The sequence below is a fragment of the Neolamprologus multifasciatus genome, chromosome 7 (genome assembly GCF_963576455.1).
Source record: "Neolamprologus multifasciatus chromosome 7, fNeoMul1.2, whole genome shotgun sequence".
Lineage (NCBI taxonomy): Eukaryota > Metazoa > Chordata > Actinopteri > Cichliformes > Cichlidae > Neolamprologus > Neolamprologus multifasciatus.
This window is the reverse complement of record NC_140445.1, coordinates 35393614-35457025: the sequence shown is the minus strand read 5'-3', so window position 1 is coordinate 35457025 and position 63412 is coordinate 35393614. Positions and strand designations below refer to the sequence as shown.

Below are 63412 nucleotides of genomic sequence, written 5' to 3'. Positions count from 1 at the left end.
GTAAATACTCCTTAAAAACTCTGTGTGGGAGTTACCATGCAATGAGTGATTTGCATGTTGCAGTTTTTTTTCTGAAGAAAGGACCAGAAGGGGAGACAGATTTAAGACAAACGTAGGTGTATGTGCAAACATGTGGCAGGTATGCGGAGAGGTGGGCGGTGTGTGGAGACAGTGCAGGTGGGAGGAAGGATGTGTACAGAAACTGTTTTTCATTGTTTAACAAATGATGGGAACACAGCTATTCTACAGACTGTCTTCTTTTGTTTTGTCTGCAGGAGGATATGAAACATTTATTTGTATTGCTTTGTACTAAGTTTTATTCATGTTTGGAGATTCTCAACCTCAAAATTCTGTAAATAACCATTCAAAATGTCAACAGTGCTTTCAGTACTGTACAGTAGTGAAGAAGCGCACTCTTTACAGCAAACAATGTACTCACATCTTAGAATCTAGAAGCATCTACATAGAGGGCATAGAAGTTAGTCACAGCATGGCCGATTATTATATGTTAACATAAATTCACTTTTCCCTGTCATCCAAAGTTACAGGATACAGGGTGTGTACAGTACAGGGTGTTTTTGTTTTGTCTTTCAATCATTTAGCCAGCTAATCTTTATATTTAACTGATCTAGTTAGCTCACTGCTAGTATGGCTCAGCCTCATAACCTCTCTTTTTCATGAAATCCCATTAAAGTATGTTCCTTGTACAAGTGTATACAAGTTTACCAGTGTCTCTCAGTATGCAAGGACCTATACAGTTGTGGTCAAAAGTTTTCATCTGGTCACCATGGGCATGAATTGAGTGTCAGTCAGAATTTATTTCAGATTTTTTTCTTATCCACACAGAGTAAAACGTATACATACTGTATCTGGAAAAAAAAAAAAAATAAAAAATATATATATATGTTGCGTTAATGCCTTAGTGCCGTGCAGCCCCACGCATGGAGCGATCCACACTCAGTAACGGAGATTTGCTGCGTTAATGCGGTTACGGCGTTAATGTCATTTAATGAGATTAACGCTGACGACATATATATATATATATATATATATATATAGAGAGAGAGAGAGAGAGAGAGAGAGAGAGAGAGAGAGAGAGAGAGAGAGAGAGAGAGAGAGAGAGATATATATATATAGAGAGAGAGAGATATAGATATATAGAGAGAGAGATATAGAGAGAGAGATAGATATTATTTATTTAAATCTTTTAGTAAGTGATGCTGAACTTTCTATATGTCTTTAAACTTGATAAGGCCAAGGCTTATTTTCTTCTATCTCATAAGTGACCATGGTGGACTACAACTGGTAGTTTCCCTTTGCCAGTATAAATGAGATTTGTTTGACAGCATTCACTGGGATGACCAGTATTTACAGCAGGGGTGTCAAACTCAATTGCACAGGGGGCCAAAACTCAAGGCACACTTTAGGTCACGGGCCAAACAAGATAAACATTTATTGAACACACTAAAACAATGTTTTTAAACATAAATATGAATAAAAACAAACAGGAATATTATTCCAGATTAAATAAACTTAAAAAAATAAACTTTAACTTTAAATATTTTGCTCTTCATAAAAATATATCTTGTCAAAATTATGTAAGTTAGAAATATGAACATGCTGCCAAAAACCTCAGAAAAAATAAATGAAAGCATACACAAGGTTGGAGCCGCATGTAGACGGAGCTGAGCATTGCTTCAGGAATGGAACTGATAAACTCTTCGGGCCATTCAGTGTCGTACTTTGCCCTGAGTGCATCATTACACTGCAGCTCCATCTGAATCTGCACAGGTGCAGTTCAGCAAAGTGCGCTGACTTGGTTCAACATTACTTGGCAACAGGGAAAGTGAAGCAGGTTGCACTGGTGCATTTGTGACAGCTTCACTTGAAATGCCTTCACCACATCATACATACCATGTCCATGAACTGACAGATTTCCTTGATGAGCTCAAGAACTCTATTGAGAACTTTTCCCCAACTCAGCCAACGGACCTCTGTATGATGAGGAATGTCAGCAAACTCTGAATCTATTTCCCACATAAAAGACTGAAATTGACAGTGATTTAAACTTTTCGCTCAGATAAAATTCATGGTCTGTGTTACAGTGATCATTACATACTCCATTTTTAGGACTTTACCACACCGCCTTTCCTGGTGTATGATGCAGTGATATGCTGTTAACTCACCGGTACAGTTCTCCTCCTGCATCTTTACTTGCATCCTGCTGACTAGTCCGCTTTTTTCACTGCACAACACTGGCACTCCATCTGTTGTAAGTCCAACAAGTTTGTCCCAGGGCAGTTTCACGTCGGTGACACTTTGACATACGTTTTAAAAAATGTCTTTTCCTGTCGTTGTCCCGTGCATCGATTTAATGTTCAGTATTTCCACTTCACGGATGAAGATGGCCAGCTGTGCAATGTCCACAGCATGAGAGTGTGCAATAAAGTTTTTGCTTCTTTCACACAACTGTGTTCTTAGATCAGTGGCCATCTCACAAACCCGATCAGCAATCGTATTTCTCCTCAGGCTCACATTTGCCAAAATCTGCGTTTTGTCTGGGCACAAGACGTCGCACAGCTTCATCATGCAGCTCTTCAGAGTGGTACCGGGATGATTTGGCTCCTCTGCTACAATAAAACTTGCTTTCACAACAGCTTCACTTTGTGATTTTTTTGCTCTGGTGAAAAACTTCTGTTTAAATGTCAGATTCTTCTTTAGCTCTTCTACTTTCTGTAGTTTCTGCTCTGCATTTAGTTTTTTCAGCTTATCCTGACGCTTTGTCTCGTAGTGCCGTCTTAAATTAAATTCCTTAATTACAGCCACATTAGCTCCACTAATAAGACACACGGGTTTACCAGCATTGTCTGTAAACATGTATTCAGTCATCCACTGGCGCTGAAAGGCTCTGCTTTCAGAATCAACTTTTCTCTCCACCATTGTGAGCAGCTAGCTTGGCAATAACAGAAGTTTGACTTGATTGACTCGGGAATGTTCCCAGTTAGCCTAGCGTTCAGCAAGGAGGCTGCAGCGCTGCATTATGGGATCTGTAGTTTGTATATTATTATCGCCTCATATCGCTGGGCCATGCATAACAATAATAATACATCTATATAAAATGATCTCAGGGTCGGATATAAATGTACGCCGAGCCGGATGTGGCCCGCGGTCACAGGTAGCCCCAGACTTCTGTCGGGTAGCCCCAGTAAACTGGACTACCCGACAGAAGGACCCGCTTCACTTTTTCGGTAAGTTAAACGTGTTTGTAAGCTAATCCGTAACTACCGTCCTTAGCTAGCTCCTGAGACCTAGCTAGCTAAAATGAGCACTCGGCTGTCAGGGTTCGTTTAGCTAATCTGTGCAGGTGAATGAATTTACTAAAGAAATCAAGAGAAACGTCCCGGGCTGCTCAGTCACTAATTACTGTTACTGTACTTTTATTACAAGTATTATACTGTAAAAGCAACAGGCTGCACCCTGCTTCAGCTCCTGTGCAGAGCTGAATATTAAATATGTGCAAACAACAGCATGTTTTCAGTCTCTTGCCACATCTGTAAAGACGGTAACATTTTTTTTAAAATGCTTGTACTTCAATAACTCCTCATTAATCAGGAACTATGGATTAGTGTACTGTAATACTGAAAAAAATGTAAGAGAAGAACTTCAGATCCTGAGTGTGTGAGGACAGAAGAATCAGCTTTATTTCAATATTGAGGGATAAAATTTATATCTGAGTTTGATGGTTCTGTTGTCTTTGTGATTACAGGAGCTGCCCTCAGATTCAGACCTCAGCCCCATTGAGTGACAGCAGATAGATCATCCAACATGTTCATGTGTTAACTGTAAAATGAACTGATGAAACCAGTACAAAGGTTAAAGTACCACACGTGCTGTAGTGAAAGCTGCAGCTGTTTTATTGATAAAGTTAAAGACAAAAACAAAAGGATTAATCACTCATGTAACTGTGTCACTATATATCAGCATTAACAGGACCTCAGTTTGGTGTTTCACAAAGCTGCTGATCTCACGGTGTGTTCACACCGAACGCGATGGACGCGAATAGAGCGTCAGGTTTACATGTAAAGTCAATGGAAAAGCGCGATGACGCGCGATTGCGGGTCCCGCGAAAATTCGGAAGCAGATTTGCGTCGCGAAAACGCCAAAACTCGTGAAACGCGCGTCAGTGTAGCGCGTCTGGCGCGTTTGACTCGCGAATAAAACCACGCGCGTGAGTTTTTGTGTTGCATTTTGTGCATACGCGCGTTTCGCGTCTACCGCTTGAGTTGGAAAAATCTGAACTCCAGCGTCAAATCGCGCCGCGACAACCAATCAGGGGCCTGGTGACGTGGCTCTGACCTAGGTCAAAGGGGCAGATCCAGCCAAAGCCCTTCATTCTTCATTCAGTATGGAGGAAAAGCTAATCAGTGCCGTGGCTAATCACCCGGAGCTGTACGATGCTAGCTACTACTTTTACCGAGACAGGAATAAAAAGGACCTAGCTTGGAGACACATAAGTGAGGAGATCGGGCAACCTGGTAAGTTCATTCCTTCTTTTTAATTTTCAGACTGACCCGATGAACCCGCGCAAAAGCTAGCAAGCCCGCCTACTGTCCCGCTATTTTCCCACTGATGTACAAATACCTTTCCGCTAACAAGATAATGCGTTTATTCAGAGGACATCTGCAGGAGAAAGTGGAAGAGCCTCAGGGACACTTATAATAAGGAGAAGAAGACAGAGAAGGAGAAGAGGAGTGGGTCTGCAGCAGGATCGGGGAGAAGATGGAAGTTCTTCGCGGTCATGGGGTTTCTGGACCCCTTCCTCACCCCGCGGGAGACAAGCGGCAATATGGTGCGGACCGTGGAGAACTTCTCCCCCGAGGACCAGGGACAGCCCGAAGAGGCAGCAGGGGAGTGTCAGTCAGAAGGTATGTTTACATTGAGTTAATGTAGGCAGTTAATTTATGCGTGTTGTCATACAGGAACATATTTTGTTTATTAATAAACAGTATACAGTAGTCCCGCTGTTCATCCGTCACTGCCTCGCCTTTTCGCTGATTTTTTTTATTGCACCGTACAGCTTTCAACTATGCGCATTGCATTCTGCAGCCCAAATGACAAATCTCCTCCGTGTCGTGTCTCCTGCGCTTGCCAAACTTATCATGTTTGGTTTTGATAACCATCACGTCCAATAGAAAAAAACAGCACAAAAACACTCATAACTATGACCCTCATTCGGAAATAGACACCTGCACCGGGAGCAAAAAAGGCGCACAAAAGTGGCGCCGCAGACGGAGAAAAAGCGCAGCATAATACTTTTACGTTTTAAAATCGACAAAGGTTTGCACTTTGAGAATCAACTTGTGAGAACTGTGACTACTGTTCATGTGCTGCAATAAATGAGAGACCACTGTATATAATAATAAGTATATAAGTATATAATAATATAATATTCTCTATGACTATTGTCTTCAACCTGTTAACATCTAATATTGTCTTGATAGAGTCAAGTAATCATGCAGCAGAGTCCTCAGCTGTCTCTTCTCCTGGCTCTCCAGTCCCTGGTCCCTCAGCTCCTGCTGCTGCACCCACAGGTATGAACATCAAGCACTGACAGCTTTTTACTTGCTTGAATTCCCTTGTGATCACCTTTACTAAATATCTACAACCAATCAGTTTATATCCTGTTTTTTTTTTTTCAATTTTGAAAATGAAAATCTAGTAGCAGCCTTCTCATTACTTTGTGTTGTTTTGTGCTGTGTTTTACAGGCCCACAGAGGAGGACAGCTCGAAGGCGGGCGAGGGACGGGTCCCAGGACGGTCCATCGGCGGTGGAGCTGGCCATCCTGGAGTCCCTAAAGAGGCCACGCCCGTCTCCAACTGAACATTTCCTCCTCGGCCTTGTTCCTGCTCTGGAGAGCATGCCGCCTCAGACACGAGAATTCGTGAAATTTCAAATTTATAAATTAGCTTTTGAAAACAGCACAGCTGTGTTAAATTTGGAAACATTGGACCCTAATGATCAGTAGTTTTCTGATGAGGCAGCAGCTCTCCAGGGCAGAAACAACGTTCTTATTTTTCTCCTCCTTCTCCCTGAGGCTCTTCCACTCCAAGCTGGGTCCTTTTTATTCCTGTCTCTCTGTAAATAGTTACATTTCATATATTTATGATAAATGTTTTTGTTAATGAATTTATATTTTTTCAAATAAACATTTATAATGACAAAATGTCTCTGTTCTACTACACAGCAAATATTGGCACCCGACTTGACACAAGTAGAATTTATTTCATATTATACTAATGACAAAACATACTAATACAGTGGGATGCAAAGGTTTGGGCAACATTGTGAAAAGTAATTATTTTCTTGTACAAATCACTGGTTGTCACAATAAAAATAGTCAGTTAAATATATCATATAGGAGACACACACAGTGATATTTGAGAAGTGAAATGCAGTTTACAGAAAGTGTGCAATAAGTGTTTAAATCAAGCAGGTGCATAAATTGGCGACACAAAAAAAGAGAAATGAAATAAATATTTAGTGTATATGAATGTGTGTGTCTCCTATATGATATATTTAACTGACATTTTTCATTGTAACAGTGATTCATACAGGAAAATAATGACTATTAATAAGGTTGCCCAAACTTTTGCACCACACTGTATATAGGAACATAGTGAAGACAAGTTACTTAAGAGAGTAAAAAGAGGTTAGTTTATTTTGGAGTAGAGCTCCATTTATTAAGAAAAAATTAAAAGGACAGGAACACTCTTTAGAGGTTTGTGGGTGGCTCTTAAAAGAGCCGTTGTGGGGAAGTCACTCGGACTTCAAACAGGCTACTCCTTTGGTTGCCAAGACACAGCTCCCTCCGCTGAGAAGTGAGCCATGAATTTCTCCCTCACCAGGACAGCCTCTCTGGAGGAGTTGTTTGCTGGCAAGGAACCTGGACAAAATTGTTTAAAATGAGTATTATGTGTACTGCAGTTACAAAATACATTATTGAAATTCCAAAATTACAAATTGCAAAACATAAATCTTACATAAAACCTTTTGTAATTATAAGGATAATTACATGATATATATTAGATATAATCTAAAACAGTCTGCGGGGATTATATACAAATATTCAACTATCCCAGAATTAAACCAGGTCTAAATAAAAAGGAGTGAGTATCACTACAAAGGTTAACTCAGTGGTCCTAATGCTACAGTTTGATATCAGAAAATAATGACTATTAATAAGGTTGCCCAAACTTTTGCACCACACTGTATATAGGAACATAGTGAAGACAAGTTACTTAAGAGAGTAAAAAGAGGTTAGTTTATTTTGGAGTAGAGCTCCATTTATTAAGAAAAAATTAAAAGGACAGGAACACTCTTTAGAGGTTTGTGGGTGGCTCTTAAAAGAGCCGTTGTGGGGAAGTCACTCGGACTTCAAACAGGCTACTCCTTTGGTTGCCAAGACACAGCTCCCTCCGCCGAGAAGTGAGCCATGAATTTCTCCCTCACCAGGACAGCCTCTCTGGAGGAGTTGTTTGCTGCCATACGACCCAGGCCTTGCAACGGCTCCACCACAGCAGGTGCCACACCCCTCACAGCAGGTGCCCCTCTCTCGTCCACACAGCGCAGAAAATTGTGGAGAACACACGTCGCCTTCACACACTTCTCCGCAATTTCAGGACGGAGCTCCATGGAGCGCCGATACAACCTCCACTGTGAGGAGAGGATACCGAAGGCACCCTCCACTATCATCCTGGCCCTGGAAAGGCGATAGTTAAAGATCCTCTTCTCTAAAGGGAGGAGGCGTCCAGGGAAAGGCCTCATGAGCTCACGCCGCAGCGGGAACGCTTCATCAGCCACAAAGACATGGGGCTGGGCTCCACGGTGTTCTCCACCGGGTAGAGGCTGGTCAGGAGGCAGATGGAGAGTCCCAGCCCGAAGAGCCTGACCAAAGGTGGAGTTGGCCAGAATACCACCATCGCTGGTCCTCCCGTACCCCCCAACATCAATGACGCGGAAGCGATGCTCTGCATCCACAACCGCAAGGAGAACAATGGAAAAAGTTCCCTTGTAGTTGTGGAACATGGATCCTGAGTTGGGGGGTGCCTTCGTCTGGACGTGCTTCCCATCCAGAGCTCCACAGCAGAGAGGGAAGTTCCAGCGTTCCTGGAATCCCTCTGCGATGGACCGCCAGTCTTCAGTTGAAGGCACAGCCATGAAATCGTCCACTAGACAGTCCCAGATGGCCGTCGCTACCTGGGGGATGATCTGGCTCACAGTGGACACACCAACTCGAAAACTGAACGCAATGGTCCTGAAGGAGTCCCCGGTGGCAAGGAACCTGGACAAAATTGTTTAAAATGAGTATTATGTGTACTGCAGTTACAAAATACATTATTGAAATTACAAAATTACAAATTGCAAAACATAAATCTTACATAAAACATTTTGTAATTATAAGAATAATTACATGATATATATTAGATATAATCTAAAACAGTCTGCGGTGATTATATACAAATATTCAACTATCCCAGAATTAAACCAGGTCTAAATAAAAAGGAGTGAGTATCACTACAAAGGTTAACTCAGTGGTCCTAATGCTACAGTTTGATATCAGCAAACACCGAGCGCATACATTGATATGACACCACAGCCATGCTATCATTGCAAACACTGATAACAGCATAAATCGAATTAAATCGGGACTTGATGAGACCTTCTGAGTATCACTAGAAATATTATAAACAGTCGTCTCCGTACCACAGTTTGCTTTCAGTAAAAACCGAGCATTCACTGTTAGCATAGCACATCCACGTTAGCAGTGTATAAATGGATAGTTTAGCATATATTAGCACAGGTATCAATAAAGGACTACCGTATTAAATACTTTTACTAACCTCAGGCAGATGGACAGGCGCTCTGCAGGTGGGATTGAGCGCCTGTAGTTGGTGTCTAGGCGGGCGATTCTGGGACCGACCCGGGAAAGCAGGTCCTCAAACTGGCCGAGTGAAAGACGGTGATATCGCTGAAATCGGCCGTCATCCAGGCGCAGCTCCTGGAGCAAATGGTGAAACTCACCAAACTGCTCACGCCTCTGGAGGACCTGATGGACCCAGGTACGGCGAGGGCGTCTTTTACGCCGCTGCTCTGCTCTCCACAGTACATAGAGAAGGGAGACTCTCTCTTCAAGCGCTAACTCGACAGCTGCCATCTTGCAAAGATACCGGTCTGGCACAACTTCCTCCCACATCCCTCCCACATTTCCGGTTCACGCGCGTCAAAATATGATATTTTGAAGCGCGATGGATTTTTCTTGGACACGCGTTGAGGCGCGAATGTGCACGCGTCAAATTAGGGGCGTTTGGGGCGTTTTTGTTCGCGTCCATCGCGTTCGGTGTGAACACACCGTCAGACCTGCACAGCTTCCGTTTTAAACACTTGATGTACTCAGCTGCACGAAGAGCATATGAGATTTTCTCTAACACAATTAAATAAAACCTGATGAAGGTCAAAGGTCGTCACTTGTATGTTGAACTACAAACTTCTCATCTGGAATTCATTCACAGTTTTTTGCAGATAGTGTGTTATTTACCATTAAGTGATTCAGAGTTATTCATACCAGAGTAACCAGAGAGGATAATATATTTTTAAATATATAACTTTCTACAGGACTGAATATCATATCTTTAAGTAAAAGTCCAGAGCCTCTGGTGAGTATCAGAGTATTTCTAACATTACACAAACCAAAGGTCTCATCACAGTGTTGATGAAATGCTGGGTTTATCCATCTCCTGGGGCGGGCCTATGGAGGAGTGCTGAAGATTTCCCTGTGAGGGAGCTGCTGGTGAAGATCATGAGTCCTGCTTGATCAATGCGATGAGCTTCAGTCTTCCTGGTGATTCTTAAATGAAGCCTCTCTCAGTGGGTCAACAGAACTTATGGCACAGGACAGCTGTGATGAAAGAAAGGGAAGAAGTTTCTCCAAACCTCTGGACCCAGGAAACCCAGCTTGGTCCTGATGGTCTCCCTCACTAGTTTCTCTCCAGGGTGAATGTAGATGTTGATATAATATGGAGTCTATTATTAAATGAAAAGAACAAATTAGACTACACTACTGAAACGTTCTGCTGATGTTTTTAAAGTCTCCATGTTACCAGGCTGTAGAGGGCTCTGAAGATTTAAACAGTTTTAGATCCATTACACTCACAGTCTTATGTTAAAATCTCAAAGGACAGCATTATATTTTTGATATTAACTCTGGGCCTCTGTAGAGTGTGCAGCTGATCTCATTGCTGTCTAAAAATGGATAAAAAAAACCCATAAGAGTTGAAGACTATTAGAGTAGCAGGTGTGTAGCATCGCTAACTAGCTAGCAACAAGCCTCCAACACAGTGCGTATGCTAGCGGCTAATCTAACTAACGAATTAACAACAGAGTGATTTTAGCACTATAAGATGATAAGCTGTGTGTCTTTTTCTATAATAGTGACATGGTTGTATTTACCTTAATTAAACGAGTCGTCAGTGCGGTAAACCAGCAAAAAAACTCGAGCAGCCGGGCTACGTAAAAAGTGTAGGGCGGCGTGTTTGCGGTCACGTCCAGCGGGTGTGTGGGCGGGAGCCAGTGTTGCCAACTCCTCAGTAAGGAAAATCGCTATTGGTTGTCCTAAAAGTCGCTAGAAGTCGCTAAATGACGTCATCACCTAATTTGCATAATTGGTCATGCTAATGTAATTGTAACCTACGCTGCTGGAGAGAGAAATAACATCATGGACGAGACATAAAGTGAGCAAAAAACATCCTAAATGCATTTAGAATTTATTTAGAACTACAAATTAAATTTCTTTTAGCAATTATTGTTTTTTGTAATGTCACAATTCCAACCCTGCTCCTTTACCCGGGCTTGGACCGGCAAAAGTGACCCGAAATAGGCACTCTGGTGGAGTTACTTTGTGTGTGTGTGTTTATAAGTAGTTTTAAACCTGATCCACAAAACAGCATAAGAGTAAAAGAAGAACTGACTGCGTTACAGCACCCGCTGCTTGTTGAGAGTAAAAGCGATATGCGCTTTCACGTCTTTTTTTTAGCGACTTTTCTTGGGAAAAAAGTCGCTAGGGGGTCTGAAAACTCGCTAAATATAGCGACAAAGTCGCTAAGTTGGCAACACTGGCGGGAGCGTTACACAGTCGCTCCACCTCAAGTCACTACTGCGCAGACCCTGGCTCCAAATTTGCAAGATGGCAGCCTCCACAAGCGGGGTATTTTGGCTTCATTTTTACACAATGGTAGGAGGCGGGGTCGCGTCGTCCATGTTTTCTACAGTCAATGGTTGAAACTTGGACACAGTTGGGTGTTCCAACAGGATAATGATCCAAACACACATCAAAACTGGTTTTGGGTAAAACAGGCTTTTCCAATCCCCCCACCTGAATCCTATTAAACATTTCTGGACTATGCTTAAAAACAATGCCCATGGCAGGAAACTATTTACAAACTTCACCAATTCTGCCCAGAGGAACGGTCAAATGTCTACCCAGAATTATTTATAGAAGCTTGTTGATGACTACCAAAAGTGCTTGGTCGAGATACAACTTGCACGTACATTTAACCAAATATTAGTGGCGGTGTATGCATCTATTTAAAAGTGTTGGTATACTTTTTACCGTGCATGGTTTAAAGAAAATCCGAAATAAATACAAACTAGAAAAATAACAATTCAAAGAAACTATTGAAACCCTAATTTCATGCCATTATTGAAGTGTGCACATTTGTTGTTGCACTAAAAGTGAAAATTAGTTAAAATTAGTGAAAGTCAAAGGAGCTTGCAAAGAAAAGCGTCTGGACTTCTTTAAGTTACTTGAAGATGTTTCACCTCTCATCCGAGAAGCTTCTTCAGTTCTAAGGTCAAATGGTGGAGAGTCCCAGATATAAACCTAGTGGAAGTGTCCCCCCACAGAGGGACAAAAGGACCCCCTGATGATCCTCTAATCGCCTGAGCCAAGGTGTGGAACTGGGTGTGGGTCCCTATCAGCCAGAGTTTCGGGTGAGTTCATTGTGAAACCTGGCCCCACCTTATCATGCGGATTCCTGAGGTCAGATGGCCCAGGATGTGAGTGGGCGTTAAGGCATCTGGGAAGGGATCTCAAAACTGGATTATAGATGGCAGAGAGTTGGTGTCGTAAACCACCGCCTCTGTTCAAAGATGGTCGCTCACAGTGGACATAGATGGCTTCTTTCACTCCTCTTTCAAACCATCTGTCCTCTCTGTCCAAAATGTGAACATTGGCATCCTTGAAAGAGTGTCCTTTATCCTTAAGATGCAGATGGACAGCTCAGTCTTGTCCTGTGGAGGTGGCTCTTCTGTGTTGTGCCATGCGCTTGTGAAGTGGCTGTTTGGTCTCTCCAATGTAGAGGTCTGGGCATTCCTCGCTGCACTGTACAGCATACACCACATTGTTAAGTCTGTGTTTTGGCGTTTTGTCTTTCGGGTGACCCAGTTTTTGTCTGAGCGTGTTGCTGGGTCTGAAATGCACCGGGATGTCATGCTTGGAGAAAACCCTCCTGAGTTTTTCTGATACACCGGCTACATAGGGGATGACAATGTTGTTGCGGTCGTCCTTCTTATCCTCCCTCGCTGGTGTCTGATCTTCTTTTCTGTGCCTCTTTGCTGACTTTAAAAACGCCCATTTAGGATAGCCGCACGTTTTGAGTGCTTCCTTTACATGTGTGTGTTCCTTCTTTTTCCCTTCAGGCTTAGAGGGAACATGCTCTGCCCGGTGGTGTAGGGTCCTAATTACTCCAAGTTTGTGTTCCAGAGGGTGATGGGAGTCAAACAGGAGGTACTGGTCCGTGTGTGTGGGCTTCCGGTAAACTTCGATGTTGAGGTTTCCATTCTCTTCAATGTGCACAGCGCAGTCCAGAAAAGGCAAACAGTCGTCCTTTGTGTCTTCCCTGGTGAACTTGATGTTTTTATCCACAGCGTTGATGTGCGCAGTGAAGGATTCCACTTCTTGTGTCTTGATTTTGACCCAGGTGTCGGCTACATATCTGTACCAGTGGCTGGGTACTCTTCCTTTGAAAGAGCCAAGAGCCTTCCTTTCCACTTCCTCCATGTAAAGGTTGGCTACAATAGGTGACACGGGGGAGCCCATGGCACAGCCATGTTTTTGTCTGTAATAGCCTTCGTTGTATTTGAAATATGTAGTGGTGAGGCAGAGGTCTAACAGTGCAAATCTGATCGGGTGTGAAGTTGGTCCTGTCCTCCAAGGAGCTGTCTTCTTGTAGTCGTTTTCTGACAGTCTCCACTGCCTCCGTGGTGGGTATGCAAGTGAAGAGAGAGACTACATCAAAGGACACCATGGTTTCATCTGGATCCAGGGTAAGTTTCTGGACCTTGTCAGTGAAGTCGGTGGAGTTCTTGATGTGGTGTGGGGTGTTCCCCACGAGAGGAGCAAGGATGGTAGCAAGGTGTTTTGCAATGTTATAAGTGGCTGAGTTTATGCTACTGACTATGGGTCTGAGTGGGACAGCTTCCTTGTGGATTTTAGGAAGTCCGTAAATGCAGGGTATGGCATCCCCTGGGTCAGGGGTCTGCAACCTTTTACACCCAAGAGCCACTTGGACCCGGTTTCCACGCAAAAGAAAACACTGGGAGCCGCAAATACTTTTTGAAATCTAAAATGAAGATAACACTGTATATATTGTTTTGGGTTTTTTTTACCTTTATGCTTTGTGTGAACAACTAAAGTAAGTAAGTAAAGTTTATTTATTAATCGCTTTTCACAGACAGGCAGTCACAAAGCGCTGTACACAAATATTAAAATAAACAATACAATCAATAGACATTATACACAATGTAAAAGATCAAATGTAAATAATGTAAAGAATATAAAATACATAGATCAACAAAAGGCTTGTTTGAACAGGAAAGTTTTTAACTGCTTTTTAAACGAATCCACAGAGCAACTATGTTGCTTATGAAATCCATGAAGTGCTACAGAAAAAATTACATTTTATTTATGTAATTAACACATTTTGAACTCGATAAATGCACGGCGTTTCGGCGGGTATACCGGCTTCCGCGAGTGTGACGCTTATTTTGAGCGATGAAAAAATAATAAGATATAATTTTATTTTTATATTTCTTCCAATTTAGAACTACAAGTTAAAAAAAGAACTAAACACAAATAAAATACCCTTCAGCTAAATACTTCTAATTTATTTTCCCAAACCACCCGGAGCCGCAGTATAAGGACAAAAGAGCCGCATGCAGGTTGCCGACCCCTGTCCTGGGTAAAGGCGGTGATAAGTAAGGCGGTCAATGATTTTGTCCTTTTCCAAGTCTTGAAGGCAAGCTATAACTTTCTTTTTGTAGCTGCTTGTGGGGTCTCGCTTTAAGGCTTTGTAGGTATTGTTGTCACTGAGGAGAGTAGTGATCTTTGTATGGTAATCTGTAGTGTTTAGGACCATGGTGCATCTTCCCTTATCAGCCGGTAAAACAGTGATGTTGTGGTCTTTGCTCAGGGAAGCGACGGCCTTCTTTTCCTGTATTGTGAGGTTGGACGGAGGGACTTTGGCACTGGAGAGGGTGGCTGAGACTTTCATCCTGATTTGCTCTGCTTCTGTCTGTGATAATTTATTCATCCGTATGGCAGATTCTGTGGCTGTGATGAGGTCCACTATGGGCAACTGTTGTGGAGAAATGGAAAAATTGAGTCCTTTGGCTAATACTCTCTTTTCAGGTTCAGTGAGATTCCTGTCTGAAAAGTTCTTAACCCATTTCTCCTGACTGTCTTCAGGTGTGTTTTCTTCTCTGGGTTGTGTAGGTTCAGAATGAGGTTAGGGTTGGGGGGGGGGGGGGGGGGGGGGGGGTGTTAGGTTGAGGATTAGGGGTTAGGATTTGTGAAAGAGAACACAGTGAGGGAGTTAGGGTTTGTGAAATAGAGGGTTAGGGTAGGGTTAGGGGTTAGGATTTGTGAAAGGGGTTACGATTTGTGAAAGAGGGTTAGGGGGTTAGGGTTAGAATTTGGGTTAGGGTTAGTGGTTAGGGTTACTTGAGTAGACTTGATTCTATAGAAAGCACAAAATCCCCTTTTAACTGAAAGGATATAGGGTTAGGGTACCTAACCCCCTAACCCTAACATATTGGGCCAGCCTGAGGAAGGCGAAACTACGCCGAAACGTCGCGAAGGCCCAATAAAGTGCACAAAACCCAAGATATGGGTAATTTTTGGAACCAGGGCAGGGACACCAAAACCCAGCCCCATCGATGGCCCGTGCACGCCAGGCTACAAGCTTGCTGGTGGCCTGTTCCTTACTCACACCTAACCCCCCTAACCCTCTTTCACAAATCCTAACCCTAACCTCTAAACCCTAACCCTCTATTTCACAAACCCTAACCCTTATCCTTTCACTTAAAAGGTGATTTTGTGCTCTCTATAGAATCAAGTCTACTCAAGTAACCCTAACCACTAACCCTAATTCTAACCCCCTAACCCTCTTTCACAAATTGTAACCCCTTCCACAAATCCTAACCCCTAACCCTAACCCATTCACTGTGTTCTCTTTCACAAATCCTAACCCCTAATCCTCAACCTAACCCCCCCTAACCCTAACCTCATTCTGAACCTACACAACCCAGAGAAGAAAACACACCTGAAGACAGTCAGGAGAAATGGGTTAAGAACTTTTCAGACAGGAATCTCACTGAACCTGAAAAGAGAGTATTAGCCAAAGGTCTCAATTTTGCCATTTCTCCACAACAGTTGCCCATAGTGGACCTCATCACAGCCACAGAATCCGCCATACGGATGAATAAATTATCACAGACAGAAGCAGAGCAAATCAGGATGAAAGTCTCAGCCACCCTCTCCAGTGCCAAAGTCCCTCCGTCCAACCTCACAATACAGGAAAAGAAGGCCGTCGCTTCCCTGAGCAAAGACCACAACATCACTGTTTTACCAGCGGATAAGGGAAGATGCACCATGGTCCTAAACACTACAGATTACCATACAAAGATCACTACTCTCCTCAGTGACAACAATACCTACAAAGCCTTAAAGCGAGACCCCACAAGCAGCTACAAAAAGAAAGTTATAGCTTGCCTTCAAGACTTGGAAAAGGACAAAATCATTGACCGCCTTACTTATCACCGCCTTTACCCAGGACAGGGATCGGCAACCTGCGGCTCCAGAGCCGCATGCGGCTCTTTTGTCCTTATACTGCGGCTCCGGGTGGTTTGGGAAAATAAATTAGAAGTATTTAGCTGAAGTGTATTTTATTTGTGTTTAGTTCTTTTTTTAACTTGTAGTTCTAAATTGGAAGAAATATAAAAATAAAATTATATCTTATTATTTTTTCATCGCTCAAAATAAGCGTCACACTCGCGGAAGCCGGTATACCCGCCGAAACGCCGTGCATTTATTGAGACTTTCAACCCCAGGTAGGTCAATTATGGATCTTTGGATCCACATTATGTCAGCAGCTCCACTGTGAACTATGTTAAAAACAAACAACGCTCACGCCTCACAGATGACAGCTTACAGTCCTGCGTAAAGATGAAAGCCCCGATCTGCAGACGCTGTGCGCAGAGGTTCGGGACCATAAGTCTTAATGTAAACATATCACGGCAGACCCGACGATGTTTCCATGAACAAGCTTTTCAGCATCTCTTTATTGACCACTTTTCACACACGGTTGCTGTACGCATACAGCCGGCTGTAGCTTTTCAGCTCACAGCCCGACACACACCAACACAACAGCATGGATAGCGCAGACGTTAAGGCGGCGAGGCGTGATTGCGGGTGCCACTCAGGTGCGTCTGCCTCCCCTGCAGCAGCGCTGCAGACCATGCCCCGCCACACACATTAACCAGGTAAAATACATATCTAGGCAGAATTTTGAAAATATCTTTTTTTTTTTTTTTTTTTTTTTAGCAGCATAGTGCTTTTTTTCCATTTACTTTTTTAAAGTCAGGTCAAGGCTCCAAAAGTCCAAAGGAGATATAAGGGTGGCGGCTCACAACAGTTTTTGTTTGCTGGATCATTTGAGTTCAGCTGGGTGTCTTTCCTTTCGTTATATTTCTTTAAGAGTTCAAAATGTGTTAATTACATAAATAAAATGTAATTTTTTCTGTAGCACTTCATGGATTTCATAAGCAACACAGTTGCTCTGTGGATTTTTTTAAAAAGCAGTTAAAAACTTTCCTGTTCAAACAAGCCTTTTGTTGATCTATGTATTTCATATTCTTTACATTATTTACATTTGATCTTTTACATTGTGTATAATGTCTATTGATTGTATTGTTTATTTTAATATTTGTGTACAGCGCTTTGTGACTGCCTGTCTGTGAAAAGCGATTAATAAATAAACTTTATTTACTTACTTTAGTTGTTCACACAAAGCATAAAGGTAAAAAAAACCCAAACAATATATACAGTGTTATCTTCATTTTAGATTTCAAAAAGTATTTGCGGCTCCCAGTGTTTTCTTTTGCGTGGAAACCGGGTCCAAGTGGCTCTTGGGTGTAAAAGGTTGCAGACCCCTGACCCAGGGGATGCCATACCCTGCATTTACGGACTTCCTAAAATCCACAAGGAAGCTGTCCCACTCAGACCCATAGTCAGTAGCATAAACTCAGCCACTTATAACATTGCAAAACACCTTGCTACCATCCTTGCTCCTCTCGTGGGGAACACCCCACACCACATCAAGAACTCCACCGACTTCACTGACAAGGTCCAGAAACTTACCCTGGATCCAGATGAAACCATGGTGTCCTTTGATGTAGTCTCTCTCTTCACTTGCATACCCACCACGGAGGCAGTGGAGACTGTCAGAAAACGACTACAAGAAGACAGCTCCTTGGAGGACAGGACCAACTTCACACCCGATCAGATTTGCACACTGTTAGACCTCTGCCTCACCACTACATATTTCAAATACAACGAAGGCTATTACAGACAAAAACATGGCTGTGCCATGGGCTCCCCCGTGTCACCTATTGTAGCCAACCTTTACATGGAGGAAGTGGAAAGGAAGGCTCTTGGCTCTTTCAAAGGAAGAGTACCCAGCCACTGGTACAGATATGTAGCCGACACCTGGGTCAAAATCAAGACACAAGAAGTGGAATCCTTCACTGCGCACATCAACGCTGTGGATAAAAACATCAAGTTCACCAGGGAAGACACAAAGGACGACTGTTTGCCTTTTCTGGACTGCGCTGTGCACATTGAAGAGAATGGCAACCTCAACATCGAAGTTTACACACACGGACCAGTACCTCCTGTTTGACTCCCATCACCCTCTGGAACACAAACTTGGAGTAATTAGGACCCTACACCACCGGGCAGAACATGTTCCCTCTAAGCCTGAAGGGAAAAAGAAGGAACACACACATGTAAAGGAAGCACTCAAAACGTGCGGCTATCCTAAATGGGCGTTCTTAAAGTCAGCAAATAGGCACAGAAAAGAAGATCAGACACCAGCGAGGGAGGATAAGAAGGACGACCGCAACAACATTGTCATCCCCTATGTAGCCGGTGTATCAGAGAAACTCAGGAGGGTTTTCTCCAAGCATGACATCCCGGTGCATTTCAGACCTAGCAACACGCTCAGACAAAAACTGGTTCACCCGAAAGACAAAACGCCAAAACACAGACTTAACAATGTGGTGTACGCTGTACAGTGCAGCGAGGAATGCCCAGACCTCTACATTGGAGAGACCAAACAGCCACTTCACAAGCGCATGGCACAACACAGAAGAGCCACCTCCACAGGACAAGACTGAGCTGTCCATCTGCATCTTAAGGATAAAGGACACTCTTTCGAGGATGCCAATGTTCACATTTTGGACAGAGAGGACAGATGGTTTGAAAGAGGAGTGAAAGAAGCCATCTATGTCCACTGTGAGCGACCATCTTTGAACAGAGGCGGTGGTTTACGACACCAACTCTCTGCCATCTATAATCCAGTTTTGAGATCCCTTCCCAGACGCCTTAACGCCCACTCACATCCTGGGCCATCTGACCTCAGGAATTCGCATGATAAGGTGGGGCCAGGTTTCACAATGAACTCACCCGAAACTCTGGCTGATTGGGACCCACACCCAGTTCCACACCTTGGCTCAGGCGATTAGAGGATCATCAGGGGGTCCTTTTGTCCCTCTGTGGGGGGACACTCCCACTAGGTTTATATCTGGGACTCTCCACCATTTGACCTTAGAACTGAAGAAGCTTCTCGGATGAGAGGTGAAACGTCTTCAAGTAACTTAAAGAAGTCCAGACGCTTTTCTTTGCAAGCTCCTTTGACTACGATGACCTGGATGACTGAGAACCTTCACAGACAAAAATTTGTGAAAATTAACTAATTCACTAATCACATGCAACAGTTGCAACTTAGAGAATTTGACAGTAAATGGAAAAAATAACACCATCAATTTTCACACAGCTTTAAGTAATGACGTATATTTTAGTTTCATATTTGGTTTGTCAAATATTTTAAGTTATATTTAGTGCTGACTTGGATGTCTTAAGGTTGTTTGAGTGGGTGGGGGGAGACTGGTTCACATATATACGTATTTGTGGTTGTATTTCTCTTTCCATATTTACAAAAGGTTGTTTGACACCCAAAATAGCCACAGACTGAAAGCTTCCTGTGTTTGCAGAACTTATGCAAAAGTGAGTGCTGTCACACTTTGTGACCACCGAGATCTTTATCTTTCTGTCCATCTGTCCTCTGTTTTTAGAAAATGTGCAGTGCATTCAAATGCATCTCGCAGAAATATTTAACATTAGATATAAAACAATACTACAGTTAGGTATAAAATGTTTACAGTGATCCTAAATTTGAGGGTATATGAAATGAATAAATAACTAACATAATCATCCTGCTGACATTATTTTCAGTCAAATAATATTAGTAACTAAGAGTGCAGAACAATCTCTTAATTTAAGCTGGTTTACAGTAAACTAAACCTGCCATTCTGACTGCCTCGTCATTTCTCTAACCATCCCATGAAGAAAATTTAGTGCGTAAGCAAAGCACAAGCTTGAACAGAATTACTGAAGACTTTAAGGATCTTCTTAACATTTGGTAATTCAGAGCCTGAAACTAGTTCAGATACGATCAGCAGCCACAGCTGGTAACAGCAGGTGGTTTTTGTTTCACTCCGTCTTTCTAAATATTCTTAACTTGCTGCCTCACAGTGCAATGCTAACTTCTGGATTTGCCTAATAAAAACATGCTGTCTAGATGTGTGACTAGACAATTAAACATTACTTCTCTTGTGGCAACACTCGGTTACATTATTTGTATTTTATTAATGTAAAACACAGGTGAATTGTTCTTTCTGAGATGTTATGATGCCACCCACCACTCACCTCTCCCTCTGGAACTGGAAGGTGTTTAAAATCAGACAGATGTGGTTCTGCAGCACTTTGATATAGAAAATGACGGGTTGCATGTAGGCTGTATCAAAGTATACTGACATTTAATCACTTAACCAGGGCGATGTTTACCCCCACGCTCGGCACAAGTATGTAGCCTTAAGTAAAGAGTAAAGAGCGACACATTTCAGCAACACTGTAAATATGTGGGGTTTGTTGAAGAATGACATTAAGAGTTTCAAATAACACGCGTACATGCGGTATTTGTACAGACAACATTTAACGTTGGCTGTCACACTGGGCTGAATCCTGACCCTTTTTCCCCTGAGTGTTTTCTTAATTTGAAAGTAGCCAATTTTTTTCTCCTATTTAACTGATTATAATGGATTGCATTTATATAGCGCTTTTCAAGACCCTCAAAGCGCTTTACAATTCCACTATTCATTCACTCTCACATTCACACACTGGTGGAGGCAAGCTACAGTTGTTGCCAGACTGGGGGCAGACTGACAGAAGCGAGGTTCCCATATTGCGCCATCGGCCCCTCTGGCCAACACCAGTAGGCAGTGGGTGAAGTGCCTTGCCAAGGACACAACAACTGAGACCGTCCAAGCCGGGGCTCGAACCGGCAACCTTCCGATTACAAGGCGAACTGCCAACTCTTGAGCCACGATTGCCCTATGATTTAGTGTATTAGTTATCAAGGGCATCCTTAATTAAGATCACATGAAGCATGTCATGGATAATGATGTACCTGGGGCATATAGAAGTGTGATATTGCACTAAAATCATCAAAGAACTCCAAAGCACTATTTTAAAATACAATTTATAATGCCTTTATTCTCATGGCACAGTTGTGTTTAACCTAGAAAGTTCTAATCAGGGAGTTTAGAGATTACATGAACACTGGAACTCTTCATGGTGAAGTTAACTACACCATTGCTGCTTACATAGGAATTAAGAAGGCAATAATCAACAAGTCTGATCACGTCTATAAAAATAGAAATTTTGGTCATTCATAGGTCTGGAGCATTAATTAATGTGTGTTAACACAATGCCAGAACTACACAGGAGTGGAAATCCCAGCAAATTCACCCCAAGGTCCGACCATGCAATACTCAGTGTAACTAAAAAAACAATCAAGGGGTACATGTCTGATTCTGCAGAACTCATTTAGCACGTAAAACGTTAAAGTTCATGGCAGTACAGTTTGAGAAAGCCCGAGCTAAGCAAATCTTGATTGAAAGGGTTGGCAGGAAAAGGCCTCTCTCTAAAAAGAACATTGCAGCACAATATAAGTTTTCAAAGTTGCATCTGAACAAACTTCAAAGACCTGTAGAAATGTGTTCTTTGGAAAGACAACGTGGAGATGTTTGTGTCATAACCAGTGCAGGGGCTAATTTGCTTAGAACACTAAAACAAGACTTTGACACATGCACAGTGCTTAGTTTAACAAGGTTTACTGTTGCACAGACTAATGAATGTACAAAAATAATATCACAGTGCAAAGGTTAACAGGTGGAAATGGGTCAACGGTCAGTGTAAGGATTTGGCAGTCTTTTCCCATCCAAGGTGGCTGAGAGCGTTAGGCAGCTAAGCACTGCAGATCTCCTCAGGAAAGCTGCTCGTTTTAGTGTTGCCCTTTAGAGAGTGGTAAGTGGGACTTTTGTGTTTGTCATAATGTGGCATAGTAGGGTGGACCTTGACGACTGTTCCCCTCTTTGTTTACAGGATTGTGCCATACTGCTGCTGTCTTATGCTGTTTTGTTTTGTTGTGTCTTGTTGTGGCCTGTTGTAATCCTTCAAACGTTTATGGACTGGCCTTGACTGACTCCTGGTTTTATGGTTTTATGGTCTTTTACTCTGAATTTTACTCCTTTTATATATTTTAATTGTGCTTTTATCAAGAACTGTAACTTACGGTGTATTTGTTTTGTGTATATCTCTTTTACTAATTTGTTTAACGTTTTATGTTTTGTTGTTTTGTTGCTTTAGTGGAGGTGCGGCCGCTTGTTGTGGGGCTAGGCACGTGAGGTGGAATCCCCTCCCCGATGCATGAGAGTGTAAATACCGGGCATGGGTAGATTGCACCATTTAAATTTCAGTGTGAGTGACAGTGAGGTTTGCAGTGGAACTACACGGGTGAATAATTGGTGGCACCCTTGGGCTCTCCTCTCTGTAGGCTGCCTCCTCAAGTGGCCGGTCTCCACCATTTTGTTTAGTTATTTTAGCGAGCTGTTATTGTTCTAGTGTAGCACCGTGGCAGCGAGCCTTGTCGTTTTAATCATTGATTGTTAATAAAGTGTTTTAATTAACTGTCTTGCTGTCTCAGCCCTGCTACCTTAAGAACCTCTCTGATTTTACAGTTCTATGCTTTCAGTAGTAGTTCTTAATAAATTTTGATTTGTAAAACTGATATGCCTCACCTCTGCTGTTAATAACGAGCTTGTGGGCTTTGGTAGCCAGTGTAACATCTACATTGGCTATAAAAAACTTTGACCAACTGTTCAATTTGGTTAATAGGCTTTCTGTGTCCTTCAAATGATTGAATTTGAAAGAGACATTTTAGTAGGCAGAGGCACAGGACATGTAAAATATTATATTTGGTCAAATGTGAAAGAAATCTTTTGAGTCATTTCTGCCAATAATAATTTCAATAATTAGTTTTTTTTAAAGGAACATCGGGCTGACATGAGTCACTCACCCTGTTTCTGTTGGTGTTTTGCGTGAGTCCCTTTTTCCCCAGCCCAGGTCTGCCACAATGAAGGCGATGGCCAAGAAACCAAGAAAGCCACAGTGGCCACTTTAATGGAAAATATGCTAAGCTGGAAAGCCTGCAATTATTTTTAATATGCTTTCTGTGGTGCATATGTGTTACCATAATTTCCTTCTTACCAATATTATCTGAGTTCATGCATAAGTCACAGTATATCAGAACTAAGTCAGACAAAGACCCATAAGGGGCTTTCAGTTATACTGTATATGACCATAACTTGTATTTGTCTTGTTGTAACTGATAAGCAGCTCTGTGGTTTTATGGTTATCTGCATTACTGTGAAGTATCGGCACACCCCCTTTTAAAAACACACACACACACACACACACACACCTACACACACACACACACACACACACACACACACACACACACACATACACACACACACACACACACAAAACCCAGTCCATTTAGCTTCTCTTGTTACTTTTCTCACTTGTGATGTGATTGTAGCCACCTATCACTGTCATACATGTTGCACCATAACAATAGTGACCCAGTAACTGCAAAGCTCCTCATCTTCTGGCTGCATTTTCATATTTCATCAGTGTGCTGTAAAACCTGAATCCTTCCACGTGTGGCTCTAAACTATATGAAATATGTAATAAAAATGTCAGATTGGTTCTTCATTTTTACACTTTTTCAGCTCATGTTCCAAAGTGCCTCACAGGTGAAATGAGATAAGAAGCATAAGTCAAGCACAGCATCTAATAATAACAAACATGCCGATGTAGTAAAGATGTAGTAACCCACATATAAAGATATCAGTGAGTCAGAGCAGTGGTAGGATGTTTGTGTGTATGTTTTTTAATGTGTGAGAGTGTTAAGGGGATGTTTCCCCCGTAGTGACAGTAACATGCATCCTTCCCACATGTCACATCACTGCTCCTCCTCCTCCCACGCTTCTTGCAGATAGGAACACACAGCTCTATTATTATCCCTGACAGGAAGCATGCTGAACCACACCAGCGAACTGAGCCGACTCTCACTCAGTCTTTTAGTCTCTCTGTCTGTGACTCATCGCTTCCTTTCTGTTGTTTGGCTGATACTTTCTTCTTTCAGCTCGCGCTCTCTCTCTGCGTCTTTCTGCTGCTTTCGGCCTCAGTAACTTTTAGTTGTCTTGAATGATTCTGCCCCCCCCCCGCTTTGTCACGGTATCGTGCATCCTGTCTTTTGCTTGCGTTGCAGCTTTTCGGGCTATGGTACCTGACATTAAAAAAACATTTCTCCTGAATTCCTCCTACATCTTGTGGCCAAGGAGATAATTATGGTTTCTGTTTGTTAAGCTCTAAACATAGCTGTGTCTGATTGTGCATTCATGCGGTGTCACAAAAATCCAAATGCCATCTCAATTTGAAAAAACTAGAAAAGTTGAAGAATACAGTGAACAAATACAATAATTATTTCAGGTTATTTAAAGCGCTATACAAATACAGGCCATTTACCATTTTACCATTTATTTAGGTTTGTTTACATATTAATACATTTACAGTCTATTTGATCTTCAGCAAACCAGACGTGCTTACGTGAAACACAGATTACAATCAGCCCATCAATCAATTATAGATAATCCTGATCTCAACTTGTTGTTTGTACAAACCACATCTGTCCACAAAATCTATTTCTTCTAATCCAACCTCTCCACTACCATGTCAGGGACAAGATCATAGACCTACACAAGGGTGGAATGGACTACAAGACCATCAGCAAAAGTTTGGTGAAAAGGTAACAACTGTTGTCGAGACCACTTGGAAATGGAAGAAATATGAAATGACCATCAGTTTGGAGTTCAATGAAAAATTTTGCCTCATTAGGTGAGGATGACAACGAGAAAGGTGATGGATCATCCCAACACAACAAGCAAGGAGCGTCTTAATGATCTGAAGGCAGGAAGAATGAGCCACAGTCACCAATGACTCCCTAAGGTCCCTCTCCTGAAGCAGGCACATGTACAGGCCCGTCTTAAGTTTGCCAGTGAACATCTAAATGATTCAGAGAAGGCTTGGGAGAAAGTACTGAGATGGACTGAGATTTCTCAGATGAAACCATAATCCAGCTTTTATCAACTTGACCTGCCGTGTTTGAAGGAAGAGAAATGCTGAGCTGAGTCAAAGAACACTATAATCCTAGTCAAGCACAGAGGTGGAAAAATTATGTTTTGGGCTATTTTCTGCTAACTTTGCCATGTTGGGAAGCCAATGGAGGACATGTACCATAAAATCTTTGATGAGAACCTCCTTTTCTCAGCCAAAACACTGAAGATGGGTTGCGCATGGGGTATCAAGCGTGGCAGTGACCCAAAACAGACCATTAAAGCAACAAAGGAGGGACTAAAGAAGAAGTACATTATGGTCATGGAGTCGCCTCGCCAGTCTCCAGACTTCAGTCCATCAGAAAATTTGTGCTGAAACTTTGAATTCCTAAGCAGCAGCCAAGAAACCTAAAGGATTTAGAGCAGGGGTAGGCAACTCCAGGCCTCGAGTACTGGTATCCTGCAGGTTTTAGATCTCACCCTGGGTCAACACACCTGAATCAAATGATTAGTTCATTACCAGGCCTCTGGAGAACTTCAAGACATGTTGAGGAGGTAATTTAGCCATTTAAATCACCTGTGTTGGATCAAGGACATCTAAAACCTGCAGGACACCGGCACTGAAGGCCTGGAGTTGCCTACCCCTGTTTTAGAGTGTTTTTTTTTTTTTTTTTTTTAAAGGAGCGGGCTAAAATCACTCCTGAGGCATAAGGAACAAACCCAGTGACCAACTACAACAAACATCATACTGCTTTGCTTGCTAGCAAGTGTTTCTCTACCAAGTATTAAGTCATGTTTTACTTGGGGATCAAATAGTTACTCAATACTTACTTGAAAATAACTTTAAATCAATGACATGCAAATTAATTTATAACTTTTTATAATTTGATTTTTCTTTTTCTGGATTTTTGGTGGATATTTTGTCTCTCCCAATTAAAATGAAACTACCATAAAGCTAGAGACTGTTTATTTCTTTTTAAGTGAGCAAACCTACAGATTTAACAGGGATCAGATAATTATTTCTCACACTTTACATACACTGTAGAGCTAAGCTCGGAAATTTGCACCACAAATGCAAGAACAACAGCAGTCTGTGTTTTGGTATCCCCACCTTGTGGGTTTTCTCTTACTATAGATGTACATTTTGGGTGTTTGCAGGTGATATGTCCCACAGTAGACACATGCATTTGCCCCTCCCTAACCCCCCTAAATACAAAAATTCACACTTGTAACCACACTTACAACCAAATTAGATGTTTTTGCTACTTTGATGTCCAACCTTACAGAAATGTTGACTTCCATTCATGTATTTAGGACAGCTCAGAAACATATTTGAGAAGCATTTTACTCTTAAGGGTCATTTGAACGTTTAATACATGTATTTGTGAGGAACGAGCCATATTTCTCTTTGGTTTATGAATGAAAACAAACTGACGTGTGGAGGTGACACATGCACAGTTAAGCCGAATACTTCGACGCAGAGTACTCAGTGACTGCTGAAACTGCAATAAGACAAACACAGTTATTAAAAAAGACAATATCTGAGAGACTCACTGAGTTATATTCTAGTACATGTTTAACTGCTACCTGGTGTCTAATTTTCCTGCCACTCTAGGAAGTTACTAAGATGGTGGTCAGGATGTCTGCGCACTACTTTGTCTTCACACTCTTTTCATTGTGCACATTTTTGTTTAGTCTTTGCAGTTTTTTGTCGTCTCTGCATTGTTGTTTTTCAAAGTTTTTGCTTTGTCTTTTTGAGGTCTTTCTTCCCCTTTCGCACTTGATTGCACGTCTTCTGTTTGTCTTGGTGGAAAAAAACATCCCACCCTCCTGCAGACATTAAGTAAACAAAGTTATCTTTTAGCCTTAAAGATGCTTTCCCTGCACGTCATTGATGTGTTTGACAGACTGTGTGGCAGCTGGACTTTAATCATGTGCTCATTGGTCTTCTGAAAGAGGTCTGTCCCCTACAGCACTAAAGATGACACACAATCAAAAAGAAAAAAGAAAAAATGAATTCTGAATGTCAGTAGTCACTCAACCCACCTATTACATGTTTGAACAACTTACTGACTGCAAGTAGGAGATGCTGCCCTCTAGAGGTTAATGGACTACAAGACTGAAAGAATACAAATGTACAGTACATTTCCTGGGCATTTTTTCCAGGATACAGCAGCATAATCTAGTGGATTAATTTAGTCACTGCAACAAGGTGTTCACAACTTGAACTTTGAGAATCCTTTTCTGGTGTCCTTTTCAAGATTAGAGTCTTATATACTCTTACCTTGGATTAGCAAAATAAAAATAAACCACTCAAATAATTTAGAAAAACTGATGACACATTCACTACATCTATGAACCTCTTCTCCCTCCATGCTTTGTGCAGTGTATCCGCTATCCCTCTTCTGCAGATGTGCAAACCATCTCAGCCTTCTATTGCCAAACCATACATAGTAGCAGTTCTCACTACCTTGTTACTACCTTCTTGAAAACCTACCTCCTGCTCCCATCCTCTGACGCACGCACACACGCACGCATGCACGCACACACACACACACACACACACACACACACACACACACACGTAAAACACAAACTTCAGTCTTTTTTTAAATACACTATCTATATTCCAGCTTACTTTGATTTACTTTACTTTGATTTGTTTTTGCACATTCCAGTCTGTGGAATTAGAATATGCTTCTCCAGCTCCACCTATAGCATGTGCAGCGTATATAGAGTATCCTCCTTTATTACCTTAATATACAACAAAGTGATCATGGATAAGAGTGTAGAAGAAGAATGAAAGAATGTGTGTGACTGAGAGGGAGGAAAGTTAAGCTGAAAGGAGCAGAAGGACTGAAAGTGGATGACTTTAAACACTTGGAGTCAAAGGAATGGACAGTTTGCAAGAGAAATGAAGAAGAAAGTTGAGAAGAGATGAGTCTCAGGGGTGATTTGTGACAGAAAGATAGCAGCAAGAGCGAAAGGAAGGTTTACAAGAGGACAGTGAGACCTGTTATGATGAATGGCTTGGAGATGGTGGGACTGACAAAAACACAGGAGGTGAAGCTGGAGCTGAAGATACTCACCTCTTCCTTGGGAGTGATGTGCATGGGCAAGATTAGAAACAAGTACATCAGAGGGACAGTTGAAGCTGTGGAGATTGTTTGGACATGTACAGAGGAGGGAATATGGACCTGCCAGAGAGGAGAAAAAGAGGGAGACCGCAGAGAAAGTTTATTAATGTAGTTAAAGACGACATACAAAGGGTTGAATGGGATAGGGTGAGATGGAAGCAGATGATCTGCTGTGGTGACCCCTAAATTAAAATACCACTAAGAAAATCTATGCATATACATTTAAAAAGCTCTGCTTCAAATATGTCTGCATGGACTTCACTACAACTCAGTGTTGATCATTTATAGTAAAAATAAAATGTGCATGAATTGTTTTTTTCATGCAAACAAACACTGCAGCTAAATGCTCCACGTTTCTGTTCTTTTTGAGTCCCTGTTCCTGCTTTTCTCACCCACATTTATTTTTTCCTTTCTGATTTTTTTTTTACCAGCTTTTCTAAAACTTTCAGGAAATGGAACAAAGGCCAACAAGAAAGCCACCCGTGATTAAAATAGTAGCTTTGTGGAGGCAGTATAAGATCGAATAAAATGGGTAAACCTAATAAAACCCCCTAAGAAAAGACACTGTTTCCTCTAATAAAACTTTTACACACTGAGTTATTCTGTAAACACCATCAGAGCAAGACCAAATGAAAAGTCTCTGTCTGGTCTTCTTGGGGGCTAATCCCTGGAAAGCTTGCACTCAGCATTGTGTAAAGCACTGAATCATGTAAATGTCACGTGTAAAGTGAGGGAGCAACAGATTAATGAACTAATGCTGATCTCAAACAGGAGAACATATAATTTGCTTTAATCTCTATAAAATGTGAGATCTAATCTGAATCCTAAAACCAGGATACCACCCACAGCCTACTTGTAACTTTATCTATGATGCATCCACCCAAACTCTCCTTCGCACAAGCCCACAACCAACCTGATATTAAAGGGTATATATTTAGCTGTCTGTCTCTCTCTCTCTCTCTCTCTCTCTTTGTGTGTAATACCCTCATGTCAACACATACAAGCAGTACTGCAGGACCTGTGCTTCCTCAACAGGACTAAATGAGTTATCAGTAACCTAAAAAATATCATGTGCAATGGCAGTTATAAATGTTCGCAATTGCATTCATGACGGTGATTACGACCAGACACAATCATACAGATGTTTGTCTGGTTAGCTTCCTGAGTCAGATCAATAGAGAGTTACACTACAAGTCTACTGCAGGACAGTGACTGTGCACCCATGCAGATGCAGAGAGCACATGCGAGCTCCACACAGAAACAAGCTTGCTGATTGGCGTATTTGAATTCAGGCAGTGTTGCTAACCACTACAACTATGGACAACTCAGCCCAAAAATATAATCAGAAGACGTGATGTTATGTGCACCCTCACCCTGCTGTTGTCTCTGATTTTATCCCCAGTGTTAATTGGCTGGTGTTATCCATCTGTTGTTTTTGCAGTTTTTCTTATTATAAGTTGGATTGGGAATAGTGGTTCTGTTCCTGGTTTTGTTTCTAATAGTTCAGATTGCTGGTATTAGTTTAGGGAACACCCAAATTATGATAGGTACTTGCAGAGGTTAGCTTCACCTGTAAATCCCTGCCTTTTCCCCTTACATCTGTGGCACGAAAACAAGTGATCTACTGGAAAACTAGTATAATTACTGTGCAGGCTAATTTTAAATTGGTGGATGCCACTTTAGCTCTTTTAATATGCGACCTCTGGAAAATGTTCAGCAAATAAAGGTGAAGCTATTTTCCAAAGTTTTCCTTTCTCACACATACACACACTTTCAGACACACACACACACCATGAGACTATACGAACCTCCTGGAAATATTCTAGTTTAGGCAAGCGTGCAGGAGGCAGTTACAGCGGCGGGTTGGCTTGCAACCATTTTTTCCTATGGTTTCCACTGTTTTGTATAATCTTCCACTTGCACTCCATATGTAGGACATATAGAATCTTTTTACCCTCTCACGAGGGTAGAATTGACTTCCCTGACATTCATAATCATGTAATTACTTGTGATTTCATTAAAAACAGCAAAGCTGTAACCTTAAGTGACATTTTTAAACATATGTTTATATAGTGGAGTATTTTTGGGAGCCACCCACTCACTACAGAGGTGAGGATTTCAAACATGGAGCTCATTCCAGTAAGTAGAAGACAAGACATCATCTGTGCAGCAAGAGTACAACTCATGGAAAACAAGGTGAAAATAGACAGACTATGGCTGATTCTTAAAGACAAGCATATTCTCCATTACTCCAAAGTTATTATTATTATTATTTTGGCTGAAAGAAACACTGACCTGACTGTGACACATCAGTGAGTCAGGAAATCACACCCTTGTGAGGCTGCTGTGAGGCTTATTACTCTGGTAGTTAGCAGATTGCATGGAGAAATAAATGGCACCAAACAGTGAAAAACTGTTATTATGAAGGGAGAAATTTTCTCTTCTGTCAGGATTTTGTAGAACCAACATGTTTGAGAAAAAACTGAAATAAAATGTTTAAAAATATTTGTGGGTTGTTTTTTTGTTTGTTTTTTACTAAGGTGATATGACACAGAAAAGTCCTTTCAACCAGTTTCTGAACTGTTTATCTGCTTAGGGTCACTGGGGTTTGAATCCCAGGCCGTCATAGGGTGAGAGGTGGGGCGCACTAGGACAACTAACCAGCCCACAGAGGCAGCAGAATGAGACAGGTGACCATTTTAGAATCAAGTTAACCGAACATGCATGTGTTCAGATTGGAGAACATGCAACTCCACTAAGATGGAACAAATTGCTTTCTAAATTAGGAAAAGTCATTAGGATTCTTATCTTTGGGGACTATATCTATGGTAATTTTCATGGGTATCAATGCTGAGTGTCAGTGTAACAGTGCCATGTGACTTGGGAGCACCACTCCTATCCTCCTACCACAGTTTTCTGCTGTCCCTTCTCTCTCTGCTTTCCAAATAACACATTTCAAAACCATACATCCATACAATCACCCTCAACCTGTGAGTTTAACGTGAGGTTATTGTAGGTCAGTAAGTCTAGAGGGTAGCTACGGACTACAGATGGGTGCCCATGTAAGGCCACTTCCTCCCCCAGAAAAGGGCCTCTTGGCTCAGGTTTGCTGGCTGGGAGTGCCAGGCTCCTCTTCCTGGTAGTCTGTAATTACTGTAGGTTGATCCAATAAGGGCTAGAGTTTCAAGAAGAAACTTCCTTCGAGCATGTTTTAATTTAGAGCTAAAACACATATGTCTAAACGTGTAATCACATGTTCACACATGTAGCAGAAGACCACATTTAAACAGAATGTGTGCTTACATTTGCCCGTGCGACAGGCTCTATGCAGGTCAGGCAAAGAACTTTATAGGATGTTTCTGTTTCGAGCCTTGCAGACCTTTTTCTCAGCAGAATTTTAAAAAATAATAGCTCTTTTCCACTATTTTGTAAAGGACCAATGAAATGATCACTTTCCAGTGGTGAAATTCTACTTCAGGTTGGGGAAGATGGTGCAGTAGAGGTTTGGATAAATATCAAACTAAACATCCACATATGATGAAAATAGATTACAAAAAATATCACATCATCACTCTGTCACATATAGGTGGAAATGTGTTGACTGGCCATCAGAGAAAAAGGTTCAGCATTGTGTGAAAGGTCTGTGGTCAATGACAAAGCATGCAACTTTACTTCTCAAGCTGTTCTGCATCTCACCGATCCATTTACAGCAGCTCTGAAAATGCATAAACCAAACCATGGGACAGTACAGAGACCAGTGGGGTTATAGCTGAGTCATTGGCCAACTGTATCGGTGGTTTTACTGTAATTTCCCAGAACCATACAAAGTTTCATTTAGCTTGAAATCGACAGGAAATGTGACAAATAAGAGAAGAGCCGAGGATATGGCAACAGTTATGATAGTTGAAATTATTGGATTTTATTTTTGAAAACTGGGCACACAATAATCATTTCATCTTTTTAAACTCTGGCATTATTATCTTGCACTTGCAGGTGTGCTTTTTAAGAACCATCCCAGATTTCCACAGGTTGGAAAAATGAGAAAAGTTTATGCATTGGTTTCAAGTCTATTTGGGTGTAGGTGGGAAGAATGGGTTCTAGATTGGGCATGGGCACTAAGAAGTGGAAGGTTGGGTAAAAGCTATAGAAAAGACACAGCGGTTCCAAAACTGGGCAAAATCAGTGAGAAAGACTAATTATAAAAGTATTTCAGACAGAACCTAGAGATAAAATGTAGTATATTTACATTCCAACATTTCTACCATTTTTTTCTTGATCTGCGCCAAAAATATCTATAATTATTTTTTGATTTATGTCCGTACACCCTGTCTACAGAGACCTGGTCTTTGCCTGTGTGTTCACTGGAAAATTGAAAAGTTACTCTGTTTTTGAACAAGAAAGGTTGTTTTAGAAGGACCATCATTTCTGGTGTCTGTGCATCCAGACCAAATGATCAAGTTGCGATATTTAGCCCACCAAACAGCTTTGTCAGAGTAGTCACCAGCAAGTCCTATGAGTCAGTTTTGGGGTTGTTGGAGAGTAGATGAATTACTTTGCCACCAATACCATTGCATGTCTTCTTAGAAGTTACTGAATGATTTCCTGTGTTCGCACTGGTTTGCGTCCTGGTGAGCCATCCATACTTTCACAAACCTAAAAGCTGTTTGGAAGAACAGGATGTTCGCTGGACCAGCCTCAGGAGTGAAACAGGACTGAAAACATGAGGTTTATGTGAGGTCATCTTCAGGTCCTATGGCTCCCTCACTTCCTGCATTATTTAAAAAAATGATGCAGATGCATACAAGTGTACGGCGGCCCCTATGTGGTCACAGCACGAATTCTTGAGGGCACGCTGAGTAGGATGCATTACATGCTTTTTGTGTGTGGATGTTTATGGCTGCTGTATTTCCTCTGAAAAATGGTTTTACAGCACAAAAAGGACAAATGTCAATCTAACCATACTATGATATAGACTCCTGCTGTGACCATAAAACATATTTTTATACAGATGTGATTTATGATTGTGATTAAATATAGCTCTACTATGCTTGGCAAGCAGCTGTGGGAGGGGTCAGGACACAAAGATGACTATGTTATATAATGTCATGTAATGTGACAAGACTCTAGAAAAAATACATTTCCCTGAACATTTAATAAATCATTTCTCTGAAATCTGGTTAGTAGCTCATGTGCTTATGCTAATATTAGGTTTAGTTTAACTGAGTGTTTAAAGAAGTGGGCCAAAAGCTCAGGCACAGGGACTACCTGTGCATACTATGGAGTGTATACAGGTTATTAAAGGTAATTACCTTAATCTGGAAGGGAACATGTTTAGATAACATTCTGAAATCCATCAAGTTAGTAAGCTGCATCTACAGAGTGTATGGGTGTATCGCTCAGACACACCACAACCATGTTGAGCAATTCAGTTCAGTGACTCCTGTAAGCAAGATGAGAGGTGGAAGACATGGTTATGAAGAAAGAAGCTGTAGTATTATTTTTTGCTCTTAGTTGGCCATTTAATATGGAAATCTTTAACAACTGAGTTTGTTAAATAAAAGAAGCTGCTGTTTTTGGCATATTTTTAATAAGAATGAAGCTCCAGGGCTGAAAAGGGAAGCATAGTATTAGAAACGTTGTTTAGATATTGTTAAGAGATATATTCTAAAACACTTCTTCAGCAGAGAATCAGAGAGGAGAAACACACAGAATTTCTTGCTAGCAAGGGCAGCCTAGAGTGAGACTCAGAGACTCGCCCTGAGGACTTGCCCTGGTCCTTTATTTATACACTTCAGTGGGTGCTTGTGTGGTGTGTGTGTGGTGTGTGTGTGTGAGGGGGGGTCAGAGTGTGACCCCATAAAGACTTCCCTAAAACTGCTGGTCTGGAAAGTCCAGCAGTTCATCAAACCAAAACCACTTAGACTGGAAACAGATATAACTACGTTAATCCTACCGTAAAACAATAAAACAAGGTACGAACTTTCTCATGCTCCTGGGATGTGGGGGTGAAAGCCAGAACACCCTGGAATGTTACAGACTTCCTAGGATGAGACATCCTTTCAATAAACACAAATGGTTACATGCAGTATTCTACCATATACAAAATTATATCATTAAAAGATTATACTGACTACTAAGTACAATTTTCCATTGACATTCCCTCCTGTTGTCAGTATACATTTAAATGAGATATCAGTATGTAACATCTTGTTGTACATTTTCTGTCACATCGTCATTGGTCACACAAAGTCTTCATGTTCCAACAGGTCGGAGTCATTATCATCACTTGTCACGGCTATGTAATCAGCAACAGTGGAAAATATTATGCGGTTAATCAAGAGTTTTAAACATGGCAGTATACACGTTACAAAGACACAAAATAAAAGTAGAAATATCCCAACTCCGATGAGTAGTCTTTTTAGCACCTGTAACCAGGAGCTAATGTAAAGCCAAGAAAACCTGTCACTTGTATCGCTTACATAGTCCTGATTTTGGGCCTGCTTTGATTTGTCTCAAAGGCGTGCTGGGCATATGAGAGCAGACATAATAGTCTGTATTTGCCGATTCTGTCTTTGTCTTGTAAAGGTGAGCATCGTAGTCAAGGTAACCAGGAGGGTCCACCTTCCAATGGCTACGTACAGGTCCGTCACACCCTACTACTTGGTTACTCTAGAGTTGGCCAATGGCTGGAGGTTGAAGTGCGAGCAATTCCCTACGGGCGCCCAATCAGCACTTCCCCCTCGCCACTGAAGCAACCAACTCTTCTATTGTCCATCCTCTGCAGAAAAACCCCTCTGTGGAAAGGGTACTGGGTCCAGTTATCTTACTGCTGTTATGATCCCAGTAGTCTTCAGAGTGTCATCATATGCACAGTACAGTGACACAGCATTAGGTGATGTTCATAGGAAACTGCTGTCATCACCACCATAGCTTCTGGTTCATGTGCTTTTCACAGAATCATGATGTCATCCTTGGACTCCCCCTGCACTGTCGATGGAGCTTGGCACGCTCCCCTCATCCTTCAGGTGCCTGTCTGTTGTCCAAAATCTCCTCTGTTGGCCTCTGGAAATCCCCCTTGGCACAGCTCTCATTCCAACGCAGTTTCGTGGTCCTTGCTGTGGCTCCAAAGTCTAATCTCATGATGGGCCCCAACCAGCTTGACCTATGACCTCAACCACTGCCTGGGCTGTCAGCTATGCCTGGAATGGTTCTTGTTTCTCACTGGGCCTCTGAAGATTTCTCAGGAGATGACTGCTGCACCTGTATTTCCTTGCTAGGAGGAAAAACTTCTATTTGGAGAGCATGTCAACAATCATCAAACCACATTCTTTAGTTCAGTGAACTTCACTTATAGGCCATCAAAGCCTCATTTGAGCATGGATGCACCACTTGCATAGGCTTAATACCCGTTGAATGAACTGTTAATCACACAAATCGCTGCAAAAATCATATAAAGCATAGTTTAATGTTAATTCATTGTTTCATGTTAATCCTGGACCCCTCCTCTTGACGCATGGACACTCCCATGAGTCAACTCATCAAACCTAGATTCCTGTCTTAAAGAAAAAGGTTAGCTAGATCATGTCCCAGGCAACATCAGGGTGTCTCCTCCTCTGGAGCAGCACCACCCCGGACCTATAATCCTGCAATAAAAGATGTTAGTGTGTTTTGCATATTAAGTTTGCTTAACACCTGGCTCCGCCAGGAGCCTGCATACACACCATAATGGCCTGGAAAACAAGGTCTGGAAGTGAAATCAAACTTCACACTTGTAAACAATTATATCATAAGAGTAATAAAGCATTCAACATCAGCAAGACAAGTATCATGTGCAGGTTTTTTCAAATCAGTAAACTACAAATATTTCCATAATTTGCCTCAGACATGGATCATCCCATGTACTCAGTTAACATTTATGTAATCGGTGACTTCTCTTAAGCAAAGTCACTCCACTCATCAATCACTATGAGCTCAATGGTGGTTAGCTAATGAGCCCCATATTAAATTATTCCATAAACACTGCATCTCTTATTTGTTTTTCTCATGTTACTTGTCCGCTTCTGCTGAATTCTCTACATGTACTCTTAGAAAAACAAACATTAGCAACACACATTGACCATCCCGATGGTCAGATGCAGGTCGACAGTTTCCAGAGGTGCCATAAAAAGACCATAAAGTTAACCATCCATAGCTGTGGAAAGAAGTGACACTAGTTTTCAACACAGGAAACACAGTGTAACAGCATCACCAACTCATAACCTATAAACACAGTTTCTTCACACTTAAACCCAGAAATCTTGTAGTAGAAAAACATTAACTAGTTGTTCTGGTATAAGTCACATCATCAAATCACAAGAAGAACTGTAATGCTGTAGAAAAGAAATGTAAATGTTAGCGCTGCGCGGGTGTATACACTCTTTCTCACAGTAATCTCTGTGAGCAACACAAACCCATGAATAACACACCTCTGGTAGATTCACAAACACAGAAAGTGGCATTTAAAAGTTAAATCGGTATGCAACCTCGGATGTTGCTGTCATCTTTCTGCTCCTGTAAAAAGAAACACATAAATTCATCCACCCTTTTGGCCTGTCTAGGTGGAGGTTAACTTTGAGTCGTGGTCAAGTCTTGTCAGCTTTTACCAGTCAGTCAGTTTGTTTTCATTTCCATTTCACTCATTCATTCATTCATTCATCCATTCTTTCTTTCTTTGCTGATAGTGGAAACTATCGCCGCATTTGATTTCCACCCTCAGCAAAATGACGTCATTTCAAAAGAAAAAGAACTTATAATTGGATTACCTCGCTGAATCCTTTTTAGGCAGGGACTCTCATTTTCTAATTGTCCCAAATAAGTGGCTTTCTCCTGAGCCCATTTCAATGTGGAGAAACTCACTTGTAACAATTTTTTTTTTTTTGACGACGTATCGTATAGCGCTTCTAATCGTGCAGATCTGCTCAAACAGAGATTATCAAACAAAACTTTCAGTGCACTGTGAAAGTAACAAAATAAAAGGGCCTTGTTAAGTCATGACACAAGCTCCTCATCTCAGGAGGGTAAATCATACCATCAGCATGGTTTATCATACCATCATACTAATTGGCAGGCTCAACTTCACAGCAAAAGAAAAATCATCAGCTAGATTCACTCCAAACCAACCATCAGCTGCACAACACACAACATAACCCTAATATGTTATGAGTTTAATCCCCAAGTCTGTGCCTTTCACTCATTTAGGCCACAGATCCATATTATCCAGTTTTTCTTTTTTCCCGTCATCATAGACATGAGACATGTCATCAGCTATTTCACAAAAGACGTTTGTTCTGATGTATTCAGAGTTGTGTATCTAGGTACAGGATTCACTCACACATCAAAACAGGAAACTCAGTGTTTTAGAGTCTCCACTCTAACAAACTCCAACACATCTCATTCACTCGTGCTAGAATTCAGTCACCTTTCATTAATCTAAGAACGATCAACTAATTTGCATATCAGCTATTAACCCACTAAGATGACAGGACAACAGAAATGCATGTTCAAAATGTAATCACAAAAATAGGATTTCCCTCATACAGTAAATTATTTGTGCTGCATCAATTAAGCAGAAAGCATCTCCCAATTTACTATATTAACAACTAAATTTATTGTCTGATTTCTGGTTGGTCAAACCAGAATCCTTTTTCCCACAAAAGTTAAACTGTTGTCCTGCAACCTAGAGAGTCAATTTTTTGCATTGGATAAATTCAGCATTTGATAACAAGTGTCTGTTTTAACACTGATAAGAGATAACAAGCTAATTTTCATTGCATGTGTGTTTGTGTTATTAGGCAGGTTTAATGCATGTTCTGCTTGTGTGTGTGAGTTTGTGTATGTTTCTTTTTGTAGTGTTTCAGACTCCTTCATAATTTCCCACTTAAGCAGTCAGTTTTGTTTTTCCCAGGTTTGCTAACCCAAATTTTGATTTCCCACTTTAAACACCAGCATTCTCACTTACTCTCACTGTTGTCCTCTCCCACTTCAACAGTCCAATAGCAGGCAGTTCTCCTTCAGCTTTGTCCTGTGTTTTACTGTCTCTTCTTGCCATTTTCTCCAAAGGTGGCAAATGTCAAACTCCAACAGTCTCCTCAGTTCTCCTCAAACGTTCTTTTCACATGCACAGTGAATTTGCAGCTTGTTGGGAACACAGTGCCATTCATCCAATCAGGCAGGATGATGGGTTTGCTCTTCTTCTCTGATGCTGTTTGTCCACACTGCTGCTGCTTGCTGGGACTCTTTGCTCGGGAGTCTTTGCTCAGGACTCTGCTGCTGTCTCTTTATCTGCCATGTTATTGCTCTTTGGAGCTGCATTCCTTGTCTTCAGGGAGGAGTGAGAGCTCGCTTGTGAGTTTGAGAGACACATGGTGCTGTAAATAAGTTAGCCAGAAACTTGGCCTGAACGTTTCCAATGATGTTAAACTATAACTTTATTCCGACCGCTGCATGTGGAAAATTGATTCAGGTCTGCTTGTCACCTAAAAGTGACAAACTAAGACATTTTCATTATTATTATCACTGCTTAATCAACACACACAACTCTCTCTCTCTCTGTTTTTGTGAACTGTCCTTTCTTAAAAGCAGAAAATAAGATTGTAGTTGTTCTTGGCTGATCAACACAAAACCTTTTTCCTATGATTATTTTTCATCTACAATGTAAATTTTGTCTCTTTTTCACTCTTTTTTTTTTTTTTTTTTTAAATAGCTAGTGACCTGCAGAATCACCGCTCTCACAATCAGAGGCAATTACTTTTACACAGCGCACAAAAACACTGTGACGTCAGACACATTCACACTCACTTTTTTCATCTGCGTAAATAAATCATTTGGCCAATGGCATGTGCCATGGTGATCCATAAGTATGATCACAAGTTTATTTAATTATTTTCAACCCAACAAAACAAATAAACAAAAACATGATGCTGATGCTATGAACACTCTACACACATGAGTCAAGATGTAGGAAAACTGCTCACGGAAACTCTGCACATTCCAGTTATCACAGTTATCATAATTCTGTTTCCCTCTCTTTGAAGAGTTCTTAGCCAGATCTCAATCTGATAATGTGTAGCTTGCTCATCAGCTCAGAAGAGACCACAACGCAACCTCACACAGTGGTTGCGTGCTTTGCCCCACAGTGGCAAAGACTTGCACTTTCATATTCAATTCAGCTTCTCCATCATGTAGTTTTCAGCTGCTTCATACAGGGTTCAGCATATTAGTTGTTTTCATAGGTTTGCTCTATATCTCAACAATGGCTCATATTAGGATGACAGTTTTTCAAACAGGTCAAATGCCTCTATGCACGTAATTAGTTAAAGTATTTACCTATTTTACTTCATATGTCATTGTACTGAATTTGAGCAACCCTAAGCTTAATGCAGATTACTTTCAACAATTATCCACCTCACATCATGACTGACTGAGGTGCCTCCTCATATTAATATTATTTCATCATTAACACCAGTTTACAGGTTGTTATCCTTGCTATTATTAGTATGAATACATTAAAGATAAGTTGTAATTTAGCCTTTTGTTTATTCTCCATTTTCAAAGATTTTGCTGGGCCGTCGCTGGCACGCTTGACTTCAGAGTGGTTTACTGATACGGCCTTCAACTTCACCCTAACGGTGAAGCGGTATCAGTTTTATGAGATGAAACTCAACCGTTCTCCTTTGTCACCAGTACTTGAGCCTCAGCAAAGAAAACAAAAATGGAAGTAATTCAGCAGCATATTGTGCTGTAAAATCAATTATTACTTCCAGACACACACACATAGACATTTGCACGCTAATTTGTCACGAAGTAATTTCGGCTACCTCTAAAACCTAAGTCTAATTCAGTTCTTTTCGGCGAACCCAACCTATTTTAATTTGTCGCGAAGTAATTACGGCTACTTCTAAAACCTAAATCTAATTCAGTTCTTTTCGGCGAACCCAACCTATTTTATCACGTGAGTTTAAACCTTTGCGGCCGTTTTATATACCAAAATAGTGTTTCTCACCCTCCGACATCTCACTGGTGATTCGAATCATCAGACTGAATCCCAGCGCCGTGGACCAGGCCACCGGCCCAGACCCGAATTCAAGTCCTGGGGCTCTCTCCTTGTCTAAGAGGGCTGTGCACAGGCTTCAGTGCTGGTTCCCCACGGCGTCAGGAATCAGTGCTGGATCTTGGAACAGAGTCACAGATAACAGTTCTGATATTTTCTGATCCGGCTCGAAGGACCAAATAATGTTAAGAGATATATTCTAAAACACTTCTTCAGCAGAGAATCAGAGAGGAGAAACACACAGAATTTCTTGCTAGCAAGGGCAGCCTAGAGTGAGACTCAGAGACTCGCCCTGAGGACTTGCCCTGGTCCTTTATTTATACACTTCAGTGGGTGCTTGTGTGGTGTGTGTGTGGTGTGTGTGTGTGAGGGGGGGTCAGAGTGTGACCCCATAAAGACTTCCCTAAAACTGCTGGTCTGGAAAGTCCAGCAGTTCATCAAACCAAAACCACTTAGACTGGAAACAGATATAACTACGTTAATCCTACCGTAAAACAATAAAACAAGGTACGAACTTTCTCATGCTCCTGGGATGTGGGGGTGAAAGCCAGAACACCCTGGAATGTTACAGACTTCCTAGGATGAGACATCCTTTCAATAAACACAAATGGTTACATGCAGTATTCTACCATATACAAAATTATATCATTAAAAGATTATACTGACTACTAAGTACAATTTTCCATTGACAGATATCTATATCCATATGCATCCATCTATGAATGGATCTCCTATTGAATCTCCTGTTCCACCACATCCCACAGGTGTTCTTTGCATTGACATGGCAGGTGAGTTTGAAGTCATATGCAGACAGAATTAATAACAGACAAGCAGACAAATTATGATGTTTTCAGGCTAAGAAGTCATGCATTTTCCCCACAACTCTCACAGCCGCAGGTGCCCAGGGACCCAGCAATCACAAAAAATGTTTGACTGGCTGATTTTGGTGTGACATGGTCTTCCTCTCGTCTAAAAACAGTTGCTGGAAGGTTTATTGTTTAGTCTGCCTGTTTTGGTTCAAACTTTGAAGATTGATGTTACCTCAAAACACAAGAATTCCCTTAAACCTCAAGCTTATTTAGGAAATTTAAAAAAAGAAAATGACAATATTTCACTTTGCATTATATGTTTTACAAATTCATAAATGTCAAACCGGCGTCCATTATTGCAATTTAAATAGATTCATAGCACAGTCAATAGAGTTTTCAGTGTAAGCTTTTATAATAATTCCAGGAACAAAAGATGACACAAAACCTCAGAAAATGACAGTCATGCTGGCTGGCTCCTGCTTTGTGACAAATACGTGAGATATGAAGAACACACATTTATGCACACTCTCACGCACATTATAAAATGCACTGAAGCACACACACACACACACACACACACACACACACACACACACACACACACACACACACACACACACACACACACACACACACACACACGTCAGGATCACACAAATACATTAACTGTTTGCTTTTTTTAGTGCAGACACATTAAAGAGGATGAGTCTCTCGTCATGTGTCACTGACCGCACAGCTGCCCACACACACACACAAATACACACCACTCAGAATCTTTTTTGTGTTGCTGCCATAACTTGCAACAGCTGGGACAGTGATGCTGGTTAAAATATCTCCACACACTCACAGACTCACGCACAGCATGTATGATGAGACTCAGAGAGTCAAGAGCTTTATATTAAACTCTTAAATGTAAAATATTTACACGCAATTTCACTTTAAATGCAGCAGCAATCCAACTGTGACCGTCTGTTTAACGTTAGGAAGAGCATCACGAACCTTGTGAACTGTTCCCACTAAAAAAAACCCACACACATACAAAAAAGCCCAAAAAACAACGGAGTCACAACAAGGGCAGTAACTTTAGTTCCATGTGACTTTCCGTCACACAAGGTATGACTTGCACAAGCATCACTAAACTTTCCAGGCCTGCTTTTTTTCTGGATCTGTGGTGATGAGAATGTGACCAGTATGACACAGTTAGGTAAGATTACAGTCAGTGAACTGTGGCAGATATTTTGGGAGTGAAGGTGCTCAAGCACAAAAAAAAAAAAAAGTCTTCTGTGTTACTGTCTATTCAGCAACACCAGTAACTGTGTTGGACTTGATTTTCTCAGTTGATGTTGGATAAAAACCTGTTTCAAGTTAGTAAGTTCCCTTTATGTGTTCTTTTTCATGACATCGCTGGATAACATTCATTTAACAGTAAGGAAGCTAACTTTGAACTTTTTGGGGGTCTCTTAAGACAAACTGAGCGATGTTCACCTGCGTCTGCGTATTTGAAACGAGACAAACGTGATTTATGGCCTCAAAGTTAATTCAACATCAACATCATTCTGCTTTTAAGGGTGTTATCCTCTTAAGCACCAACTCCCCCCAGATATAGGGCCAAAAAGGAGGTTGGTGCTTAAGAGGTTAAGTTATCTTTCTATGGTGGCATGGTGGTTAGCACTGATGCCTCAACGGTTTTGAGTTCGATTTGACCATCTGGCCACGGACATCCTGTGTCTGCATGGGTTCTCTTTGGGTACTTCCTCCCACTGTCCAAAGACATGCAATTAGTGGGGTTAGGTTAACTGGTGATTCTAAATTGCCCATAGGTGTGAATGTCAGTGGACTGGTTGTCTGTTTCTCTTTGTCAGTTCTGCGTCAGATTGGCAACCTGTCCAGTGTATAGCTCGCTTCTTGCCCACTGGTAGCTGGGATAGGCTCGAAAAAACACTGTGATGAGGACATGTGGAAGAGGATGAATGATGTATCTACTACTGCTGATCACAGTTTGTGTTCATATATAAATGTAATTTAATGACAAAGACACAAGAAAGACTGTTCCTTTTAGTGTGTTTAACCTCTAAATCACAGTTCAGGTGTGACAGTGAGACTAGGAGACTAATGCTAAATGTAGTTCAGCTTTACCAGCTCCATGACTATTGCGGCTTACATGCTGGCTTACTGTCATTGCTTACAGAGACATAAGCTAAAATAGTGATTTTCCATTTCCAGAAGAACCAATTCAGCCACATCTGCACTGAAGTCAGCATGGTCAGAGAGGGCGATTACTCAGCTGGATTTGGTTTGTACATTACACACTAGCAAACACCTACACCAGTTCTAATGCAAAGGGCACTTCTGTAGAGCGTCTTGTTGCTATCAGTTATATGAAGAGCTAATGTAAGCTCTTATAGCTGTTAGGGATATTTAATCAGGTGTCAAAACAGTTAGTTGTTTGCAATTAAGTGAAAATCTTTATTTCAGGCCATGTTTATATGACATTAAATGACGCTGAATTGTAGGAACACTACTAATTAAAACATGTATATATTTATAAGTGCACAACTGTGTGGGTTTAACAGCAAATGCTGTAAATAAAGATGACAGTAATAAGGTCATGCGCAGTTTGGGAGCCTGTAAAAACACAAATAGAGTGACTGGCACAGCCTGGAGTTCCGCTCTCAGTGCTGTGCAGCAAATGTGCTGCATTTTGTGTTATTAGAGACACAGGTAGATGTGCTATCATCAGCTAGGACTGTCATAGGTTCAAACGTCCACTGCATGATTATCACAGCCAAAAGAATACACAGCAATATTGCTAAACTGATCTTTCATTTAATATGTTTGTTTCTTGTTTTTCCAGCAAATCAGTTAGACTTAATGTATTGCAGTACAAAAGCATACACAAACAGTTACAATAATTATTCATGAAAGCCATTACATTTGAGCTTCAGTGATTTAATGAAAATGAAAAGAGAAGGAGGCAACCATTCTGCTAAAGTAACAACTATGATGACGACTAAGATCCGAGAATTAACATTAATGTCTTATGTCCGACATGGGTTGAGGTATTAGTTTCTGGCTCTATCTGAAGGATTTTCCTCCTCTGGTAGTTTCTTTTGTTGCTCTGTGTTTTCTTTGTCACAGCTTTTCACATGTTTGAATAAACTGGTGGAGTTGCCACAGTAGCAAGTAGCCTTCCAACACACATCACAGTTTTCAGTGTTTTTATTAACAGCTGTAAAATGCTCTTCTTTGTCTCTGGGGTCATGCTTTCACTCACTGCAGCCTACATGTGTTTACTCAGTAGTAGGAGGAATAATGTTGTGAGAGGAGCGGTGTTTGCAAAGACAAGTCTACTTTTTGATACAACCAGAGCAATCCCATACCAACACTACCATCAGTGTCAGTAGCTTTATCAATCTCCCCTCTTTTATTTCTACTTGACCATGCCTTTTTCCCCCTAAAGTGCTTATACATTCAGGGTTGTCGGAGCAGACTGTAGCCTATTCCAGGTGTCAAAGAGAAGAAACCGGGATACATCTTGGACAGGCTGCCAAAGAAACAGACCACCATTCACGCTTAGAGCTATTTCACAAGCTAACCTAACATGCATATACCTGGACTGTGGAAGAAATCTGAAGAATCCACAAAGGCACAGGGAGAACACCCAGACTCACAGAAAGGTCCCAGCTGACTTGTGCCGCCCCACTTCATTACTTTATTTACAAAGTTGTGTTTACTGTCAGGCAAAAAATTGGACAATTTGTGATCATGAACATTCTTTGTGCTTGTAGCTTCTAGTTTTATTTCTAGGACTCAGCATTTAGTTTTTAGTTTGTGTCACTTTTGTGATCTGGTTTCCATTAGTGTTTAGAGTTTGTATTTATTTCTTTATCTGGCCTCCCTGGTGTCATCCTGTATCTTTCTGTCAAGTCTTTGTCTCTATTAGGTGATTCCTCCTTTTCTCCCTGATTTATTTTGTCAGTCCTTTGTACCTTTGTGTCTTGTCTTTAGTTTTACTTCCTGTCATTGTCTTGATTAGTTTCAGCTGTGTCTTCTTACCCTTCTGTTTCCTTTCCACTTTTCGTGATTACCTCCTGCGTTTGTTTAAAGCAGGGGTAGGCAACCTTTCTGATGATGAGTGCCATCTAAAATTTCCTCAGAAGTCAGTGTGCCATATGATTGTATTAGCAATAAATCTAATAACGCTCTATATTAACAGTCACACACTATATAGAACCACTTTATAGAATTATATTTGTTCGCAGATGCTATTTATGGTCTCCTCACAACAATGATAAGAAAAATAAACTTAGACAATATGGCATGTTTGTTAATACAGAGATACACGTGTTAATGTGCTCTCTGGTCTCCCACTCAGAGACACAGGTCTCCGAGTGTCCAGCATTCAAATGGCTACCTGAGGACACTCTTCATGTGAGAGAAAATCTGCTCACACAGATATGTAGAGTCAAATACTGTCAATAAGGCCTCTGCAATGTTTTGAAGACAGTTAAACTTGTCAGGTATTGATGTCCAGCAGGTGAAAATGTAAGCTCCATGAACACGCACAGCTGTGGATTCCAGCTGCCTCGATGTTGCATTAACTGGCATTAACTCAGCCAGTTAATGCGAGACAAATCCAGCTGCTCATTAAAGATTTCTGGTTTGATCAGAAAATAAAACATTGGTCCATACACCTAAAAGTCCCAAAAACACATTGTGAATTCTGTCTCAAATCTACGCATGTATCCGTGTATTTCTTCCTTCCCTTATAACTTCCCTTCAACTCATTCCTGTCACCTAAAAGGTAAACCTGTTTCTCCATCACCTGTTCAGCTCTGATGATTCAGTAAGGACATCTCCTGGTTTCATCTTCATGTTTCCCTCTCACCAGATAACCAAACCGATATCATGACCAGCAGCTTTTACAGCTGTGGCTCCAGCAAACATCAGCTGATACTAGAAATTAATATTAAATAAATTCTAACAACAGCTGATCAAGTTTAAACGTGCTGCTGTTGTTTAACGCAACATCCGGCGGTTTCCTCTTTCTGGTGCAAAGTGGGCGATAAACAAACAAGAGAGCCAATCAGCTGATCATTGATCAGTTTTCATGATTGAAGTAGAAACAGGAGAGGGAGGGGGGAAAATGAGAGAAGAAGAAACAGCTGTGCAGCAAACACAGAATAAATCCAGCTTTGTGGGGGTTTTTTTCATTGTAGCATAAGTCCAGGACAAACTCTGTTCCTTTTCAGCTCAATACGAAACACATAATATTTTCTCTGAATGCGGGACGATTCGTCTTTTTACGGGACGGTTGGAAACTCTAATAACTAACCTTATGAATAAAATAAAGTTCACTATCAGTAACATCAAAGCACCCACCCAGCTGTATAGAAACTCTGTCATGCTAGCTAGTACGCAGTACGAGTTATTGTAACTGACTGTAAAAAGTCAGCACAATGAAAATAAACTCCACCTAAACTTGGTTTATATCTGACCCAGATAGACTGCAGGTCATGACTTCTTACCTGAAGTTCAGTTCACCTGACACTCGGACCTGCAGCCGCCTCGGGTCTCTCCTCCTTCTGCGTCCCCTTTTCCCTCATCCACCTACTGGCCTCCACCACTTGCTAATGTCACTGAATCTGTGGAAGCTCCGCCATAGCCTGAGTTATTTTTACACACCGGCCAGCATCTGGCCAAACCACCACCTTTCTTTATACCGTTACAAAAAATTTAAATAAAAAATCATCGGCCCATAAAAACGGAAAATCACCATCGGCCCACTGAGCAAATGCCCGGTCGTGCCATCAGTTAACCCTTCGCATGCCAGCTGTGGCACGCGTGCCTAGGGTTGCCGACCCCTGGTTTAAAGCCTCAGATTGCCTTTGTTCTTTATTTTGAGATAAATTATCTGAATTTCAGGAGCGTGACCACTCCTCCAAATAGCCCCTTTTTGAATTTTGCAGTCAGCTGAGGCTGAAGAAGCCGCTTGGAAAAGTGATGAAACGTTTCTCCCACTGAAAATGCTGCGTCCAGATGAACAGAATCAACTTTTGGGGACCCTGTTTGAATTCTTTCACTTCTTCACTTCTCATTAGTACATGGGGATCTGCCAGGCCTGGGAGCTGCTGCCAGTCCCCTTCGAGGCCTTCCCCAAACTGGAGCTCAATTCATATTTAAGCCATTCACCTTTATCTACTAAAAAATGCTGTCAAACCTAAAATGAGGACGTGGGCCCAGCAGTGAATGAGCCATTCTGTGTTGTCAGCCTTTGTGTGTTTCCAACCTGTAGTATTTCTGTTTCTCCATTACTTGCATTGCTTACAAAGTTTTGTTTACTGTCAGGAAAAAAAAAGTGACAATTAGTGATCATGAACGTGAACAAACTGCCTGCATTTTTGTGACTATTCCACATTTTGACTTTGGGCTGAAAAAAATAATATTGATTTGCTAAAACTGAACTCTTCAGATTTTAAGAAGTAGTCATGTTATGACACCCATCTCTGCATTTTGGAAACAGCATTCACTCCATTCTGCTTCTCTGTGAATTACAGACATGTGTCCACAAGCCTCCACCTCTGTGTTTAGCCTGCAAATGTCTGAGGCTGATGGGAAACTGTGTACATTAAAGCCCACTAAAAGCATAAACCTTCTAACTGTTGGATGCTCCAACAAAGAGGGTACTGTTAGCTGAGATATCTCAGAGATGTCTAGGTTAAGAAATCCATGTTTCCAAATGGACATATGTTGAAATGTGTTTGTATTGTAAGTAGAAATGAAAATAGAGACGTTTGGCAGACAGTGAAGATGGAAAATGTGACAAAGTAGTTTAGTCAAGTGGGGTGACTGTTTTACATGTCACAGTATGTGTAAAAATGTGTGACTAACCCCAGAACACACACACACACACACACACACACACACACACACACACACACACACACATTTAGTAATATCTGCTGGTTTTTAACTGCATCAGAAAAACACTCATAAAGCATATTTGCCAAATCTGAGTTTGTACCTCTGTGTCCTCCTCTTAGACATCTCAAACAGATGACTTGGTAATGATATAAAAGCAGACCTCATTCTTTTTTCCTCCTCTTCTTCTAGGAACTGACTGAAGGATGTAAACACACGGGCTCTTCAACCCACTCACTTTGGTTTATGAGGGCTGGGCCACAGCTGCTTTTGTGTTTTTTGTTCTAAATTCACTACCTTTCTGTTTGTGTGCTGCTGCAGCAGCCATGTGCTAACTATTGTAACACGTTTAATGGCTGCTTTGATTTATCAGGGAAATTACTGCTGCAATGCGTAGGAGCAGTGAAGTTCAACATCAAACTGCTGCGCCAGAAGAAAAAAAAAAAATGACTGCAGCTGAGAGAAATAAACGGAAAAGCAAAACAATATGTGTCCCTGTTATGAAATGTGAAATGTGCTGCTTGTATACAGTGGCATTGTAAAGCGCTTTGGGTGCCTTGAAAAGCGCTATATAAATCCAATCCATTATTATACGTCAACAGAGCTCACTATTTTACCTTATCTTTATCTTTTTGCTTTTCAACTTTGTTTCTGAAAGCACAGACTTGGAAGACAAAAAATTAAAATTAATCTACAAATACAAACTGAAATATACAAGTTTACAAAACAGTTACAGGTTTTTTGAGTCATTTCACACGCCGCGATTCTTACCGGTCTGTAGTTAATATATCCGGTCTTTAAGTCTGATGTCATTAGCCATGTTTGGGCCAAAACTCTGCTGCAGGTCCCTAAGTCAAATGATCACTGCGGCATCACTGAGCGTTGAAAACTGTCTAAATCCTTTCATCTGTAATAAAATGATCAGTGTTGCTGCTCTACCAGGTGTAACAATGAAGTTTAACATCCAGGCATCCATGAAAACAGAATCTATGAAACTTAACGGAGTTAGAAGTTAGCAGGGAGTTAGCGCGCTAGTTTCCATCTAAATATAATATACAATGTACTGACTGAGAGATTTATGAAACAAATTAAGACGTACAGCTCTGCTATCACTTCCGACATAAATGAAGACAGGAAAGCAAGTAGCAGTGATGTTTGTAGGGTTACTGAAGTTTGGCTAGCTGGTATATAACGTGACCCTTTGCTTGCCCATGAGAGATATACTATATTTTCATTTTCAAAATACATACAGTATGAGTAAAGAGCAAAGTTAAAAAGAGAGAGAGAGAGAGAGAGAGAGAGAGAGAGAGAGAGAGAGAGAGACCAAGGCTACGTTCACACTGCAGGTCTTAATGCTCAATTCCGATTTTTTGATCAAATCTGATTTTTTTTGTCTGCTTGTTCACACTACAAATAAAATGTGGCAGCAAACGCGCTCTAGTGTGAACCCTCAAAGTGGCCTGCATGCGCAAAAGAAGACATCACACACAACGCGCTCTGTTTAGACCCAGACCAAACAGTATTGTTTGACTGATGGCCCTTAATATAAAGACTTGTTTCGGACTTTATGTTTCCCAATTTTACTTTAAGTTATAAAGTTATTTTGTTATCTACATATGGCCTAATAATTATCCTTATTGCTGTTTTAGGATAGTTGCAGATTTCTGTCAGAATCTGCAGATTATACAGTACAAATAAAATTTTCACGTTTCTCCAACGTTGTCTTCCCAACAGTTTCACTGGATGGCCAGGAAGCGTTAACGATGTCTTCTCGGGCGCTTCTAATAATAATTGGCATCTGTCTTGTGTCAGTGGCGTAAAAGACGGATTTAATGCGACATGACCATTCAAACAGCAGTCGCTTTCTAAAACATCAGATATCTATTGGATTCAGTACCACATACAAAAGTGACCCAGATCAGATTTGAAAATCCCTCACTTCTTTTGCTGTATGTCTCCTGCCATCATTAAGGTGGTGCAAGAGCTTCCACACCCACACCAGCAGACAGGGGGACAGTTTCAATACACAAGCCATCAGGCTACTGAACTGCTGATATATCACTGTACACACTGTACATGTATATATATCACAACCTGTGCAGTACAGTATTTTAGTAATCTGTATTTATTTATTCTATTCTTTTCTATTTTTTTTTTTACTTAAATTCAATTTAAGTATGTGTAATATTGAGCGAGCTCTGACCCTAAGAATTTCATGGCTTGTAGTAATGTGGTATTGTTACAAATAAATGACAAATAAAAACATGAACTACTAATCGAAATGCAGAAATAAGAAAAAAGTTAATTTCGTGGACATCTACATAGAATCTTTTGTAGAAAGCATTTTGAGTCATATGTTTTAGGGTGTGGTTACCTGCTCCACAATACTATCACTCACTGACCATAAAAACTCAAAACCTCATCTTAGAAACCTGCTGTTCCCACAGTGCAGAATGAGAGTCTGATCTCACTGTATCAGTTGTGTTGCCTTTACCATTATAATCCCCAGCATTACTTTTGCCACAGTGTAAATACACATTTACTACCTCACTGTGGTCAGCTTTTAGTGCAGATATTTCATATAAACCCAGTTTATTAGAAATTAATGAATTAGTGGGGTCAGGGGCTGGTAGGAAATAAATATTAAAAAGGGTTCAGGGTCACTTTGGAATGGAAAGTAAAGCTGTCTGAGAACCAAATGTTTATGGGGAGTGAGTGCATGAGGAAAGAGTCTATACATAGCTTTTAAATGAGGGAGAGTGCATATTGTTTTGGAAATATGAAGTATTTTCTGGTTTAGTCATTTGTGAACGTGTATCCTTTTGGTACAAAATGTCAAAACACCAAATGATACGTTTTCTAGAGGAAAACATATTGATATAATCCCTCTAGCCCATTAAATAAAGTCACTATATCATCATTACTGCCTCAGAGAATCTTCCTTGGTTGGGGTTGGGGTGGGGGGTTGTGGTACTTCTATTGTGCTTTTCTACGGCAACAAAACATGCTTTTAGCCAGCATCTGATTTCATGCGCTTACATTTTTTTTTTTACTTATCACAAGCACACGTCAGTGGACTGGGGGAAACTTGGGGTTCAGTATCTTGCTCACTTTGACATGCAAACTGTAGGAGTCCATAATTGATCCACTCACTCTTTTTTTTTTTGGGATAAATGATTTGCGCACACTCCTGAATGACACCTACCACAAATTGACTGAAGTAAGACCGAAGTTTAAAGGATCATCGGCAGCCAAGTCATAGGATGCACATAGGCCCATGTGGTCCCATTCAACAGATTTGCTACTTTAGCTCAAATTGCTGATAAATGTAATGACAGTTCTGATAAAAAGATGTCAGAATACACACTGCATTGCAGTTTGTTACATGCAACCATAATAAGTATCATTTGGGAACTCCAACAATGGGAACATCCCTATCTTTGAGAAACAAACTAACAAGTCTGATCATTGGAGGCCCTACCTTGCAACTTATAGGACTTGAAATGACATGTTGCAAACATTCTGGTGCCAAATACCACAGCACACCCTCAGGGGTCTAGTAGAAGTTATGCCTCAATGGGTCAGAGCTGTTTTGGCAGCAAAAGTAGGACCAACACAATGGTAGTCATAATGTAATGCCTGATCATTGTATAATACAGTATATAGTATAGCTACACAAACAGCTCCATGTGGTGAAGAGCCAGACACACTTGAGGCTGGTGGCTAGAGCAGAAATACAGAAGACAAAAACTGTCAATACAGCGTCTTTAAGTATTCATCCATATGACCACAATTCCATCATATCCTCAGTGTGCACAGAACCTACCGTACAGTCAACTCACTGCACACAGGTCTGTTGTCTTTTTCCATGACACCCCAACCTGGCGAAGCCACAAACAAGGGGTTTTCCCAACAGTAGGCACCAAAGTTTATATTATAGGTTTAGAGAACAATAGATAGGAACTCATGACTTACCTAGTGTGTGCCACAATGATACTGTATCACACACACCACAGTGAGAATGTATAAGACTTTGGTTGGCTTGTTGTTATAAGGGACTAAACTGTACCAGGTCACTGCAGAGATGCACACTCAACAGCACGGCCGTACTTTAGTGTCATTTGACCTCCAAGTCACTGCTTATGGGGAGAGTGCGATAATCCTCGGAGTACTGACACTGCTTGTGTAGTTGTGTGAGATTAATTAGCCGAGGAAAAAAAAGATCTTTTGGGCTCTGTGAAGTGATTCATAAAACGCTATACCAAAATAGAACTATAAAAAATGTTATTAAAAGTATAAAACAAACTGTACACTGATAACCCACATTTACTAAAATCTATACTATCAAAATCAAATCCATTTATCCCCCAAATCACTGCTGCAAAACCATTATGCAATCAAAATCTTAAAGTGCAAAGGTAAAAGCGCAGGAAGATAACTGCAATGCCCCCTGCTAAAACACAGAGCTACAATTTAGCACACAGCACTATTGAGGAATAGGGACCTGGTGTGGAACACAGGTGAAAATAATTCGTGTGGATTAAATAATGTTTGTGTTTGTTTATATAATGGTAAATAAATTTGTATTATATGAAAATCCTGCATGGAAAGCACAACCGTCAATATAAATTGAGATCATGGGAACTAAAACTTAAAAACAAAACAAAACAAAAACAAAAAAAACAAACAACTGCAGTTGTGTTTCGAGATTTTCATCCTCCATTTTTACTTTACTTCATATCTTTTGCTTTCTCTTCATCTCTCGTCTCATCTCCAGTGAACAAGTGTCAGGTCTGATCAGAGTTTGACTATAACATGACTACTGCTGTGTGTCTTCTCAAAAATACCCCATGCTGCCTTTCTCCAGCCCCACCCTTGGACAAATATAGCACTACACAGGCACTTGTGGGTAACGAGGCTGCTTTTAGACCAAAATATACAGTGCAAACATATGAGCCTAAATAGTCCCAGAGATGCAATCAAAACAGGTAATTTAATCGAGCATCTTCATGTCCTGAAAGTGAATACAGAAGAAGCAATTTACAGCAGCAGTATTAGCAGTTACATAACCAAATACAGATTTGGGTTTGGTTAAGGACCACCATCACATATAAAGTGACATATTTCTTTGTTTTAATAAAACCACAACATTTTTTTCCCTGTACTTGCGCAGAAGAACAATGTCAGAGCTTAACTTTATTGATGGTTTTACCATGTTGCTTGTTAAATGTTATTGGTGAGCAGAATACCCCAAAACACAGAACACCACCCTGTAAGACAGCGGCCAACGTGACCAAAAAACACTGGCCTGGCTCGTAGTGCTTCATGAGCTGAATGCCATTCAGACGAACTTTTCTTGGCGGTAAAACCAGTCAGTGTGCTTTCTGGCACCAGTGCTGTCCACCACAGAAGTCTCTGCTGAATAGCAAGAGTCCTTCTTAACCAAACCCATGTTTTCCACCCAGCACCTCGCCCCGACCTCTGTACACACCCTGCTGGGAGTCCTTGAACCCTGCCAGTGTGTATTCAAACATTGCTGTAAACATCATCCTGGACTAATAATATGCAGGTGGTAAGTGGCATGATCTAGCTCAAGTACACACATATGGAAATCAGTCAATTCTCTTACCTACGTAAGTAAGGTGATTAACGGGAATGTAGATTCTAAATGTTGATCAAAATAATGGAGCTTGTGTTGTTTCTGGCAACTATGAGCCCAAATGTTTTATTTCAGATCAACTAAATGTATCCACCTATCCATAGAAGAGCAAACGTGTTGGTCATAAGCAGATGTGCTAAATTACCATCACAAATAATAAAGTAAAATTTCTAGGATGGTCATTTTTAAGGTGTAATTGTCATAAAACAAAGTACATAAGAACTGCAGACTTTTTGAAGAAACAGAAAAAAATACGAGGATTATCAGATTAGATGGCAATCCAGAGACTCTTTGATAATAATAAGGGATAATGATGGGTGTCAGTTTCAGTCTAGCTGCTGCCGCCATCCAGTCAAAATACAGAGCAAAAATATAACAGAGGGGCAGCAAACCATTTACTGCTTGAAAACACAATTATTACTGTGGTCCACAACACATCACAGGTTTCTTAATGTGACTTTGAAAAGAAAAACAGAAACTAGACTCTGAAGTGGGTGGCAGATGGATGTTCTTCCAAGTCAGTCAAGTGATGCAGAACTCAACTACTGATCCACCCAGCCGTCTGGTGGTCCATTCCTTCAGATTGTATATCTCACACGTAGCTTGTAATAAAATTGTTGTTACAGCCTCTGAGTTTGTTACAAATCCTAGAGGCTCCTTAATTACTCCCAATGTGACTCGATGAGTCACTAGACTGGCTGATTGTAGATGAGCCAGCATTGGCAGTTCCTACTAAACTTGTCCATTTGTGTTTTAAATCCAAGTCACCACATCAGAATACTTTGATCAATCTGGACTTAAAAAAACATAATTCTGGTCTTTGGCAGAGCTTACAAATCTTGGGTGGTGGATGGTTGAGGCATTTCTCATCCTTAAATCACTTCAACCTGCCCCTCAGTCTTTAGCAACAGGCTCTGAGAAATAGATGAATCATCATTTGAGATGTCTGTTAGTGTGTGTGTGTGTGTGTGTGTGTGTGTGTGTGTGATTGATACAAAAAAAGAAAAAAAAGAATTCCCAGCTCGCCCCTCTGGGTGGTCTATCCTTCAAGCTCGGGTCCTCTAACAGAGGCCTGCAAATTTGAGGGTCCTGCGCAGCATCTTAGTTGTTCCTAGAACTGCACTGTTCTGGACAGAGATCTCTGATGTTGTTCCTGGGATCTACTGGAGCCACTCACCGAGTTTGGGAGTCACGTCACCTAGTGCTCCGATTACCACTGGGACCACTGTTGCCTTCACCCTCCACATCTTTTCGAGCTCTTCTCTGAGCCCTTCGTATTTCTCGAGCTTCTCGTGTTCCTTCTTCCTGATGTTGCTGTCATTCGGTATCGCTACGTCCATCACTATGGCCGTCTTCTTCTGCTTATCAGGTTGGTTAGCCATCACCATTTTGTCTGTCTGTATCTGGAACTCCCACAGGATCTTAGCTCGATCATTCTCCACTACCCTAGGAGGCATCTCTCCATTTTGAAACTTCCAGGCCATACTCGGCACAGATGTTTCTGTAGACTATGACGGCTATTTAGTTATGGTGCTCCATGTATGCCCTGTTTGCACCCTGCTGTTATGTGCTGGATTGTCTCAGAGGCATCTTTACACAGTGTGCACCTGAGGTCTTGCCTGGTGTGATAGACCCCAGCCTCTATGGATCTTGTACGCTTGTTCCTGTGCTGATTAGTGGCATTCTATTCATGTAACCCCTTCTGCTGGGGTTGCTTGCATAGCAGCATTTCTCCAGATTCCTGAATCTTTAATTGTGTTTTATTATTTATGTAAATGATGAAATATTCAAAGATTTTCTACTTATATTTTGAGGACCATAATTCTGAAATTGTTCCACAATTTATAGACATGTTTGTTTTGGGGTTTTTTTCCAGATAGGTGACCCTCTGCCCATCTTTAATTATGAGATTCTCTCCCTGTCTAAGATGCTTTTTTTATACCCAATCATGTTACTGACTTGTTGCCAATAAACTTGAAAAGTGACAATGTTCCCCCAGCTGTTTATTTTAAGTACCAGTTTTTCAGCTTTCTGTTGTCCCTGTCCAAACTTTTCTGAGATGTGTTGCCGCCATTCTCAAATTCACAATGAGTTAAAGTTTTTCTAGTAATGGTGAAGTGTCAAGATTTAAACATTTACAAATGAGATTTGCAAGTCATTGCATTATGTTGTTGTATTCACACCTTACACAGCATCCTTACTTTGAAGGAATTAGGTTTGTATATTTTGTCCACCGCGTTGGTTGAATTTTGCTACTACATAAACAGTCTTTTACTCGGTGAGCTGACATTTACATTCGGCTTTAATTCGTACACAGCAATACACACCCTCATAAGATTTGTAATGGGATAAACACACAGAAAGCCCAATGTGATACCATTGCTCTAGGCTTGCTTTCCCAGTGCAGTCTGGTTAAATGTGTTTGTTTTAACAACACCTCTAAGTTAATATCCATCTACAAGAGCAAGATTAGCTGCTGGGTGTTTTCCCATTTTGATCTAATCCTGCAAACTTGCAGATAATTTAACCACAGACTGTAGGAACTAAAAAATAATGTCTGTGGTGGCAGATAATGAGTGAGAAACAAACTCTAAAATGACTAATATGTATTAAAAATAATGGTTAGGCTGCTGGCTAATTGGTGACATAAGTCCAAAAGCCAACAACCAAAGAAACCACAAAATGGCCTTGATCCTTGCTAACGACTGAATGTAGACGTAAGAATGGAAATTCTACACTCTCATCCACCCAGCAGCTGGCAGCTTTTCTCTGATAAGTGTGTTCTACCCTTGTACAGCCAGAAGAGTTACTGAATGGCTAATGAAGAAATATAAATACAAAGACAGATTTTTTTTTTTGCTCTGAAGTCAGTAGATCAAATTAAAGCTAACACAAAGTGAAAATAAACAGTATTTCCAGCTACAATATATGTTAAGTTTTAGGACAACAACACCTGCTATAACAGCTCGATTGTGAGTAGAATCAATCCAGATGTTTGTTTTTTTGGCTTGTACAAAATACACTTAACTTTTTGAAACTTGACAAGATTGCCAAAAAAAACATTTATCAAAGCAGAAACATCTAGTTACAAAGGGGTGTTGCATAATAGCTGCACCAGTCTCTGTGGAAAAGTGAGTAAACCTAATTCGAGCCCCACCCAAACTATATAAAAACGACTATGAATTACATCCTTAGACTACAAAAACAAGAAAATACATAATATCTTGTTTGAAACACAAGCCAAACCCAACAGAGCTCTGTGTTGATGGTAATTACTGCAGACACTAGAATGTAATGCATCACTCATCAAGTGCAATATAGAGCTTTACCTTTGGGCAAACTTTTACTGTGCTCTGCAAAACCCCCACATCCCCCTCAGGTCCCATCTAACATATATATGTTCTCTTTGGGTGTAATTAGAAGAAGAATGTCTGAGAAGGGTTGTTAAGGAACCACCTTGAGCCTCTTGCACAGACAGGAAGTTGAATGTATAAGACCTGTAATTCTGATTCTGATCTGCTCTGCATCTCACTGCATTTAACTGATACAGGTCCTGATGGAAAGTGTGCACCTCTGTTGGGATTCATTATCTTTAAAGCTAAGAGCAGAAGGTAAAATGCAAAACTGCTAAGATATTTCTGGATTTAGTGGACGCCCATTAAATTTGACCATAAGAAAGGACTTCAGATGCGAGAGTAGCCCTCTCAAACACTAACACAGAGACTTTAAAAAAGAAAAGAAATCTAAACAATGATGTGTTATGAGGTCTTAATTGAGTATTGATGTATTCCATTGATATTTAAAGATCAGCAGAACTGATAGGTGCAGACTTGTTGTTATATAGTATTAAATAGTGGTTATAATATTTTGACCTACATGCACATATTACAAGTAAACTATCATGGTTCTTCAGTGGCCACCCTGGGGTGCTGTGCTTTTAATGTTTGCCAGGGCGGTGTCTGTTCTGTTGTGTTCTTCTGATCTTCAAATCCACACACAATCACCTGCAGCTCATCACGGCTGATGATTCTCAACCGCATTTAAGGCCATGATGGCATGCTGTTCCTCACTAGTCCGGCTCTTTCTCTTCTGTATTTCCCTGTGTTCCCCAGTGCTTTGCTGACATCTCTCTATATCTCCTTGTATAGATGTCCCCTGGACCCAACTGGAGGAGTGTGATTGAGAGTGGTCACAGTGTTGGATTGGGCAGTGTGAGTGTTTCTGTTTCTTGACTGTACGAAGAGTAGAGTGAACATGTTTCCCCCCACTACTAGCCCTGGACTCTCCCTTGGATTCCCTGGAACCCCTTTTCCCTCGTCACTATATAGATGTACATAATCTCACGGGTGTTGTAAATAAACCCTCCTTTCGGATTGCACAGTTCGGAGTCCGGCTTTTGAGTCCAGCCTCAATAACCGTGACATGAACAGTCATACTGTCCAATCACTACAGTTTGTCACAGATAACCTAACCAACAATAGCAGAAAAAGGGTCCAGTCAAATCAAATGTAAAAAAATTTAAATCAAGGCTTTATCAAAACTGAAACCTGTGTGGACCATTTGACTACATTTTGCTTTAAGTTGGTAAAGTTGTCCATAGCCATAAGGATAAGAGCTGATGGAGTTTTGAACAAGTTTCACCAGGATCCAGAGAAAAGCCACTGGGGAGAGCTGTGCTGGTCTAAAAACAGACTGGAGTGTGCACTTTGGCCTGATTTCACTGACAGAACTATGCGGGAAAAAATGTGATATGTAATTACTGACAGAGAACCTGCTGAAATGTCAGAATGAATCAAGAAAAGAGAGAAAACTGCACAGAGAAACAACAGAGAGTGAAGATTATACAGTAGTTACAGTAGCTGATAATTTGGAACAATGCCTGGACTGAATGAAGCTAAAAAAAAATGTTACAGCAGAAACACAAACAGAAAACTGAAAATAAACTTCAAATCTGTATTTCAGAGGTTAAAAATACCAAAACGTGATGCATTGAGACAAATTATGAAGTAAGCAGTGGATGAGATTTTAAAATGTGATATCATTAAAATATTAAGCTTTAGTTTGTTTCACCGGTTTTACTTTGTTCACCATCACTATGACAACATTTTATTACCTTGAAATGCTTTTACAGATGATTACTGTCTGACTCTTCAGTGCTAACAATGCAACAAAATCTACAAAGTTCCTGCCTGCACACAAATTTAAACCTTTAACTAAATCCTTCCTCTGCATTCCCCAGGTCACACCCTCCTAATGTTCCCTCATCTTGCCTCATTAACCCTAGAACACTATCGCTAAAAATAGTAACACCATCACTAACGCCGGGTGATTTTTACCCAATATAATATACCCAACAAAAAGTACTTGTCATCAAAATATATAAAATATATGACAACACATGACAAATTAGAGTGGTTTTCTTTTATTTTCAGTTGTGCCATATCTAACAAAATGGAAAAAAAGTTTCATGGGGGGGACCCTAAAAAATGCTTTTTCTATGGTAAATTTCTGGAAAATTAGCAGTTGGAGAACAAAACAAATCCTAAAAAAAAATATAATGATGCTGGAAACTTGGTATTTGGTCCACCCATTCCTGGGATATTTGAGTCTTCCCTGGTCAAGGCACAGTCTCCTTGACACGCGAACAGCTGCAGGAGAGAGAAACAAAAAATGGCATTTTTTGAGTGGGTAAAAATGACCAGTTGACTAAAATATTTTTTTTACCATATGAATTCCCTTGGAAATCACCACTTGTTGATATTTATTCATAACTACTGCACTAAATAAGGATAACATGCAAATTCCAGGACCACTCTTACTTACCTATTCCTTATATGCAGTCAGTACACACAGGGTAGTAATGGCGTGGACACAGCGGTCGACGGCAGACATGGCACCTGTATTGCATCTTCCTGTCCAAGCCTGTGGGGCAGTCAGCACACCTCACTAAGGGACCACTGCTTTCTGCTGCCACTGGTCCTGCCTCACCTTCAAGAGTGCCAGGGGTAGGGATGTCGAGCACTCTACAGATCAGGACTCTGAGTTGACGTGACAGATTTGAAGAGGAGAGCCTCTGCTCTGCCCATGGTTTGATGAGTGCCAATGCCAAAGCCTGCATATAAGGCCTCCTCTGCATTTGGTTTTCACCTCTCTTCATTGCATTCTCATTGTGAATGGTAAATGGTAAATGGACTGGTTCTTATATAGCGCTTTTCTACTCTTTCTGAGCACTCAAAGCGCTGTACACAACTTTTACATTCACCCATTCACACCCATTCGCACAAGCACATTTTTCTAAGTGCTTTCTAAGGTAACATTCACACACACATTCATACTCCGATGGATGCATCGGAGAGCAATTTGGGGTTAGTATCTTGCCCAAGGATATTTGGCATGCAGACTAGGGGAAGCCAGGGATCGAACCACCAACCTTCCGATCAGTAGATGACCTGCTCTACCACCTGAGCTACAGCCACCCCATGAATGATCCATGAGTTTATCACATCAGCATTGATCATGCCATAGAACACGCAAAGGGGTCATCTCTTGGTTTTTCTTCCACAACCATAGTGAGCGCACATCTGGTCAAAAGTATCGACACCCCCCTTTGTTTTGTTGTAAAATTCAATCACTTCAGGCTTACGAGAGGGTCCTATGCTTGGTTGTGTATGCATGGATGACAGGAGCAGTACAACCTTCTTTTTTGAAGCTTTGTCAGGGAGGAAGGACACCAAGGTTAGTTCTTTAGTAAAGAGAAATGCACTGGAGCCTGGCGTAACTTTCATCACTTGTGGGATCTCCCTTTTGTTTGCTTTTATTGTTCCCACTAAGCTCATGCCACAGCTAGCTACATAACATAGCTTTTAGATTAAAAAAATAAAATAAAAAGAAATCTAATCAGCTAACAATTGCCAAGTTAAACAAACCTTACTTATGTGTTACTCACTAGCTGGGAGGCCAATGACACTAAACCTGCAACAGGGTGACAGCTGTACTTGAAGAGGGACAGTAAATATGGTGAGCCTGAATGTTGTCACCCTTGAAATGTGGCAAGATCACCTGATTTTATACACTAACACTATCACCGGGTGAAATCCACCCAAAACCCACTTTACCCTCTATCACTATTGCTGGGTGAAATTCACCCGAACACATGCCTGTAGGAAAAAGCGGGATTTGGGGAAGGGAAACACCCACGCCTTCAAAGACGTCAAAGACAATGCTGAAGCTACCCAGGGACCCACCACACTCAGACAAACGCAACATATTGAAAATTATGTAAATACATTTGCTCGGGTGAAAATCACCCGGCGATAGTGTTCTAGGGTTAAAAAAAGGAAATGGGTCAATTTCCATGGAAATTTTTGCCTGAACACCTGAGGTTAGCAAAGTCAGTATCTACTTTTTAATCACTCTCAAACTCTTATAAAAGCAATTTTACAAGAAAATTAATCGTATAAAAAATGTAATAAACCAGATATAATTGCTGCTCTACAGTTTCTTCGTTGGGTTTTTTATTTTTATTGAATTTATTCCTCTTACCTTATTTTTCACAGGTTTTATGTTGTATTTTTGTTATTGTTCTAACTGTGTGAACTTTATGCTTAGGTTTACTATTATCATTATTATTATTATTCACAAAGAGAAAGAGGCATCCACCTCAGAACAGACTCCAGGGACTTGTAACATGGTAAATGATTGACGTGCCTATATATCTGAGCAAAGAAAGCTTCTACGTATGACGAGGTGTCTAAATCCACTAGAAGCTTGCATAGATAACCAGATGTTCTCTGACAGCCAAATCTGAGCTATAGAGTGATGTTTGATTATTCCTATGTGGATGGGGACTAAGATATTGAGACTCTAGAAGACATAGAAAATGGTAGGTTGAGGCTCCCTGTCTTGGACACTTTTGCAAAAGTCAATCTAGATCTCAAAAGTAACTTCACAGAGGTCCTAGCAACATTTGTTTCTGAATTTAATTGCATGTCCGATACTATAAAAATAGGTACCGTGGTAACCATAGTTGGATGAGATGCAAAAGAAAGTTTTGGGGTTGCAAGACATGTAGGTAAGGTCTGTTTTCCACTTGAGCATATTTATTTATTTTTTAGGAATGTGTCATGTTTCAGCTCAAAGTGGACTCAGGCTCAAAAGATCAGCTGCAGTTTTATAATTTTACTGGGAAGAGTGGCTGGCAGTGACTATAAGATTCCTTGGAGGAACTGGGATATACAACATGGTTTCAAACGGGTTGCTGGAAAGCAGACAAAGAAATGAGGTCACAGGAAATAGGGAAATAAAACTATGAGAGCCTGCAATCTGTTGGAGAACAGCAGCACGAACCAGCCAATAAATATCATGAACCGAACAAGAGAACTCAGATCAGGTACAGGAATGAAAGCATGAGAAAGATAAGCTCCACCCACAGGTGCACCAGCAAAGACATGCCAGCCCTCAACAGTCTAAGAATTTTTAATTAAAATGAGTCTACAGAGTCTAAACTCTGATTTCTCCCTCTAATCTAAATCTGTAATGTGCAGCTTTGATCAGAACTCTTTCTCACTGAAACTTGGGAGAGAACCAAACTCTGGTTTAAGTCCTGCAATTCCTTTCTGACTAAAAACACTTAAACACGAGTTATGTTCCCCCACATGAGAGTCAGCCTGCAGCATTGCGGAGAAACAGAAGGACGACACATCATCCTTCACCAAACCAGTGTTGCCACAAGCGCTGACATTTAAACAAAGTTTGCTAGCAGTGAAATTTAGTTTCTTTGGTCTGAAACAAGTAGACTCTGCTATTGTTGTCATATTTACGTTCCCAGTGCCCATCCGTACCCAAGCCACATGATGCGCAAGTAGATCCTTAATTATATAGAGTTTGGTGAGTTGTGATTGCCAGGTTTGAATTTTTGGCAACAGCAGAGTCACAACAAGGCTTCTGCACCTTTATTTCAGCATGCTGGATTTGAAGAAGACTCATTTAAATAGTAGCTTTCATTCAACCCCATTAACCTTCTTACATTTTTTTTTTTATGCTTCTCCTTGATTTTGTTTTTATTGTCTAAGAGCTCTGCTGGTGCAACATTTTATAATTGCATCAGATCCTCTAATATGACCATGGTCACAGCTAAATTTATCCCATGATTGAAAGCATAATTTGAAAGGAAAACAAACAACGACAACAAACGGCGTCCTGTATTTTTGTTAGTGCCACTATCTCTAAAATATACATCGTACAGAGTACGTCTCACTATCATGTTGTAAACCCATCCCTCACACTCACCTCCATCCAATCCACCCTGTCTGCACACTCTTTTTCACCTCGTGTGTGCACACCATTCATTGCTTTGCTTAAATACCTCCCTCTACTCCTGGTAGTCACTCCTGTAGTAACTACAGCTCTGCACCCCACCCTTGTTCTTGAAAATCAGTACCAGCGCATTTTATCTCCACTGCTCTGGTATCCTTTCACTTTCAAGGACTTTGTTAAACAATCTGGTATTTATATTAGAAATATAAGAAGCTTAAAGCGTGTAACTATCATTGATGGTAAGCTGAGGGTATACTTCAGTAGATTTGACTTAGCCAGGATTTC

General features: G+C 40.9%; 1 protein-coding gene across 1 annotated transcript; it reads left to right on the top strand.

Moving 5' to 3' along the window:
- The first annotated feature begins 3204 nt into the window (after window positions 1-3204).
- On the top strand, window positions 3205-9262 carry LOC146514678 (uncharacterized). Its single transcript, XM_085167244.1, has 4 exons — window positions 3205-4535; window positions 4674-4925; window positions 5502-5591; window positions 5767-9262. Exons 1-4 carry the CDS (start codon window positions 4406-4408, stop codon window positions 6024-6026), a joined length of 732 nt encoding a protein of 243 aa, XP_085023370.1. The 5' UTR covers window positions 3205-4405; the 3' UTR covers window positions 6027-9262.
- Window positions 9263-63412: the final 54150 nt, after the last annotated feature.

Excerpts from the sequence above, each read along its gene's own strand:
- LOC146514678 (XM_085167244.1), top strand. The coding sequence starts at position 4,406 with ATGGAGGAAAAGCTAATCAGTGCCGTGGCTAATCACCCGGAGCTGTAC. Across the intron at positions 4,926-5,501 it reads AGGGGAGTGTCAGTCAGAAG|AGTCAAGTAATCATGCAGCA; the intron begins GTATGTTTACAT and ends TTGTCTTGATAG. Across the intron at positions 5,592-5,766 it reads TCCTGCTGCTGCACCCACAG|GCCCACAGAGGAGGACAGCT; the intron begins GTATGAACATCA and ends TGTGTTTTACAG.